The 72,089-nt window shown below is 35.5% G+C and overlaps 4 protein-coding genes across 6 annotated transcripts in view; 1 reads left to right on the top strand and 3 right to left on the bottom strand.

Moving 5' to 3' along the window:
• Positions 1-40,097: 40,097 nt before the first annotated feature.
• Positions 40,098-43,603, bottom strand: LOC110445570 (toll-like receptor Tollo). Of its 2 annotated transcripts, none has more exons than XM_021490234.1 (2): positions 43,250-43,603; positions 40,098-42,312 (listed from the first exon to the last, which is right to left on the bottom strand). In XM_021490234.1, exon 2 carries the CDS (start codon positions 42,290-42,292, stop codon positions 40,232-40,234), a length of 2,061 nt encoding a protein of 686 aa, XP_021345909.1. In that variant the 5' UTR covers positions 42,293-42,312; positions 43,250-43,603; the 3' UTR covers positions 40,098-40,231. The 2 variants fall into 2 exon arrangements, with proteins under 2 accessions (XP_021345909.1, XP_021345911.1); XM_021490236.1 differs by lacking the exon at positions 43,250-43,603 and adding an exon at positions 42,849-43,233.
• A 6,290-nt stretch (positions 43,604-49,893) lies between these two features.
• On the bottom strand, positions 49,894-55,686 carry LOC110445571 (tRNA modification GTPase GTPBP3, mitochondrial-like). The gene is made up of 8 exons (XM_021490237.1): positions 55,138-55,686; positions 54,285-54,420; positions 53,587-53,740; positions 52,294-52,366; positions 51,613-51,756; positions 51,145-51,310; positions 50,465-50,824; positions 49,894-50,149 (listed from the first exon to the last, which is right to left on the bottom strand). Exons 1-8 carry the CDS (start codon positions 55,466-55,468, stop codon positions 49,921-49,923), a joined length of 1,593 nt encoding a protein of 530 aa, XP_021345912.1. The 5' UTR covers positions 55,469-55,686; the 3' UTR covers positions 49,894-49,920.
• Positions 55,687-55,888: 202 nt separating this feature from the next.
• LOC110445572 (hsp70-Hsp90 organizing protein-like) lies at positions 55,889-68,151 on the top strand. The gene is made up of 8 exons (XM_021490238.1): positions 55,889-55,958; positions 57,452-57,661; positions 58,248-58,316; positions 58,640-58,724; positions 59,164-59,264; positions 62,981-63,051; positions 64,494-64,552; positions 66,879-68,151. Exons 1-8 carry the CDS (start codon positions 55,944-55,946, stop codon positions 67,022-67,024), a joined length of 756 nt encoding a protein of 251 aa, XP_021345913.1. The 5' UTR covers positions 55,889-55,943; the 3' UTR covers positions 67,025-68,151.
• A 2,148-nt stretch (positions 68,152-70,299) lies between these two features.
• LOC110445569 (protein CASC4-like) overlaps positions 70,300-72,089 on the bottom strand; it is a 32,812-nt gene continuing 31,022 nt past the window's right edge. For both annotated transcript variants that reach the window (XM_021490232.1, XM_021490233.1), the window contains exon 8: positions 70,300-72,089. This exon is cut by the window's right edge and continues 2,642 nt beyond it. The gene's annotated coding sequence lies outside the window, so the exon portion shown is untranslated.

The raw sequence follows: 72,089 nt of genomic DNA, 5'->3' as shown, positions 1-72,089 counted from the left end.
ATGACAAATCATTGATATATACAAATCTGCTATTTTATATGTATCACCTCCTGTAATAGATGTAAGCTAGTGTGGTACATAAAATCGACTGTATACTACATTACCGTTAGGAACAAACCATTGAGGTACATCAACACGACTGTTTTATAACAAGACAGTGAGGTTACAAACTGGCTGTTTAATATCTATCCCCTTTTGTGATAAGACATTGAGGTACATCAAATCGACTGTTGTATACATTACCTGATGTGACCAGGCATTAAGATACATCACTTTCATGCTGTTTTATTTATCGCCTATTTGTGACAAAGCATTGCGGTACATTAAGTTCATGCCGTTTTAAGCATCATCTATTTATGATAATGAATTTAAGTCTATAAGGTTCATTCGGTTTGATGCATGTTCACTCGGTTATATATACATGTACCATCACAGCAGAGGCTAGGTAAATATCCCCATCACCGATGATAATTTTAAGAAATAAGGAAGTGGAAGATAATCAATCATAAAATACGTTTATTTGGTTTTGAAACACACACCAACACCTATATTCAATTACGTTCAAAATACCAGTTATATTACTTGATGATTGGGCAGACATGTAAAATGATCCGTGTCACTACGAAGAATGACTTGCTTACGACATTAAGACCAGACAACATTTAAAAAGCAATGACCAGCCACACGGTAGACTGCTCCTGTAGTAAACTCCAGGCTGACTTATCCTTTTACGTGTTATACGTTGAAGGCTTGTGGAGAGGTATAATAAAACTCGGCGAGTAAGACTGCTCATCAGGAGCTGGCAGTTGCAGACATTTTTAGAAGAGTTTGATGGGATACCATTTCAATTCGGAAAATATATTTTATTATCTTTCTAAGTCATGCAATGATCGACACATCTTGAAATAAAATGGAACATGCAGCACAAACGAAAAAAGTAAAGTCGGCAGTCAAAATATATTAAAGTTTTGAATATACTGCCAATGTAATACAATGATAGGATTTTCTTTTCCATATATAAAACATGATTCCATGACAGGTGATCTTGTGGTTTGCGTTGCGACAATAACAAAAGTGCTGCATTAGTCGTTTCTTTCTTCTCGATGCCTTTATTATAATAATAGTGTACGAATAAATAACAACTTTAGTATCAAATGATACTAAACGATGTTTGTTATGAACTAATATTTCAAATATTTTGTTATCATCATTCAATGTATTCACACCAGAAGCGATAACAGAAATATCTAAACCTGCTGTGTAGCCCCTTTTATCAGTAGCCACCGTCGTTGTAATAAAATAATAGTATCAGGAGACACCATCGTCATAATGTAGACGTAGCTGTTGAGTAGCTATTTTATTAGTAAAAACCGCCGTCATAATACAATCGCAGATGTCGAGTAACCCATTTTGCAGTAGACACCGCCGAAAAATATAATTGTGGGCATTAAGTAAATCATTATTTAGATCGTGTTCAGATGAACAGTCCTATTTATTGTAAATGCGTTTGTTGTGGTTTTCGGTGTTGCGTTATTTCGTCTTTGCGTATTCCAGAGTTAACTGCTCTTGTGAGTAGGTATTAATTAATACGTCATTTGTTTGTGAGAGTAACGTCATAGTTTTTTCGGAAAACGACGTAATTTTCTCACACAAACCAATGACATAACAATCAATACCTGCTCACAAGAGAAGATAACTCTGCAATACGTAAAGACGGAATATGATAGTTTACGCTTGTTTACATGTGCTAGTTAACTCCCTTGTTTGTTTTATTACTTTGTCAGTTGTCACCGTCGCGTAATGCAATCCTAGTTATCATATTTCTTGGGTCATACTGCAACTATTGTATACTGGGTCTTACATGTACATGCTACAGTCCGTAATGAAAGGTGCTTCAAGCATATATATATGTAACACCATTTTTAAAAGTTGCAAAATTACTCTAAGGCAATTTTCAGTAGATATATGATAATCGTTTCGGAAGGGACATATATAAAAAATATAAGGCATATATTTCTACACTACTGAAATACAATCTGTATCATGCAATTCGCTGATCTTCATGTACATATAGGATGACATGGTATTAACAGAAATGTACACATAAAAGATTGGAAGATCTAGAAGTATAGAGGTGAAGTGTGATATCGTTTTTGTCTTTAACAAAGGTTTGTCGACCTTTTGATTGCAGATGGTTAGCTGCAGCTGATGAACTTTTCATACAAATTGTATTCATCCTCACAAATTACAAGGGGCCTGTCCCTGACCTATGTGATCGTGACGGCTTGTGAAAGGTGAAAAGCTCCCGTAACTACTGAGGTGTTGTTCCAAATGTGCCTTGTATGTGTATTTTGCAGCCTTTATTGTAAGGTGACCAATACAATGAATATTCGACTGATATGATGTGCTCTATTCTTAAAAGTACTGATCGTCAGTTGAATTTCATTGTTTTGGACCCTTTGTGGACTACCTAGGAACTGTTCGTCTTGATGCTATATGACAACATCGAAGTTTCTAAAATCACGTGAAATTTTTATTATTCTTTCCTTTCATTTTTGTTTTGCAAGGTTATCTTTTCGACACGGAATTTATACGATCCCGATTAATGATATCTTTGAAATATTGATTTTCGCCGCCTCAGTTTTCATTATCAGCTTCAAAGATTTAGATTTCATGTAAAATGGGATTGTTTGTTACGAGTAGTATAACGTTTTTATCGTTTACCTCTGTCAAATTAAAGCGAAAGGGAAGATTGTTTTACGTAACAAGTAAATACAATGTAATACAAGGCTAAAATTAGCATACATACGAAATTTCAAAATCCGTGTTCAGCATCTGTTATATTTGCCAATCCCAGTTAGTGAGGTTTGTTTTATAGATTGTTGTTATAGCTGTTTGATGCGCTAAGATATTAATTTTAAACACGTTTTCCCTGGAAATCAGTAGATATCGACTCGGAGTCGTCATATTTCCATCTCCATATTATTTCGGAATAAAAAGATTAAAACCATTATAACTTTGTAAATTTTACCAGTTTGCTTAGCCATTAAGCGGCGGGATAAATCTGATCTGTTACTGATCTCGTAATTGCTATTTCGTTTCCACGAAATTTAAACAAGCGTATTGGGAGGAGAATATATCAACTTTCAATTTTAAATTCCTAATGCTGACTGCAGATGGATATTGAAATCCATACCAGAAGTTGTCGAGTAATGTGTTTTGTAAATACACTGGATTATGACTAAGGATGTGTGGTGTTTTAATAACAAAGCGGGTCTGCTATCGAACCAGTGTTTGAAGTGTTTGTATCAACAGTACACGCCATAGATTCTCACAGCCGCAGCTACCCTACTCCGCCTTTTATTATACTTTCAAAGTAAAATCCATCACCATATGTGGTGAAATTTGTGTACAAATCTGAAGAATAACGGGACATTTTTGATATGTAATAATTTGCACAAATGCGAATATCTTTTTAACGTATATAGTACAGCGTGGTACCAAGCTATACATTGGTTTCTGGGTAATAGTCTGGTTATAAACATTGTATATAAAAAAATCAGACAAATATACAAATATAATACATTTGTAATTACATTCTGGTTCCCATACCACTTCCTGCGTTCGTTATGAGCCCAACCCTTATCTGAACTGATCACGCTGTATAACAATACCACAGAAACGCTCACAGAGCACGATACCATCTCATATAATAGACACTAGACACACAGCGGGTAACCAGGCCAGTAGTCACTCGTACGTCGTAAAACACATTTTATGTCATTAATAATGAGTCTAACCGTAATTAGGTAGAGACAATTGAATCATCGCGGTGTGTGTTTGTGGCTGTATCAATTATCGTCGACTATTGCTGGATGGCTATATGGGACGTGGCCTGGACCTACACCTTATTTTGATTATCACTCCCTAGGTCCATATCTGTCGCGTTCGTTATTGGTCGTAACGACTAAGTCCGTTAGCTATCAATCTGTGACACAATGGGAAAGTATGTAGAATAATGATTTATTACATTTTTGCGAAAGAAATATCGGATTCTATCAACTTGATAAAACTGATGTCTTTCACACTTTCACAAATATCAAAACTATATTTTCACAATGTGAAAATAGCACTTTTTGGTATTTACCAATCATATAGGTATCTTCTATTCGCTGCATTCAAAGGCAACGGTTTTTTGTTCAGATTCAAATAAAGCGACGGCAGAATAAGTGGTTGGTATTGTAAATGTTTGGTACACACACTCAAGTATTTACATAAATATACAATTAATAGCATTTGTATAAGCAAGCATACATGTACCAGAAAATAGCAGAAAACGTCGGAATTGCGTTGACTATCCCATTCAAAATTGCGCGCAGCCTTGTTGTCAAGCGTGACGTCATAAGAATATGGCGCTAATTATTACGATTCTGATTCCCGCCCTGTTTTAATGCATTACACTTTTCATGTTTCATGCTTAAAAACTGTAATAAATAGAAAATGTAATGTTTTCTTCAGCAATAACAAATAAATTTCACGAGTATGGCTAATATTTTGAAATTTTTCACGAGTGCTGCGCACTCGTTGTATAAACATGTAATGATGATAATACATGTTATGATAATATGCATCACTCAAAATAGAAAATAAAGACGCACTTATATTAGACGGTTTGGTCTATTCGTACTCATTAGCGGTTTTAAAGTAAATAGAAATGTCGAAAGTGTTCCGAAACATATATAGAAAAATACAGGAAATGGGTAAATAAGTCTTTAAAACATCACAAATTTATCCTTTTCAAGTGCAACTTATACATTATTCTGAAACTATAGTATTTGATCCGCTAGAATCATTATCATTAGAAGGACAACTTACTATATCTGAAGTGGCAAAAACACTCTGAAGGATAATAAAAGTATTTTGGAAACAACTTGGGCATTTCATTGTTAGGTCAATCAATTTTGGTTATTCAGTTTCAGAACTGTTAGTTACTCAAAAACAAGGAATTATAACATGCATCCCAAACCCCGTAATAAACTAAAAAATTGGCGTCCCATCACACTTCTCAATACTATTTATAAGATGGCATCCGGCACGATAGCAGAAAGACTCAAAACTGTAATAACTAAATTAATTAGCAACAGTCAAATCGGTTTTATTCCAGGTAGATATATTGGAGAAAATACACGTCTAATTTATGATTTAATGCATTATACTGAAGAAAATGACATACCTGGTCTTCTATTGTTAATTGATTTTGAAAAAGCTTTTGACTCTGTGTCTTGGAATTTTATTACAAAAACTTTAAATTTCTTCAATTTTGGACCATCACTTATTAACTGGATCAACCTTTTTCAAAAAGATATACGCTCTGCAATTAACATAGGAGGGAACTTATCCATTTGTTTCATTATCGAGCGTGGATGCCGTCAGGGGGACCCTGTTTCTTCATATATTTTTTTATCTTATGTGCTGAAATTTTATCGATTCTATTAAGAAATAATTCAGATATCAGCGGTATTGTTGTAAATAACAAAGAAATTCTTTTATCTCAGTTTGCTGATGATACTTCTGTTATCCTTGACAGTTCAGAAAAATCTTTAAATGTAACGCTACAACAACTTAACTATTATGCCAGAATTTCAGGTCTTAAAATGAATCTCACCAAGACCCAGGTAATCTGGATAGGCAGTGAAAAATATAGTTATAATAAATATACAACAGAACACAGTCTTTTGTGGGAAAGTACACGTTTTAATTTGCTAGGCATTGAATATGGTGTTGATTTACATAGAGTAGTTAAATTAAACTTTGATAAGAAACTTGTTAAACTTAAATCTCTCATAAGTTCATGGTATAGAAGAAATCTCACTCCAATAGGTAGGATAACCATTATTAAAACATTGCTAATTTCACAATTTAATCATCTTGTTATACTTTGCCAAACCCACATGACTCTTATATAAAAAATATATATATATATTATACAAATTTTTGTGGTGCGAAGGACTGATGAAATGAAACGTGATGTTATAATTAAGTCATACGAATATGGTGGTTTGAAAATGATTCATTTAAAATCTTTCATAACAGCACTAAAGGCAACGTGGGTATGGAGGATCTATAAATAAGATGCTAGTTGAACTTTCGTTACTGAAAACTACATTGATAAGTTCTCTTTAGCTAATTGTGGAATTCATAAATTGAAAATTATGTGTGAAGAATGTAAAAATACAGTTTGGAAAGACGTTCTAGAAGCATGGTATCAAACAAAAGTGTCGTCCATTATATTTAGTGAAAAAATATGTGAAAATCCTTTGTGGTATAATCACAATATCCAAATAAACAAATTAACAATGAGCCTCTTCTCGGTAAAGAGTGGTATAGAAAAGGAGTGTTTTTTACAATTTTGTAGAATTTCAACATAGATATGATATTAGGTCCAATTTTTTTAGCTTTTCACCGTATAATTAGTGCTATAAAACAGTTTATAAATAGTAAACAAGAAATCTTTGCTTTAGAAAAGAGTATTTGTTTACCTAATATACCTTTAAATCTTAATATTATTATTAAGGAAGGCTAAAGGGGAACAGGATATTTAAGCTGTTTTATGCCAAAATGATACAAAACCCACGTCACAAAGGAAATGGTCTACGGTTTTTAACAGGACAAATTATGGAAAAAGATGTATGCATGTCCTTTTAAAACTACTGATAGTACTAAATTAAGACGGCTTTAATACCGAATTAAACATAGAATCTTAACTACAAACACACTCCTACATAAAATGGGTATAAAACAAAATTCAACTTGTACTTTTTGTAAAAAAAATCCAGCAGAAACAATTGAACATCTATTTTGGGATTATGGTAAAGTATGTGAAATTTTGAAAGAACTAAAACAATTGCTTGCAGCCAGTAATATTGATTTGAATTTTGACAAAAAGGAATTTATATTTGGACAATTCAGTTTTAAGGATGCTGATTTGATAGTGGATAATCTTATCCTATTATTGATTAAACAATAAATTTTTAAAATGAAATGTCTAAAAATGGAACGTAATATAACGAGTTTAAAGAATCACATACTTTTTGAACTTAAATCTCATAAGATCTTGATAAATAAGGAAAAAAATACAAAAATAACATAGACTTACACAATAAAGTGGAAAAATAGCTTCTCTTATAATATAACGTGAACAATTATCATTATAATATAAAGAAAGGTTTGCAATCCCCCCCCCGTGTGTGTATGTGTATGTGTGTACAGTATATAATTGGTCTCTTGTTAAGAGGTGTCCGTTGTGAAGGGAATTGTAATCAATGTAATGTATGCTTGTTTGTAAATGTGTTTATAAAAAAACAAACTGAATAAAAAAATAACTAAAAAAATACAGTATTTGATGATATATACCGAGTCAGAATAAATGCAAACCTCTTTATTACGACCAACCTCTGGGACCACTATTCCACCAGTAAAGTAAACCATCTTTTTATGTCAAATGATCAATAAAAATATATCAAGATCTTATTATTTATACGCTTTGTTTAGATATATTTGTAATCATGTTTTAACATCAAAATACAAATGTGTTTCTTGAAAAGGAAACTGAAAAAGAACAGCAGAAACAAATGAGACGTAACAAATATATTATCTTTATGGCTTTTTTACGATCAGCAATTCTTTTATCATTCATAAAATATATGTTCGTTTTATTGAACGTAGGCGTTACGAAATTAAGCCATAACTGGCTAACAGCCGAGGAAAGATGAAGAGTGAACGTTAGTTCGGCGATATGTAGCGGGCGTCAGTAAACAAAGTATAGTTATTGATTGGAAATTAGTCCCCGGAGACAATTATCCTGTCATTTACAGATGCATATCAGTAGACTTGACTATATAGTTACTGCAGCACTAACCAGACACTCTATGATAATTGTTTTCGATAAGACATCATGGAGGTTATGACCAGAAGAAGACCGCCGGTAATTGACTAATTATAAGCTGGCATATCATCGGACGCTATCAGAGATGGGAAAATCCATAAAAGCAAAACCTTGGTAAATGTTTTCTATAAATAGAGACGCGTGGCCAGTAGTATAGGTATTAAGAACATCCATTTATAATCTACGGACAAATCCAATTTATAACTGCACATTTTGGAGGATAAATATTCAAAGATTCTTTACATATGGGTGTATTATTCATTCACTCGTTGATAAACGTTTAATATAATTTTGATAAGAAAAAAAATAGTCTTACAACGATGATTGGTGCTTGTCGTTCTGAATTGATGAGGATACTGATAAAGTTCAATAGGTTAGCTGGCAGCTTTATGGTTTACCCTATTGGTAATAGGCAGTATAGCGGCCATGCCTGTATCTACACTGCTGGTTTTGTGATAGTACGAAGTAAGAAGACGTGGACATCAAGTTACGTCAATACAAACCGTTGCATTAGTTTACGTTTTCTGAAAGTATACCATGTGATAGAATATTGGGTATAACGTGTCAATAAAATGTCAATCTCTGCTGTGTTATTCAGTAAGGCGTATAAATATCCCATGCATTGCCCAATTAGATGGCTGTATTACACATACTGTTGAAAAGGTAAATATATGAACTTCTCACTTCGTTTATTCTATCCGTCACTGAAAGACAGTTTGTGAGTAGAAGTTTCCGGGTTTATCCAGTTACATAATATTTCATGTAGGGAGTGGCATTCTTGTTTTTCATAGACAACATATCTCTAGTTTGTTATTACATCATCGACACTGACTTAATGTAATTTATGATAATCACTTATAGGTTATCGATTTTTAATTGAGTATTATATCGCCAGCTCAGTATAACATTAAACGATAGTTTGTCATTTGTGATTAACAATTTAAACAAGTTGTGCCGAATATAATATTACATTGTGATTTGAAATAATTGACGTGTTCGCAAGTAGGGTTAAAATGCTAAATAAATAAATGCATAAGTGCATTAAAAAATAAATTGTATAGCTGTTAACAAATGAAAACTAGAAAAAAAAAATCTTTTTTCGTTTCAATACAACCAGAAATGGAACATAATGCACAAATGAATTAACGAACAAGATTGTGAAGTGTTCTACTACTTTTGTTAATATATATCATTTAGCATAGACTGATGACAGAAGTATTGCGTTCCGTTATTAATTGTCTGTTTTACAAACACGGATGTTCCCTCTGCATTCTGGGGACTTGTTGTTCACTGATTTACGATCACGTCACCTGATAATAGTCAACGCTCCGACGTCAGACATGCTACACAACTCATTTACGTGACGTGAAGGGGATCTCCTTAAAAAATGACACCCTTCTGTACAGCACTGTCATATCAAGAACGAGGATGCTGATGTGTTTCTCTAACCTATGAAGGCATCAATTATTGTATACAATTGTGTGTCAACATGTAAGAGTAACATGTTTTCTCTAAACTAGCCATTAATATCTTATTGTATACATATGCCAACGTTTTGTAACGTACCATTACCAATTTTTGAACTTTGTCTCTATTTGCTTTGTCCATTACTCCATTCATAACATCATTGATAAATCAATTAAACTATTTGTTAATATAACTGCAAATGTTTTCAATGGCCATGACTTTAGCAGCAGCAATATAAATGACTGATATTTAAAGTTAATGTAATTAAAATAATTATAAAATACAAGTGGTGTATAACTCAAATAGCCACATTCATTAATGACTGGAACACCTCAGTTTTTCCCCACTAATCAAAGTAACGAAATGAAACTATAAATAGTACCGAATTTGTTGCACCATTTTACGCTATGGTAACTTGATGTTATTATTCCATTCCCGGCGTCGTTTTGTCTGCCATTGTTGTCTGGTTAACTTTTCACGGGGAAAATATCCTGAAAACATATACGCGATAATGATGAGTTATACTTTGCAGAATACAACAAGCATATAAAAAAGCATTGAATGCATGCAATAAAAGTAATAAAAGCTCAAGTGAAATATATTCATTGGTACAATAAACTAGTGCAATATGAGGCGTCTGATGCACACATAGTGTGTGGTATGGCCTATGTAATGACACGTGAAGATATATTATTTGTGGTATTGACTCAGTGTTACGGCTTTTAAAAAATAGGATTTCAACATTCTCTTATGACTTTTTTTCAACTGTAACGGAACATTGGTCTCTGTAAACTGGACGAATGGCTTATGCTCCATCTTGTTTAGTAATGAAAACAGTACCAATTTCTACTTGTATATATCACAATTAATGACTTGCATTTCAGTGCCAATGTTGTTATGTTTACCTGAAAAGTGATACTGACCTCGACTATGTCACGGTCAATTTCGCTAATTCAGGTTCATGTAACTATTTCCTCATTTCAATAAGGTCCAGAATAGATTATTATATAACCATATATGACATATCGGATATTGGATTGTAATGCATGAGCTATTTTCTGGTCTTAAATTTAAATTCTTAAATTTATCATTAAACACAAGAAAATCATACTGTAATAAACAAATACTATTACAGAAAAATTGTGTGCTTAAAAGGTAAAAAAAATGAATACCAGTATGCATAAAAGAATAAATCAAAAAATAAGAAAAACTAAATGACGTATTCAACAGATATGTAACACTATCTGCAAATATATTATCATTCCCTAACACCCTAAATAGATCCGTTATGTCTGAAACTTAAACTATTTTAAATCCCAGCATTCAACAAGTGGCGAATTGAGGTCACAAGGTTTATAATAATTACACTAAAGATTTGGACGTGCACTACATTATAGCATGTACATAACAATTGATGCTTATTGTATAAATACTGCACCTGCATGTTGATAATGCTATTATTATTTAAGCATTTGGATGGTAGTTATCAGAAAACTATAAGCATGTATGGTTTTTGTCCGCTACACGATGAAACATTTACCAAGTTATTATACTGTAAATGTAGAACACGTATACATGATGATATTTTTAGAAAAATACTTATTTACTTCACGTTTAACGAAAAAGCTATTCTCGATAAAAAATACATTCAGACCAGTTCCAGCTGGGATTGGCATTCTCCTGTAGGGAGGATAGATTTAGAAATTATATCGGAACTTTCGTTTATATTTGATGTAAGGATAATTTGAATCTAGAACATAGTTGAGAAGCAGGGTAAGGGTGGTATAACATGTATATCTTGGTTATGAAAATACTTACATGGATTTTGTTACCAACGTTACGTGTAATACAATAATCAGTAGGAAATCTTCTTAGTCGTCATCTTGATATTTCATCTCCAAATACATGTATCATGACTCATTTTCTATTTGATACTTGTATATACATTAATAAAAAGGTAATAATGGATAAAGATTTAATGACAGATTAAAAGGTTGTACTGAATAAACAGGTTGTGATGGATGTACAGGTAATCAATTAATATATAAAGTAATTGATCACTGCACAGGTAGTTATTGGAAATACATGGTATAATGGAAAAACAGGTAATAATGAATATACCAATATTCAACTTTTGATTGATATACAGGTAATTAATGGATATTGAGAATTTAATTACACTATTAATTGGAAATAAGGCTAATACAGGTAATAGTAAATGCAAAGGAAATGATTACCTGTAAGATATTTATTGTTGTAAAAGTACTCATTAGAAATACCATTAATAATGGTTATAAAGGTCAGAATGAATTAACAGGTAATAATAGATTTACAGGTAATAATGAATACACATGTAACAGATATTGATGGATATACGAATAATTCACGAACTTACGTGAAATCAATGACCAAATAAGAATTCATTGTAAATCAGGTGGGAGCTAATTAATGAATATTCCGGTAAACAACACTTCTTGTCTCGTTTTATTGTTTTAGTGTAAATGCACATAAATATGAATAATAAAATGACAATTGACAGCAAATGAATCACTTGTAATAAAATAACGAAACACCTTTTTCAACACGCTGTAGTTATCAAAGCAGTTGATGTAAGCATATTTATTATAAAAGGTGACATAAAGGGGTCTGTCAATTCTTGAATTAATACATTTCTCACAAACCTTTCTTTTTACTTTCAACACAAAAGAGCATAACGCATGATTTTTTTCTCTCGATGCAATCATTCAGAATAATAAAGCAACTGCATTAAGATATGCTTCCTTCTTATCAAATTATGTACGATCCTATTCACTCCAATCGTATATGGAGCCAAACGTAGCAATAAATAGAAACAACTTGTGCGTGCTTGTACCTCAAACTCCTATAGTCTGCATTTCATTTACTTTATATTATACGTTATTACCGCTCAATGTAGATGTGTATACTTACATATATATATAGTTGGGTACTTAATCCCTCGCAACACGATCTACGAACTATGAAACAAGTAATGAATCGTTAGCCATGCCACAGTGGAGCTCCCGGTATCGCACGTGACATAAACCAGTATAAAGTCGTCTAATAAACCATTATAAGAGTGCAATCCGAATTTAAAGTTAAGTGAGGTACAGCAATTTAAAGTTTTTGAATATTCTATCTGGCGTTATAAATACAGCAGAAATGAACTTCATCCTTTTTACAAGCAGCATCACTGTCACACTCTGGCGAGTTTGATCCCATCACTGTCTTTCTGAGTTCGTCCTCGTTCTCTTTCGCTCTGTGCATGACAAAAAGGGAGTCTCTGTACGCGCCACCTTGTCTTGTGGATGATAAAAGTACACGTACACTTCCTTGATCCTGTGATTTACACATGTACATACCGAAAGAATCGTGCGGGAGCGTGACGGAAAACAGTAAAAGTTATCTCCTGCTTATTCTGTTTAGGTCATGTAAACAGTCTAGCTATCGATTGGTCGTTTTTGTTTTACATAAAACCGATATAATCGTGTACCTTCGGTTTATCATAGAGCACCTGAAATTTTGAGATTACTCTCAGTTATATGCACAGTGGATGGCGGTACGTAATTCGAACCCCAGCCACTCTGTATTACAGCGCCGAAATATGGCTGGGATTTGTACATAGGTGTAGTTGTGCTATGACTGAATGTGAGGTTTCCCCATCCCCAATACCCCCCCCCCCCCCCCCAAAAAAAAAAAAAAAAAAAAACAACCCAAACGAACAATGTGATTAATCCACAACAGCTTTGTAGTCGAGTTGGAGTTGTGATAGCAAACACGATTGGTTGAATATAGAAGGTCAAGGAACGAATGTGCACCAAACCGGCACTCAGAGAAGGGCATATGAGTTATTTGCTGTTTGGCCAGGCCTGATACTACCCATGCCACTATGTCTTGTACAAAACGGCTTTGTGGCTGAGTCACATAACATACTCTGGTATTCCAGGTCTTTGGTAGCGTGAAATTCTACGCCCGTCAGTCGGGGTTGTTCACACCAGCACAGAGCCAAGTTGGATTTATTTCTGTGAGCACAGCAGTTCTGCGGCCGACTTGGATTCCCCCTCCCGTCATTTTTCGTTGTACACAGCAGCTCTGCCACCGAGTTCGATTCTCCTTCCGTCAGTGTTTGTTTGTTTTCAATAGCTCTGCGAGCGAGTGTTATTCTGCCTTGTCAGTGTGTGGTGTACGCGGTAGCGAGCTGCTGCCGAGTGGGATTGTTTCTCTTCAGTCTGCGATGCTAACAGCAGCCGAAAGGGATTCTATCTAGTCAGTCTTGACTAATGATATTTCGCAGCGCTGCGAGCAAGTATTAACCTATCCATGGAACATTGTTATAAGTTCAAGTGCAGACCGATGTGTACAATGCAGGTAGTTATGGAAGTTTTTATTATTCAAGATATTATCAATAGATCTTAATGTTTAATTTAATATTCGGCAAAATTTTTATCTCCTTTCATTAAAAGCCTTTGGATAATAGCTTAAGCTTGGGAAGAATATATAAAAAGACCGGCTAGACATTGCGCACAATTAGTCTCCATTAGAATAACAATGTTTATCAAAACAAATCCCTTTCCTATTGGCAACTAGGTATGTGTACCTGCTTGTTCATGGATGATTAATCAATATTCAAGCATAGCAACAAAATATAAGTAAACTTGTTGAAAAGTAAAACATTGCGAAATGAATGTCTGGTATGCAAAACACTACTTTTTTTTAAAGCCGAATTTGTTCGATTAATCAATCGGATATGCCTAGATTTTTCCGGTACTATCCAACAAAACAAGATATATACGTAAGGTATTTATGTATGTTACACCCCGAAACCATTGTTTCCTGTTTTCAGTTGCGCGTATATTAATTCAATAAAGAAGTAAATGTTTATTCAATTATTTCACAACAGGGTTGGAACAAATATAATCAACTTAATCTCACCAACTGGTCCGGACCTCGGCGGTAAAGGTGTATTTATTTGGAAAGGAACCACAGTTCCCGGAGAATCCACCCCGGGCAGGTGACCCCATACATTGTCACTTCCGTTCAGGGAATCGAACAAATGCCGTCCTAGTGACAGGCAAGTGCGCTTACTACTGTGAAACCCGAATAGAATGATCAATGGACTTAAAATATGTAATTAAATGTAAATATAAGACAAAGCACAAACTACGCCTATATACATTTGAGACATGACTTCTAGATGAGTGTTTTAATATTTCAAAAATATACATGTAACAGTAACAAGTAGTTAGCAAAACGGGAGGCATACATGACGACTACGAAAGATGCATAGCATTTGCCCTCACCAATATGCAAAGCTAGTTGTTGACTTGTTAACTTGTTAATTTTTCAGTTACTGTCGTAAAGTAGGATTATGCTTCTTACATTAATAATAGTGCTCAATCGTGATATTCCAATAACGTCAGCATCCATAAGAATTTTGAAACTTTGCTGCAAAATGATGAATATTCCGTCTCAAAAATTTTGACCTTTTCACAAATACCTTTCGAAACATGTTTTGAAAATACTGGGGTAACCTGTAGTGCATGAAGAATAAACCAAATGCTTACCCTAATTGAGAACGAGATTTATCGCTGTTATTCCGTCATTCCTGTTTTTCCGTTGAAGCTCCTGGAATTGCGTTTTAAGGTGTTTTTTCTTCTAGTTGTGGTCCGTAACATTTCTGTTCCTATGTTTTAGGTCGTCTTTCATAATTTTTGGCCGTACTAGTTCTTGTTTATGTGTTTTACGTCACCTCTCTTAGTTTTGCTGTCGTCTCAGTACCATTTTTTATGTGTTACGTCGCTTTTCCTGGTTTTGCTGTTTCCTCAGTACCCGATATAGTGTTTTACGTCGCCTCTCTTGGTTTTGCTGTCTCCTCAGTACCTGTTATTGTGTTTTACGTCGCCTTTCCTGGTTTTGCTGTCTTTTCAGTACCTGTTATTGTGTTTTACGTCGCCTTTCCTGGTTTTGGTTTCTTCTCAGTACCTGTTATTGTGTTTTACGTCGCCTTTCCTGGTTTTGGTGTATCTTCGGTACCTGTTATTGTGTTTTACGTCACCCTCCTGGTTTTGCTGTCTTTTTAGTACCTGTTATTGTGGTTTACGTCGCCTTTCCTGGTTTTGGTGTCCCCTCGATAACTGTTATAGTGTTTTACGTCGCCTTCCCTGGTTTTGCTGTCTTCTCAGTAACTGTTATAGTGTTTTACGTCGCCTTTCCTGGTTTTGCTGTCTTCTCAGTAACTGTTATTGTGTTTTACGTCGCCTTTCCTGGTTTTGGTGTCTTCTCAGTACCTGTTATTGTGTTTTACGTCGCCTTCCCTGGTTTTGCTGTCTTCTCAGTAACTGTTATAGTGTTTTACGTCGCCTTCCCTGGTTTTGCTGTCTTCTCAGTAACTGTTATTGTGTTTTACGTCGCCTTTCCTGGTTTTGGTTTCTTCTCAGTACCTGTTATTGTGTTTTACGTCGCCTTCCCTGGTTTTGCTGTCTTCTCAGTAACTGTTATAGTGTTTTACGTCGCCTTCCCTGGTTTTGCTGTCTTCTCAGTAACTGTTATTGTGTTTTACGTCGCCTTTCCTGGTTTTGGTTTCTTCTCAGTACCTGTTATTGTGTTTTACGTCGCCTTCCCTGGTTTTGCTGTCTTCTCAGTAACTGTTATAGTGTTTTACGTCGCCTTCCCTGGTTTTGCTGTCTTCTCAGTAACTGTTATTGTGTTTTACGTCGCCTTTCCTGGTTTTGGTTTCTTCTCAGTACCTGTTATTGTGTTTTACGTCGCCTTCCCTGGTTTTGCTGTCTTCTCAGTAACTGTTATAGTGTTTTACGTCGCCTTCCCTGGTTTTGCTGTCTTCTCAGTAACTGTTATTGTGTTTTACGTCGCCTTTCCTGGTTTTGGTTTCTTCTCAGTACCTGTTATTGTGTTTTACGTCGCCTTCCCTGGTTTTGCTGTCTTCTCAGTAACTGTTATAGTGTTTTACGTCGCCTTCCCTGGTTTTGCTGTCTTCTCAGTAACTGTTATTGTGTTTTACGTCGCCTTTCCTGGTTTTGGTTTCTTCTCAGTACCTGTTATTGTGTTTTACGTCGCCTTCCCTGGTTTTGCTGTCTTCTCAGTAACTGTTATAGTGTTTTACGTCGCCTTCCCTGGTTTTGCTGTCTTCTCAGTAACTGTTATTGTGTTTTACGTCGCCTTTCCTGGTTTTGGTTTCTTCTCAGTACCTGTTATTGTGTTTTACGTCGCCTTCCCTGGTTTTGCTGTCTTCTCAGTAACTGTTATAGTGTTTTACGTCGCCTTCCCTGGTTTTGCTGTCTTCTCAGTAACTGTTATTGTGTTTTACGTCGCCTTTCCTGGTTTTGGTTTCTTCTCAGTACCTGTTATTGTGTTTTACGTCGCCTTCCCTGGTTTTGCTGTCTTCTCAGTAACTGTTATAGTGTTTTACGTCGCCTTCCCTGGTTTTGCTGTCTTCTCAGTAACTGTTATTGTGTTTTACGTCGCCTTTCCTGGTTTTGGTTTCTTCTCAGTACCTGTTATTGTGTTTTACGTCGCCTTCCCTGGTTTTGCTGTCTTCTCAGTAACTGTTATAGTGTTTTACGTCGCCTTCCCTGGTTTTGCTGTCTTCTCAGTAACTGTTATTGTGTTTTACGTCGCCTTTCCTGGTTTTGGTTTCTTCTCAGTACCTGTTATTGTGTTTTACGTCGCCTTCCCTGGTTTTGCTGTCTTCTCAGTAACTGTTATAGTGTTTTACGTCGCCTTCCCTGGTTTTGCTGTCTTCTCAGTAACTGTTATTGTGTTTTACGTCGCCTTTCCTGGTTTTGGTTTCTTCTCAGTACCTGTTATTGTGTTTTACGTCGCCTTCCCTGGTTTTGCTGTCTTCTCAGTAACTGTTATAGTGTTTTACGTCGCCTTCCCTGGTTTTGCTGTCTTCTCAGTACCTGTTATTGTGTTTTACGTCGCCTTTCCTGGTTTTGGTGTCTCAACGATAACTGTTATAGTGTTTTTCGTCGCCTTTCCTGGTTTTTCTGTCTTCTCAGTAACTGATATAGTGTTTTACGTCGCCTTTCCTTGTTTTGAATTCGTCTCATTACCTGTTATTGTGTTTTACGTCGCCTTTCCTGGTTTTGCTGTCTCCTCAGCTCCTGTTATTGTGTTTTACGTCGCCTTTCCTGGTTTTTGTGTCTCCTCAGTATCTGTTATTGTGTTTTGCGTCGCCTTTCCTGGTTTTGGTGTCTCTTCAGTATCTGTTATTGTGTTTTGCGTCGCCTTTCCTGATTTTGGTGTCTCTTCAGTACCTGTTATTATGTTTTACGTCGCCTTTCCTGGTTTTGCTGTCTCCTCAGTACCTGTTATTGTGTTTTACGTCGCCTTTCCTGGTTTTGGTGTCTCAACGATAACTGTTATAGTGTTTTACGTCGCCTTTCCTGGTTTTTCTGTCTTCTCAGTAACTGATATAGTGTTTTACGTCGCCTTTCCTTGTTTTGAATTCGTCTCATTACCTGTTATTGTGTTTTACGTCGCCTTTCCTGGTTTTGCTGTCTCCTCAGCTCCTGTTATTGTGTTTTACGTCGCCTTTCCTGGTTTTGCTGTCTCCTCAGTACCTGATTTTATGTTTTACGTCGCCTCTCTTGGTTTTGCTGTCTCCTCAGTAACTGTTATTGTGTTTTACGTCGTCTTTCCTGGTTTTGGTGTCTCCTCAGTACCTGTTATTGTGCTTAATGCTGTATTTCCTGGTTTTTATTTCTCCTCAGATCCTGTTTTTATTTTTAAGTCGTCTTCCTTGGTTTATTAGTATTACCAGTGCCTGCTGTATTGTTTAATGTCGAATTTCACATACCAGTCAGTGTGGGAAATTTCAGCTAAATCAAAACAAAATCGACATGCTCTCATTAATTTATGTTGCATTAAATGTTACCGTTCACACTTAACGTTATTTAGAATCGTATGTTGAAGTACATCTTTTTTCTACATTACTCCCATTAGTTAAATTAGCATCAACTTAATTCTGAATCATACATATTCATTCTATACATTTCTATTAGTTGTAAAATGTAGCTGTTGAAGTAGAGGCGACAATATCTAGCTACAGAATTCCCAGTCAAGAATCATGATTTAACTTTATACCAGCATTTGACGTTAATTCCCTTCTTATCATTTTTATGTTATCTCATTAAAAGTCTTTGCACATTTCTCTGGTAAGATGCAGGATTTAGGAATGATGTTTTGCGGCGAAATGTACTCTAATGTCTCTGACAGTAAATTAACGGGAAAACACGGAAGACGTTTCGCGGCAGTTTGGCTTGAGCTGTGCGCTTCTAGTTAGATAATGTAGACAATCAATTACGATTATCAATACTTTCTCAAACCCAAGCATCGTGTATAGTGCCAGACATCACGCAGTATCATGCTGGGCCCTCCAAGGGGCGGATAGTAGACATTTACCTTTTCTTCAAATTAAAAATCTGAATCGAAAAGCGCAAAACAGTATTTCGTATGAAGTATTTTGTTATTAACGATTCAACATTTGACCTTTGCACAACGCTTTCAAATGTGTGTTTAACAGCAAAATCACCCTTTACACTCCTTTGAGTTTCTTCATATTTAAGCTAGCAAACCATAATTTCTTAATGGGTCATTTGCAGACATATTTCAAATAATTTTGGTATCTCTTTCTTTATTACTATCCTTCTTGGTTTTAGCGATCAGAATTATTTACGTGAATCTTAACAAATAGATCAACGAATAACGTCTTGCTTATTTTAGAACATTCCGTATTTCTCTAATGATGTTTTACAATTTTTCAAATAGTTTTGAAAAAGTGCGATGATCAATGTAATGTGTTCCTGCTAACTAAAATACTGACCCTATAAGGACGGCAAAATTTCGGTAGCAACATAGGTATTCCTACTCCAGTACAAGTACGTTCATATTCAGAATCACCAGGGAATAAAGGAGATTAGAATTAAAACCAACACCGGATCAAAAACATCATCCTGATAAACATGTGTCTTTGATTTTGTTCCCCTCATTATACCAGCTTGATACCATCATCGCTCTGTGCTTTTTTACATAGGAGTTCTCTGTGTGATACAATGAAGATAATTAAGTGTATGATGACGCTAGGTTAAAACTGTTTTATTTTAGTGGGGTTCTGTACTTTGGTTTTCATGATGGATAGTATTTATACGGTAATACGATTGCACTAATACAGAGTAAAGTAGGATGGACGGCGGGTGAGTTCATAAAGAGTGTATTTTTCAATAACCGTTTTATTTATTTTTATTTATCAGCTTTCTGTGGATAACTGCGGATGTTTATTCTAAACGTTCTAACATGTTTTGGAACTAATGAGTAGTTTGCCTATAAACATTTCCTTTGAAACAGGACATTATTAACAAATTATTTCTCTGAACACCCGAACTTTTATTGGTCATATAGTAATTAGGTAAACCTAGTGAACGGCGTTTCGGGTCATCAGACTATTAACTATTAACTCTTGTAAGGAACTTTTCGGCGATAATTTGACTATGCCACCATGAAACCATAGCAATCATATGTATTTCGATTCAAATGACCATCCATTATTACTCTTAGGCGGAATGGAAATGAATTTTATAAAACTATTTCCGGCCATGCCACAGGTCAAAGCTGTCAAATACAAAAACAAGCTTCTTCAAGCTCCCTCTCCGAGACGTCCGGTTCCCTTTTAAATATGAAATGTATCTATCAGTGTCACTCGGCACAAGCACATGTTACACAACCACAATGAAGTCGACCCGCAATGTCATATCTACTCGTAGTTCCCATTCAAAATGTGTCATTAAATGACAGGACGACGACAATAATCACAATGATAAATAATGATGTCATGTTTCGAGTATTCTTTTGGGATTGTTGCAATACGAATATGACATAAAGTAAGTGCGAACTGAATAAAAAGGATTTATGGTTGTTATGTCTACGAACTATATTTGAAAACTTCAGTCATAGGGGGATGTTCCATCTGTAGACCATTCCAGTGAATCGTGATTGGATATATTTATTTCTGTTGATGTCGTTATTATTTTTTGCAGTAAAAGGCAGTAAGACGTGAACATATCAATTAAAGTGTTACAGGAAAAATATAATATGATCCGGCTATGGACAGCATCTGAAAGCAGTTTAATGATTTAAAGTACAGGACGATGTATCAAACTTTATGCATTAAAATATTGTCAAAAACAAGTTAACCCGATACTTGTATTCTTCCTACAGTTGGCTTTTACTGTCAATATTTGTAAACAATTCTATACCATATATATCCAATGACGTCACGAACCACATAACAACGATGTCCACGACACCTTGCATGGAATAGGACATATATTATTCTAACAGGTGGGTTAACAATCTTCAGAGATATTGATTATTTTGGCTTGTTTGTTTGTTTTGCGTGTCTTGCTTTTGTTCTATTTTTGTCTGTTTTGTTATGTATATGATGTGTTTTGTTTTTAAAAATAACGTTACATATTCCAAAATATGTTTGTAATAGCCATTAAATAAACATTGTAGCGTAACAAAGAAACACGAAATGCAAATAGAAGACCATTTATTTTATTTGGTCGTGCTTTGGCCTCGGATCTTAATTTACGACAAAAATAAAGCCATATTATCCTCTATACCAACGCCGCTTCATCTAACGAGGGATGATGCTTCATTGGTAGCGACATGATCCTTATACTGTATAAACATTAAATATGTCTATGACCGATAACGTTGGTTATTATTGTGGAGAACACAATGTCGTCAAACAATATGGATAATTTGAAACTGGTATATTTATATAGACTTGTATCGAAAGTCATTTAAGAAATATGCTAGTACAATAATTGTTTCATACAGAAAACACAAAAAACACGGTCTTCTTTCATACGGCATTTGGCATTTTAATATTGATTTGTTTGTATAAATCTTCCAAATAGCATTGCGAACAAGATAGCGAATGACGTCACCCAACATATTGTACAACACTGGCCCATTACATTTAAACGCAATAAATGTTACCAAGAAGAATCTTGGTAAAATGTATGTAAGACATTCCTGTTGATTTCGTAGCTGGAGACCTATGTAAAACATCGAATGGCAAGTCTGGGATTGGACGCTGTAGACAACTTAAGTTTTATTTATTAATTTCCGTTTCAACAAAGCACTTCGGGAACTCTGAATACGGCTAAAAACTTGTATTATGAAGTGTGTAATAAGTGAATAATATATTGATTTGGTTTCACGCCACGTGTAGTTGTAGTATTTTAATCATCGTTTTCTAGGTTTATGAGAATCTGACGTTCGGTAAGCTGAATATGTTACTTTCTCTTTCTGTATTTATAGTACTCCAGGGATATGTACTTGGTAAGGAGTGTGCGTCTCAATAGAACATTGAACTTTCACAAACTTTCTTACCGCAAACATTACACGGATACAGTGAACGGGAAATGATTCTTTGTTTTGTAAGTGTATATTATTACATTTAATGTGAGTTTCTATCTTGCCATTCTGTTTTTATTCTTTAAATGACAATACAGAATGTGTCTAGTTTTGCCAACTGTAATATTCCTGGCGATATCTCAACAACGTTAACTGTCTGCGTCATAACGAAGAGCATGTGTATTCTATGGAACTGATATGAAACAGGATCAAATGCAACTGCACCATTAATTGCTAAAAGTACATCATCCACCTGAATCGTAATACATTATAATAGCTTGTCATTTGTTTGACTTGGTCATACGTATCAACTTACTGAACTTCAAACTTAAGAAATATTACCGAAACGTTACCACACAAGGACTGATTCGGAATTCAAATACACCGCATGAAGACAGCGACAAGACATGAGGAAACACCAAAACAACATGGATATACCTCATGAAACATCACAAACAAGTACAAAATTGATGAAACCAGATTTCACGTGATATCCGATATGATATATTCTTGTCACACACGTGATTGCTGATATGTTGTCTCATCGTCAAACAGGTGAAAAACGACATGTTGTCTCGTTGCCATACACGTGATAACCGACATGTTTTCTCGTTGCCATACACGTGATATCCAATATGATATATTCTCGTCACACACGTGATTGCTGATATGTTGTCTCATCGTCAAACAGATGAAAAAACGACAAGTCGGCTCGTTGCCATGCACGTGATAACCGACATGTTGTCTCGTCGCCAACCACGTGATAACCGACATTTTATCTCGTCGCCACACACGTTATAAACGACATGTTGTATCGTCGCCACACACATGATAATCGACATGTTGTCTCGTCGCCAACCACATGATAACCGACATGTTATCTCGTCGCCACACACGTGATAAACGACATGTTATCTCGTCGCCACACACATGATAATCGACATGTTGTCTTGTCGCCACATACGTGATAAACGACATATATGTGTTGTATCGCCACCACACACGTGATAACCGACGAGTTGTCTCGTCGCCAACCACGTGATAACCGACATGTATGGCAAGCCAAGTTGTCATTTGTTCATGGAGCAATGTTGATCCAGTACTTAACAAAATTATATAAGATATCTTATAATCATATAAGCTATCTTATAAACATATAATATATCTTATAAACATATAAGATATCTTATAAACAAAATTAAACGAGATATCTGATATAATTCGGTTATAAGATATCTTATAAAGTATAGAAGATATCTCATAAAATGTATAAGATATCTTATATGTTTATAAGGTATATTATATGTTTATAAGATATATTATATGTTTATAAGGTATATTATATGTTTATAAGGTATATTATATGTTTATAAGATAGCTTCTATGATTATAAGATATCTTATACATTTTATGAGATATCTTATAAAGTATAGAAGATATCTCATAAAATGTATAAGATATCTTATATCTCTTATAAGATAGATTATAAAAGATATAAGATATCTTATAAACACGTAAGATATCTGATATCTTATTTAAAGTTAATGAAATATCTTATAAAGAATATACATTGAGATATCTTATATAATCTTGTTAAGTACTGGATCAAAATTGCTCCATGAGTACATGACAACTTGGCTTGCCATACATGTCCGTTATCACGTGGTTGGCGACGAGACATTTTATCAGCTATCACGTGTGTGGCAACTAAACAGCATGTTGGTTATCACGTGGGTGACCACGTCATTTATTCATGGAGCAATGGTGATCCAGTACTTAACAAGATTATATAAGATATCATATAAAGTATATAAGATATCTCATAAAGTATATCAGATATCGTATATAATTATATAAGATACATGTATCTTATATAATTTGGTTAAGTACTGGATCAACATTGCTCCATGAATAAATGACGTGGTCAACCACGTGATAACCAACATGCTGTTTCGTTGCCACACACGTGATAGCTGATAAAATGTCTCGTCGCCAACTACGTGATAACCGACATGTTATCTCGTCGACACAATCGTGATAGCCGACATGTTGTATCGTCAACACACACATGATAACTGACATGTTGTCTCGTCGCCAACCACGTGATAGCCAACATGTTGTCTCGTCGCCACACACGTGCTAGCTGCATGATAAGATGTCTCGTCGCTAACCACGTGATAACCAACATGTTGTCTCGTCGCCACACACGTGATAGCTGATAAGATGTCTCGTCGCCACACGCTTGATCGTAGACATGTTGTCTATTAGTTATGACAGTCATAGTTGTGTTGACAGATGATATTGAGAGACAATGATTACAAATAGTATTCGATGCAACTTAATGAACGTTATTTGTTGAAACTGCAGTATCTGCGACTCGCCAATCAGCAGAATCTTAAAACAAAGTACAGATGAACTGCGCCGAGCTTTATGGATGATTGCTTAAACAGTGGTGTATAGTTACCGCCATCTTATACTATCTGGTGGTAGATGCGGAATTAATATAGTAGGAAATCCAATTGTCTCAGTCATTGTATCGTGATTGTGAACGACGTTTTAAAATGTTCCTTTCAACATGTCTTACTTCATATCTGGTAGAGGGCTCTGACGTAATTCAACTGATGTCCGGAATTACAGAGTGATGGACGTTAATGGATCCCGTGCTCTACACTGTAGGGTTCCTTGTCAGTTGTCTGTATTAACATCAGGTTATCACGTTATCTGTCCCAATTCTAAAGTAACATTCGTGTTAACATTCATATTGTGCTTACATAACGATGAAGGTCCTACTCTTCCGGCCATACATCACAGTCATTCAAAAAATAGCATCAATGCGTTACAGGTCGGGATGCATTTCCTGGTAATGTACCGTCTCGAAGGATTAGGCTTAAATCCCACATGATTAGTTGTTAATGTTAAAATGCTTTTACTTGTACCAGCTCAAGATGTGTTACCTTTTAAATTATGCAACTAATTTGAGCTATTCATAATCTAAACACATTTGTAAAAATAATCTCAAGAGAACGTTCATGCATTCTGGGCTTTAGTTTTTACTCAATCCGAAAAACATCAGAAATATTTTGTTAAGTATTTCATATAACTCACGCATTGTCAGATCGAACGTTTCAACACAAATGATGCATTCGTAATCGTTCGTTGTTTGATTGGGCTACCAGACGAAATGCAAAAGGTTTATAAGATTAGACATACCGTGTTCGTTTGTTCACATTGCTTCAGCTATGTATTAGGATGAAGTTATTTAAGTGTATTTAAAGAGATAAATCTAAAATAGTAACTGTCTCTGCATTGATACATTTTTATTTATTTACTGCAATTTAAACTGCACCGAGCCTAGATGTTTCTACTGGGCCCAATGTATGCTATTTCCGTAGAACATACATTGGGCTATTGGGACGTCGCTATGCTTATGACGTCATAACTGTTACGTTGGAGATTGCACATGGTGCGCTAGCGCGCACCATTCAATATGTAGGTAAGCCAATTAATGTTACACACCAATGCATGTAAAAAAAATATGACAACCAATCCTTAAGTGCAAATATGTTCAGGAGCGCTGTGCTGATGCTACCGAAAGAAGATTTTTTCAGGTATATAACAGACAGCTGTAAGGTTATCAGCGTACATGTATCTTATGTTTATATGGTATAAGCGATCAAAGAATCTGATGCACTTATTCCAGGAGTGAATTCAAGATATTGATAAATATTTATGTTAATAGCATTTGTGAACGTCCATATGACAGCAGATTGGTATCAATTAAGCATTGAGCGCGCATTATGATTTGTTTGCTTGAAAAGCTGTGTCATTCAAATAGATCATAAATACCATACAAAAACAGTTCAATGTTTTATTTACGTTTTTTCTGCCTCTTATGTTCTTTTTTAACTTATAATTTATATTTAAAATTAAAAATGCCCGCCTTATCGACAGTCCACACAATTTCGTTCATTAGTTTGAACAGCGTATTGTCGCGTGCTGATCGGCAAACAAAGGAGTACTTTGAAATTTTAACAAACACTTAAATTTTATTCCACAATTCAGTATCAATAGAATTGTGTATGATATATCTATAGGGTGATTTAAGTTTATCAATAGAACTCTGAGCTGAAAGTTAGATTTGAAATTGTTTCGATTTTCCCCGGAACAAATTTCGCGCTTGGACAAATACAGTGAACACCGTAATTACGACCTTGCCCTCCACGAGGGAGTTATTTTTGGAAGTTAATTCGAACTTTTCTCTTTGCTCATTTTGTGAAGAATCCAGGCGTGAATTTATTGGTTGATTATATGGGAACCTGACAACAGTCGGTAGATTCTATAACAGACTCGTTATTTGACATGTCGTCAGAAACTGAGGAACCGTCCGTGGATGCGAGACACGTGGAACTGATAGCGTTTGAAGTGAGAGATCTTGCGACGGAGCACAGGTTCGTTACAAATGTCTGAAATGTTTGTGTGCTGTGACTCATATCAGTAGGTCTGTAACATATGTGTCAGTAGGTCTATAGAATATGTGTATTTCAGACATTTGTAACGAACCACTGTTGTCCAGTGCAGTGTAACAGACGATATTTCTGATAAATTGCATGAGCGTTAAAATTGTTTCCATTGCCGGCATTGGTGATTTCAACCGATGTGCATTTTGTACGATATTGCAGACCTTGGTCTTGTTTTCGTTGTAATAAAAGTGTTTTTTATTTTATTTTTTATTTTGCACATAAATTTATAATGACATTGTCAAATCTCACAATGCCCAGCGATATTTCAGCAGCCGTCATGTTTATTTATATTGGATATTGTAGTTCCGGCCAGTGATGTATTAATACGCTTAAAATTGTGTCTCGTGATGCATGGTAATTAAAGTCCCATCAACGACACAGCTTTCAAAGAGGCTATATAGAGGCAATGCCATGCAAATGTAAATATTATATAAATAAGTGTCTGATCAAGCCGGTACATTGTAGATAAAACAGGAAATTTAAATCTTACAAATCAAAAGGCAAGAGGAGACATCCAATGCCATATGGAAAAGATTAACGTGTTAATTATTTTGATGATCTAATCGTAACGTTGGATACCGCTATCGACCCTTGAGATAGCTGTTTATGAATATAAGAAATTATACTTATATGATTACTAGCATTTTTAGTTTTTTTGGTATTTAAATAGTAATTTTAATTTCACCTAAAACTCTAGCGCACTTGTTGGAATATGTCACGTTCCAGGTGGCAATCATATCGACAACTAACAGCAGTCTAATGATTACTTATATAAAGGCGTGAACATCTATAATTTACTTATTCATCATCACTAATTACGTTACATGTATAGAATACTATCATTTAACTATCAGGGGTTTTTCTTAAAATATGATGATGTATTAAAATTGTCCAATCAAAGCAGTAAGTTTACAGAAGGTTCAAATGGAAGAAAAAAAAGTACACAACAGAAGTAATGAGACAGACATTTTCTTTAAATGTTGCGATAAATGAGCAGAACAATATGTAGGCCCCTGATGTTAGGCGTCCAACGAGCAAAAAGGAAAACATCCAAGACCCAACATTAGTCGCCTAACACTGTACTTCAATGGGATGTGACCTTTCAAAATGTGTTAATGATGATAATATCGTCGGTCGAGTGCAATTGAACATACAAAACAAAAGTTGTCATATTTGTATAATCATTTGTTTTATTATAAAATGAAGTACCATTATAATGTTTCAGCCCCAATGCACGGCCATCAATGTGAATGCTACCTTAAATTAGTGTTATGTAATTCATGTGTGTATATAAATAGCGGTGATTGGAATACCCAGTTATTCTATTCTGCAATCTCCGAACCTAATTAAACCAGCACATACATCATTTAAGTTGTCTCATAATAATGAAGATTATGGTTTTCTTATCAATCAAATGATTATGAAAGCAGCATGATAATTGTTTAAAATATTTTCCTTCAAGGTCACCAATGCGGTTTTTATTCCCTGTCAGGTACTTTGGTAGCGGTAAGAAATTCTTATTTGAAAGTCTCGTAAAGCAAACAAAAACCTCTTTATATAATCAAGTATTTTGTCTTGAGAATTCTACAGAGCACAGAAAATCAACAAAAAATGTTGAAAGTCAGCTACCATAATGATGTAGAATGGGGGGTGGGGGGGGGTTATAACGCTATAAAGGGTGCATCTGTTATCCAATCAATCATCTTTAAATTATTCAATTAACGGGACTATTCTAGCGATGATTCATATATTGTCTGAGGCTAAATTTCAATTACTCTAATCTCAAGTTTAAAAAAATAAAATCGAACTATGTCCAGTATTGTATGTGATGTGTTGACAAGGGGGGCAATCTTGTTGATTACCGTAATATACACTATTTCCACCACTCCTATCGAATGGCTTATTTTGGAACGATTTCCCAATGAAAAATAATCTCACGTGGCGTGACATGACATGAAATAAATTCACCGTCGTGCCATAAGGCAAACAAAGCGTTTTATTTTGATAATTTAATAACGTCTATAACTAGTACTTTTGGCCATGTATTAATGTGATGTACAATTCGTAATCGTGAAAGGTTGGGATTCCAAGAGGCATAAACGGCTGTTGTGAATTGAGAATCAACTCAATAGATTTACGGCAATATACCTGTCCGTATACTGTAAAACATACTCAAAGGCAAGATGTTTGTGTACATCCTGCAAAGTTGGTGGATGTTAAAATTCTCTGCGATATACCGTAGCGCATATACAATGTATAAGAGGCATATTTTTGCTTTACTTCAATCTCTTATTGAAGATATGGTAATTTAGTAAACGATGTAGTTTCCATTTCGTTTGAGATTGATGATAAAGCCAATTGGGAACAGTTACATTTAAGTATCTTATTCTATACTGCATACTAACGATCGGGACTCATACAGTAAGTGGCATTTCATTTTATTCCTCCTGAGAGATATGCCTCGCATGTTTTATATTACTTGAATGTTGACTTACATACATGTTCTGCTCACTCCCTTCAATAAAGTGATGACTTGCGTCTGTGTCAGTCTTTTGTTAGACAGAGTTAAATCTGATGATATAGGCTGTAAAACTTGCAGTGTTAAAGACCAGAGAGAAAGTGTTACATTGTGTTGGTTATACAATAGAAACACATTTTAATTTGGTTTGTAATATGCACATGTATGTATTATGATCTTAGTTAAATTTCAATAGATCACGAACTCTCAAACATTCCGAACCAAATTAGCACATCAATTTCAAAGAATGAGGTTTGACCTAGTATATATCATGTTCACCCTATTGTTCTTACTTATAATGTAAAAAATAACAGACGTTCTATGATGTATTATAAGCCTACAAGTTGCTGGACATTATAGAATATATCTTACTTTTAGTGTACCCTTTAATGCATGCGTGTGATATTTGTTTTTTAAGATATTGTTCGAGTTCACATACTAACACACACTCGCGGTCAGTGTATGATAAACAACTGAATGGGGACTGTTCCTACAAAGCTTCAAACAGTGCATCAGTCAAAACTAAAACAAATCGTCAGTTCGTTAGAAGGCAATGATGTGACATCGCTATTGTTCTGACAACATGAACAATGTGTTCCTGAGCATTTCACAATTATTGTCATCGACCTGACATGATGAACATTTGTATACGTGCATATCATTGTAATATCAATATATGTATATTTCATTCTAAATACAGATCTAAATCCACACGAAAAATTCTACCATTTAGTAAAACCATGCCATGACGATTGACGTAAAAGAGAGTCTCGATACAACTGGAGAAGGAACAGCATTATATTATGTATTGATATAACTAAATATAGGGTTATTGCAACTTTTATTATAAGTCGGAGAGATTTACTCGAATGATATTACGCATTCTATTTATCAAACGAATATAGTCGACAAACAAATGTATGGAATAACGACATATTTATTTGCCATATAAACCCAATGTTGTCAGAGATATAATCAATGGTTTCTCACCAGCATTTGTCACGATCTATTTTAATATTGTTTAAATTGAATTTGATCAATTTGTGTTACCAGGATTTGCGTTATGTGTAGAAAGTGTGGTCCAGCTCGGCCGTTACAATGCCTGTGTTGTCTGCAATCAAGCCAGTAAATATGATATACTGGCGGCAAGTGGCAAACTAATCGTATTAGGACTGTTTAAAACTTTTCAAGTGTACTTTAGAGAAAAGTAAATGAAATCGACAAAAAAAACTGACGATGTGCGGGCTTTCGGTGTATGTAGTCGTGGTTTGGAGTGTACTTAGTGATTTAAAGCTACTGTGACGTCAGGACATTTACCATCGTTTTTCTTTACTCCAAAGAAGAAGGAGTGGTGCAGGGGTGCAATTAGATATCATGGAGGAAGAAGACTTATGAGTATACAACGTGTGAAAAGTGGGGCAAGGCAGACAACTCGTGTAGGATTAAGTTGCATTGCAAATATTAAGCAGAACTATTAGCGAGCATGTTGATGACATGATTGGTTCGATATCAATTGGCACTTTATAAATGTTAAAAGATAAATAGTATTTAATCATTTATCAAAATTGTTTGACAATCAAGCAAAATAGATACATAGACAAAAATGAAGACGCCATTCTTCAAACATATGATAAATCATTATGAAAAATCAAAATAATGTTGTTGTTTTTTGGCTTTCAAATGTGTAATTTAGCACTAATCGCCGGAGATACAATGCACTTAACCAGGGTTCACTCGTTTACTCGTTTTTGTAGCGGGTTGAACGATTTGTCAACGTCAACCATGATTGAGACCTCTTCAGTGTGTCTTACACTACATGCAGTCCTTGATCCGATACAGAAATCTTGACGGAAGCCACATGTGGTTCATACAGGTAATGCTTACTCTTCCTGCCCAACTAGCACTGCCTCCAGTTCCTGTGTGGTGATACCAACTGTATGGTGTCTTTTAGGCTGGCGTTGTTCTCCTTTGGAAGCGACCCTGAGTTCCAGTGTGTCCTTGTGGAGACACTTGGGTACGGTGCTTTCTGCCCTACCTGTCAATGCCTGTAACCATTAATAACGACAGATATGCATTCAGAAAAAAATCCCATTAAACACAGATAGTATCTTTATCTTATGTAGCGTACCTTTGTATGATATTTTTCAACGGCCTAAATATTATCTGTATACATATGGTATTAAAAGAAATATATTTTTGGCGCTGCTGTAATGAGCAACCCGTACGTTTCTGGTTTGAGATAAGGTTACACGAGTTGTGCATGTATACATGTATACCATCGATATTGTTAGGTTCAGGTCGGCAATATCACTGTTTAAACACATTATTTGTTATCATTAACTAATGGATTCATTCAAACATCACATGGCTTAAGCCTTTCACTGTTATCATGTCATGCTTAATTTTTAAAAAGACCAAAGATATGTCCTATAAATTAAAGTGCTTTACACGAAAAATATTTTTGTATAGATTGCACATCACATACAACTGAGGATGACTTCAGCAGAAAGAAAACGAAGTTTGTCTCACCTTCTTTCTGTCTTAGTTTAGCAACGCTCCCGAATAGAACGCTTATAATTATACAAATCCTGGCGTAAGCACACGAAACTTTATTAATCACAACATGGACTCGTTATAAAATTTGTGTTGATACTTCAGTTTTTAGGACAATATATACCAGCAAAGCAAACATTTTGTATTAATATAAGCAGTCCAGTACCTTTAAATGCTGCAAAAATGTTCATGAAACAGCTGGAACTAACAGGACGCGTTAACATAGATTGTAGATTAGTTTAGGGAAACGGCTATGGTGACGGTATAGTGGTGATTATAATGAGTTTGATAGAACATAAACACAACTTTGGTACAGCAAGAACACAATCAAATCTGGAAGAGAAAAGGAAAAAGCTGCGCAATACGCTTTCCTGACACGCTACAGGTAAGGAAGGTAGGGTACTGAACAATATACGCTTTCTTGACACACTACAGGTAAGGAAGGTAGGGGACTGGACAATATACGCTTTCTTGACAACACTACAGGTGAGGAAGGTAGGTCTTTGGACAAAATACCGTTTCTTGGCACACTACAGGTGAGGAAGGTAGGGGCTGAATGATATACGCTCACTTGACAACACTACAGGTAAGAAAAGTAGGGGCTTAACAATATACGCTTTTTTGACAACCTACTGGTAAGAAAGGTGGGGGCTGAACAATATATGGTTTTTTTGACAACACTACTGGTAAGAAAGGAAGGGGCTGAACAAAATACGCTTTCTTCACAACACTTCAGGTAAGATAGGTAGGGCTGAAAAATATACGCTTTCTGGACAAAATTACAGGTGAGGAATATAGAGCCTGGACACTATACGTTTTCCTGACAGTACCACAGGTAAGATAGGTAGGGGCTGAATAATATACGCTCACCTGGCAACACTACAGGTAAGAAAGGTAGGGTCTGAACAATATACGCTTTCTTGACAACACTACAGGTAATAAAGGTAGGGGCTGAATAATATTCGTTCACTTGACAACACTACAGATAGAAAAGATAGGTCCTGAGCATTATACGCTTTCTTGACAATACTACAGGTAAGAAAATTAGGGTCTGAACAATATACGCTTTCTTGACAAATTAATGGTAAGAAAAAATGACTGTAAAGCTTATTGTCTTCAAAATACAATTCACAAAAAAACAAACATTTCAATGTTTTGTATCTTCATCACTTGTCAGGGAACATTTCTAAACAGGTGTGATAGCATTGCCATAGCAAAGACTAAACAAAATACATGATGCAACGAAAATATGAGGAAACCTGAAATGATCAGTTCAGATTACCAAAACAGCGTTTTAAAGCTGACATTTTTAGTTAAAATTAATTCAGATGTTGAAGAATTTTCCATTTTAAGAATGCTCTCGAGATGGGATTTTTTGTGATGTTCATTTGTTTGGATCATCATATCAAAGAAAGCGTCGCATTTTAGTTTGATTGCTTACATAGGCCAGTGTCTGACATAATGCATCCACATGTATATATCATCAGCATCAGTTTAACTCAAACTAAGTAGTATATTATTTTCCTGTCAGTTTTGAGTTTCCTCCACCGGTTGCATTTATGGAAAGTAAGAAACTGATTTGAAACTGGAAAACGACCATAGCTATTAAATAGTTACTCCTTTTCTTAACCAGCGGAGCCCATATCTGAACAAACGATAATGGTAATTATGAGGATTGGAATGCTCTTTATGTAATGATTTAAGTCATCACCTTGTTAAACATACAATCCATAAAAAATTAAGTGCGATCCACATTAATGTAAGTCATGTTATCAGCCAAACACGACACATTACCTCTCGGGGTATAATGGGGAGAAACAAATCGATCATGCTACAAACAGATCATATCGTTACTACAGACAACTAGATTACCTGAAAGATCTGCAAGATCAATCAAATGTCGTTTATCAGTCCGACGAATTTATTGTAATTGATGATCCGAATGTTCAATACAAAATCTATTTCAGCTGTTTCTTGTAAATTATTGGATTAGATGAATTTCAATTCCCCCTCTCCAAGTTGAAACGCTAGATATAAAATGTGAAGTTTCAACTTTTTTGAAGGTGATGATATTATTGTTTGAGAAAATCTTATTTGTAATTTTCATCCGTTTCTAGTTGTGGTTAGGTAATGCCAAAGGTAGCATCACAAAATTCTTTATGATTACCCGACTTAATGTATATATACATATGAAACAGATAGGATAGTTTTCAGGAAAAAAACATATCTTGTAGGGCAAAAATTTAATCTATTCGCTAGCAGTATCCAATTGATAGACAGCGGCGTCAATTATAATTTTGGTCAAACTCTGACTCATTAAACAGGCAATCGTATTTAGTTTAATACAATCTTACTGTATTACATTTGTTTATCATTGATGAGGTAAAACAATAAGTCGTTTCCTTCATGATAAGCTACTAGAAACATTCAAAACTATTTCTTCGGGATGAGCTGTGTCCTGGCGGCACAGGTATAATGCATGTAGCAACGGAATAATACGTTTGTACATATAGTACATTATCATGATATTTTTCCCGTTGTGTTACATTACTGTATCTGAAATAAACGTACTTTCTTCTGTCATTTTACAATCATAAATCTACGCAAAAGCAGTTCAAAAGACGTTGATATAATCATACATGAGATAAGTGTTTCATCCCTTTGTAGGTAGTGCCATTTAGTGAATTTCATTGTCATTATGTTGAAAATCGTCGTATTTTAAATAACGCATCTTCCGCAATTTATAATTTGTTTTTTTTTAATTAAAGGATATCAATGTAGGATAAATGCAAGAAGAGCGTTACATCGAATATTGGAGCATTCCAGCCATTAGAAAAAAGACAGGGTTTGTGACATTGTATGGAGTTGTTGCATCGTAATTTGACCTCGTGTTAAGTGCTGCCCAGCGTCTGTACTGTATGCTACTTTTCTATCCGTGTGAGTTACTGAGCTGAAGCTTGATATTCTGAAGGTCAAATATCTGATTATTGATAATACATTATGACCAGTGCTCAAAGTGACAACTCAAAGTTGTGACGTCTTAAGACATATACCGGGTGTAACGCTCTCGTCTGTAAGACAAGAATGAAATTATAAGCTTGAAATTATCAATGTCTTCTCGCATTATAATTGAGGGTGTTTCACGCACCTTCCCTTTTGTTTCAACAGCAGTTTAGACCAGTTTTAATGTCCATCTTTGTGGCCTCTAGCATCATCGATGAGCCCTAGGACGAACCAGCTGTATGACGCAGTTTCATTGTTTGGCAAACTTTATCTATTGCCAAAATGTTATAGGTGTAATAACAGATGTGTGTGTAACGTTCATCTAGCGACGTTGAATTGTTCAAATTATTTGGTGTTTCAACAGAAAACATATTAAAATGATATTCCTTAAAAGTTCCTGCACAAGTGAAGAGTGAACTTATTTCAAATTTCCTATCACAACTTAAAAGTGCAAGAATAGCCATATTTTCCCTCCTCTTTTACGCCTCTTGAAAGAAACGTTTCGTTGATAATTTGAAGTTTCTGATTCGTAATATCGATGTTTCACCAGACGTCTAATACAGTTATATTTTCGGTCAAGTATTCACTGTACTTCAAATTCAAATCCAAATCCAAATTACCGTCATGACCTAATTGAAGACCTGTCCAGAAAGGACATATGCTTTAAACAACACTTGATGACATTTTTGTTGAAATTTTAGGTCAGATTCTGAAAAAGAATATGAAAAGCCTTGTAATGTTTTACATTTTTATCGTAATTGATAGAGTTTGATGTAACATGAACTTGTTACATAGATATGTGTCGTAACTAAATTTCAGCTTCCTACTTACTCTTATTTCAAACCCATAACATATATTGTTATGTGTTATGCACCCATTGTATATTACATATTACAAGTCATCTGGTCATTTGTTTTGTTTCCTGTACTAGTCATCGAAACGTCACATTTTGGTTGTGATACATGATTTTTCTTTCTCACAAAATAAAATAAAAAATATTTTTTTATTACATGAAACACTTTAATTTTTCTGTGTTTGCATATGTATTATATGACAAAACACAACTCGCTAATCTCGCAGGTATTTAAAAATAAACAGTTACAAACAACTTAAATTCATACCATCAATATATCAATAAATCACAAAACGTTTCTTTATCTATTCCTTGTCAATGTAACGTACACCGGATCAGATTAAATTGAGAAAAAAAAGTTTCGTTAAAACGGTTTAAATTGTGTACATATTTACGTTGCAAGTTGCATTTGGTAGTGTAATGTTATGAGAAAGGTCTTTGCTGACTCAACATTTCAATGACATAATACTTATCAGTTGATTGGCCGGCGCATGGCTAAGTAAATATGTATATATATAACCACCGCGTATAAAAACGCTCACCTTAACCAGGAAGACTTCCGTTACCTGTACACCGGAGCAGTTTGTAGTGGTCGTCAACAAAGGAATAATGATTAGATCATCGTACGCGATCATTAAAAGCCAGAATGTATTCTATGTTGTGTAAATGGACTTTCCAGTGACGTATTTAGCTGTGTACAGCCGATTGATAATACTACCTGCCGCCCAATCATACAAATGCTGTTGCATAATTTATCTATTTTTGACAGACTCCTTTGTCTGGCAAAAAACTCTTCGGAGGTTAACCAATAAGCTTTCGATATATAAATACGTAGAGTACCGTCATAATGTAATCCCTCAAAAAACCCACCAAGAGAAAGTAACGTGTAAAAAAACACAATTCGAAATCAGAATCGATGAAACTAAAGGAAGTGTATGAATTATGGGAAGATTTACACTACCATCTTCTTGTAAGTAAAATAAAATAAAACCGACCACGTATTTCGGGAGAATATGCGTCGTCTGCTTCTTCGACGGCACCCGCCAGATAAATCTTGATCAAATTCATGCAACAGTATGTCAACAAATTGAGGAGGAAATGACAACATATAAAGATGAGGAAATGATGCAAGTCAACAAAGATCGAAGAAGCGACGGCGGCAACAAGAAATCAGCAGGAGGAAGTGGACAATCCTTCCATATCATAATGCATATTGTATACAAAGTAATGTGTAATGGCTACCTGAGTGGAAAACAATAGATATGTGTGCATCAAAAGTGCAGCACTTCTTAACCAAAAGTGGATATATTAAAATCATGGACAAGTTTCGCTTATCACCACGTCACCGACTTAACGAAAAAAAATAGAAATACTTATAAACTAATGTATTATGTGACTATTTCCCCGGTCAGACGTATTACATTTCCATTTTTCTTTATTCCGGATTGCCTGAGTACGACTATTTTATACATGTTGGTCTGTTTTGTTTGTTTGGGTTTAACGGCCCATCGAGAGCTGTGGTCATTAAGGGCCATGGTGATTTATTTTATTTATTTTATTTTATTTTTTATACAAACATGTGAGTAGCGAAGATAAAATCAACAAAAAAGGTTCATTTTAAAAGCATTCGCATTGTATGTGTAGATAATTAAAATAAAAAATGGGGTTAAAATAATAAAAGAGATTACGAATAGATGTTATGGTCTATGTGATATATATATCATCAGTGAGGGCAAGGTGGGTAAAACAGAATAGAATAGAATAGACCGATGTCTTTCAAATAGTTAAATAATGCATTCGAGTCCACGGAACTGAAAAGAGTTTTCATATCCGGGATTCAAAAGTAGTTATCACGAATGTTTTTAAAATCGGAACATTCTATTAAAAATGTTCCACTGTAAATGGAGGGTCACATGTGTGGCATAAAGGTGGATCTTTTCGTTTTAAAAGATACGAATGAGTAGAATATGTGTGCCCAGTACGGAGCCGAGCGGGGAAACCTCCTCTCTACGATCTTTCCGACTTGGAATAAATGTTTTAAGTTTCGGTTGTACTTTAACAAGTTTGTTGCTGGTCTCGAGAGACCAGCGTTGCTGCCATTCATTTTGAATGACTGTACGAATAATAGGTTTAAAATCTGTAAATGGTAGTTTGATTTGTTTATTGGAGATTTAATGCATTTTTTTGCTTCCCTGTCAACAAATTCGTTGCCTTTAATTCCGACATGGCTCGGAGTCCATAGTAAAGTTATTTTTAGACTTTTTTAAGATACGAGATATTCGAAGAACAAGGTTTTGTACGAGTGTTTTTAGGATCTCGTAACTGAAAATTCTGAAGGACAGATAGAGAGTCAGAACAAATGATTGCCTTTTTAATGCGGTGTTCATCGATATGGTCGAGTGCCAAACCAATGGCGCATGCTTCGGCAGAAAAGATGGAGGCGCCGTCTGGAAGTCGAACTTAAGTGCAAGAATAGCAGTACAGCAGGCTTCTGCCACTTTCTCATCTTCTTTGGAACCATCGGTGTAAAGTATGTATGAGAAGGGTAATTCGAAATGCATTCCCGAACGGAGGATTTGTGTGCTTCGGGCATAACACTTGATTTCCCTCGTTCATGTGAATGGTCCACGGAGGAACACAGATATGCTGAATTCAGCTATGTCAGTCAACTTTATGTTGAGTTCTTGCACGAAATTTGAAATTAGGAAACCGAATGTTGGCAGAAGTTTTGAGTTTTGCGTAAATATGTTTTGGTATTTTGGGTTGAATACTTGGTCGAAAGCAGGATTGTTAGAGTTTGATTTTAGTTGAGCTGCAAACTGTAATGCAAGTTTTGTTTCCTTCTGTCATAATGGGATGGTTCATTTGCTTCCACGTACAGGCTTTTTATAGGTGTTGTTAGAAAAGCTCCAAGGGCTAAACGTCTTAGATCTGTAACAGATCAAAAAGTCATCCACAAATAACGACTCTTCTGTTGATTAACCAAGACATTTGACTATATCATTGGTTGTAAGACCAAACAGGGTTACAGATAGGATTCCATCTTGTGGGACTACCATTTCCTGTTTAGACGTTTCAGAAAAATGTGAACCAACACCGACTTTGAAGTATCTATCTGACAGGTAATTAGATATAAAATTGGGAGGTTTCCACGTACGCCAAGGTAGTGAAGATCTTTCATGATGCCATACTGCCATGTAGTATCATAGGCCTTCTCAAGACCAAAGAACACGGCACCACATGTTGGTGTAATGTATCACAAAGTGGGTTTACGGGCTAAGGTTCAGCATCTTTGTTTCAGTTAGAAAAGTATTTAAAAACAAATTGTCGCCACAACATGCATATTGATTGATTGATTGATTGATTGATAAACTAGCATGACCTGCGTTGTGTTAGGGATGCGAGGTGTGGGATTATATTCTGTGACGACGATTAAAAAATTCCTTCACTTTCTTTTATGATGAATTGATTTAGTTAAATGCACTTTGCTATGTGTTATGCACTAATGGTTTTGGCTACGTTTTGATTGAAAAGGAAGTTGGTGATATCAAATATTGTTGAACAAGAGTTAGATATATTTGTATACAAGATAAGCACAGTGCATTAGTTGAATATCTCAGAGCCAAATGATGTGTCGTTTTTGTCAAATGTTAACTTTCGTACGGGTACCATCACATAGACTTAATGCAAAAGCGGGAAGATTGCATAGATCTATTCCCATACTCCAGAAATGTGGTTCTGTATTACACGTGCTCAAAGTGAAGATGAATACAATTTTGGTATGGAATGACAGTTATAATTTGAAATTAGGTAATTTTTGTTACATGGGAAATACCATCGTCGGATACCCACGGTTGATTTCGCTTCGAAGCGACGATGTGGAAATACTTTATCCGACCAAATATGGACCAAAATGTAGAACTCGTTTTATCGATAACAAAACTATAATTTAAAATTTAGCCATGCAAATGCTGTATTATCAAATTGAAGTTATATTGATATGTATATGTGTTATTTTGCTTTGTTTACAATGATGCTATACCTCTTTAAATGCTGTTGTCACCCTGTGACAATACTATGTACAGATTGTATTAAGGTAGCCTGTTGTGACTTGTTATCAATCTTTATTGGACCACTTCAATGTCCCAAATATTGTAAATGTGTGGAACACAAAGACAATTATGTCTATTGCCATGGAAGATTATAGCCCGAGTCATAACCCATGATAATTATTTTTTTCTCGTCCGATCTGTCTTGCACCTTTACGTGACATTTCGCGGAATTGTTACAGTGCAAAGTATTCATCTGCGCGTTAACTGCTTTAAATTGACAATCTGCATAATAAACGTTATATGTATAGTTTTGAAGTTTAGATATCTGATGTTGTAGATAAAATATAATCTACACTGTGAAATACTTTGTCATCTATGTAAGAACGGACTACATTTTTACGCGGAAGCATTCAAATGTAGCTTAAGTAGTGAAGAGGTCATTATCATTTGAGGCCCAAAACGGAATACTGAAAGTTTTTAGCAAAATATTTTGTTTTTCGAACTTAAAGGTGCGAGAAAAAAATCAATTACCTGTAACTGAGCAAGATCTGGCTTTCGCCTCGGTTGGGATTTTGTTACAGAATCTTAACCCTCGACTGAGATAACCCGATCTAGCTCAGTTACAGGTAATAGATTTTATTAATCCTTTTTAAATAATCTGGTACTGAGTATCGAGGGCGCGACAATGAAATAATAAAAAAAAACTTTGACAATGTCGTGACGTATATAAAAGATTCATTTAAAGGTACAGATTCATACTAAATGTTAAACGCACAGCTTGATGCATTGTCTTCCAAAGGAAAGCATTACCATTTATATGATAAGCGAACGAAGGAAATATATCTTTTACGGTAATTGTTAAACAGCACAATAATAGTTCCTGTCTTTTTTCAATACTATAGGAAGTTCGTATTTTAGTTTATCCCAAAACAAGCGCTTTTCTGATTTCATTCCTCCTGGAGAAAACATCTTTCTGTTTTTAACTCTCGACCTCCATGGTTCTTCGTTAAGTAGTTCAGCGACGCTGTCGTGATATTTTATGTAAATGATTCTGCCCTCGTTAAAATCGAGTATTTCTGCTCTCTGACACTCAAACGCGCACCATTCGTGTTTGTCGTACCTGTCCGATAGAACGATGATTATCCTCTTACTCCGTTCCAAATGTGTTATCGTTTCCTCGGCCCTATCATTCCCGACAGGAAGATCGCGTATGGGAATGAACATCTTGTAAGTAGGCTCTAGTTTAGCAGCCAGCTTCATCAATACCCATTGTCTTATGTGGATATTTTCGTCGTCGAAGGACACGTAGATATCGCTTTCTGTTCCAACCTCTTTGTCAACAATGTATCTATCTCTGGGATGAAAACCAAAGAACCGATATAGCAGGACCTTTGTTTCGTACGGACATTGTTTAGCCCACACCACTATAACAACCACCACCACTAGTAGGACGCCGAAGCCTACCGCCAGTCCTATAACTAGATCGTACGAACAATCTAGGAGACTGTTGGTAACTTGCATGATAGCGAATTGTTCTTCTTCCTCGAAAGTGCATTTCATGTCACGTCCCCGTGTGTCAACTGGTGACCGCTTTATCCATTCCGCCATCCAGGTCATATCACAACTACAGACAAACGGGTTATTGCCCAAATCTGTCTTCTCGAAAACTATCTTCTGCATTGTGTTGGGTATCGATTTCAGATAATTGTTCTTTAAATCTATAAATTTTAAATTACGCGTTTCGCTGATTGCCAATAATTCTATCTCCTGTAGACTGTTCCCTTGCATGTCAAGAATCTGAATTGCATGCATATAACTCCTTTTTGTTACCTGTGCGATACTATTGTAACTGAAGTTCAATACGTATGTGTAGTTAGGTGACAGCGGGGGTAGTTGTAAGGGCAGTGACCTAAATCCTCTTCTGCTACAGTCGACAATTAAAATCTGATTTTCTGGCTGTTTTTGACAAAGACAGCTTTCGGGACAATCTGTTGTTATATTGCACACCAGTTCTTTCAGTCTCGGTATATACATCATGTCCTCGTTATAGAGTTGGTATGGTGTCTTACACTTCATCTGTAACAACTCACCCCTAACGTGCATATAAAACGAACTCTGGAACTTGCTCACGATGTTGTGCACGTGACAGTCACAATTCCATGGGTTGTTCCGGAAGTCGATTTTATACGATTGGATGTCGACGGCAACATCGCCGCTAGGGTGGTACTGAAGTAAGAAGTCATCCCGCCAGTCCGTCATTTTGTTGTCCCTCAGATTAACCATAGCGAGAGACGATTCTGTCAAGTCAAATTTCCATCCAATGGTATTACTGAAGTTCGAAATGCTATTGTTTTGAAGGTCAAATATTACGATTTTCTGTAACACGTAAGCCCATGGCTCGAATGTATGAAGTTTGTTGCTTTGCAAATAAACTTCGGTCAGGGAGATTAATTTGTTATGCCCAAAGACTGAACTGTCTATGTCCTGTATTGAGTTGTAAGAAAGGTCCAACACGTCAAGGTAATACAAATCATCGAATATACCGTGAGGAAGAGTCACCATATTGTTATAACTCAGATCCAGTGTTTTCAACCGTCGGAAACAAGAAAATGTCCCATCGTCAATACTGTCAATGTTATTGTTCGTCAAATAAAGTCCTTTCAGATTATAAAACACACATAGACCAGAATTCTTCTTGAAGGACATTTCTGTAAGTGAGCGGATGGTGTTGTCGGCTGCTGACAGATTATATGCACCAGGCCGGCAAATATCCAACAACGTCTCGTTTAGGAAGCTGAGTGTTTGGTTCAGGGTATGAGTCGGTTGGTCCTCGTTGTTACACTTCAGCCAGCAGAAGGACAAGTGAGTATAAGCCAGAAGTAACCACAGACAACGGTATACACTCCCACCAACGGGCATGATGATTTTCGAACACGTTTCTGTAGAAAACAAACAACAGATGGAATGTAAGTAATTACATTTTATGTAACATGTTGATTGTATTATATATATAAAAAAAAATCAGCACATTGTTACATTTATGCAATTTTAGGATTACAAAACTCTCATGATATTTTAATCGTTATCTAAATGTAACTAAAATCCTTTTGTTAAGGTTTAGATTTTTGTTTTTGTTTACAATTTTAAAACGATTATAGACATATTTTACACATGTCCTTTCATGTTTTCATTTAGATATTCAAATATTGTATTAAGGTTTCCATAATTTATCCGTTTATCTGAAAATAATAAATGTTTAAAATTAAAAAGTTTGGTCCACACCAAATTCCACTTACAAAGACATGATGAACCTCACCCCTACCGATGCAAACGTTTCACTAGGAAAACGTTATACATATGTTTCCTTTATATACATATCTATATAATATCAACTTCATTTGTTCAACACCAAAGGATTCAGTTTGTTTATAAAACAACATTCCTCGGAAAATGTTGTCATATGTAACCTGATTACCTTGTTTGTCTTAAATGATATCAGTCATTGATATTCAAGATCAATCCTTTACAAGAACTGCAATAGAAATATACGTTCGTTGTAGCTTCAAAAAAATCAAACTGTATGACCACCTCTGAACTGATATCATAAGGGTCATTAATTTAATTTAAGTACTTGATTACATCGCGCGTACCAAATAGAAAAAATACGTTGAGTATTAAAGCCAAAATTAGTTTAAACGCTATGGTAAGTTTCTGATAGAATATATACACATATGTTTAGGTACATGTAGGTTAACAGCAAACGATTAAATTTGCGTACCAAAGCAGCTCGTTAAAAGTGCTAAAAGTTCAAGATATAAAACACTTTTCTAATGAAGAAATCTTTGTATAAGCATACACGTACACGGATGTACTTACCACTGTGGCGATATTATCACATGGGATTGTTCGCCGCCGGTCAAAAGCGCGTGCCAAAGGTGTGCTTTATAAATACGTGTTACAATGGAACAGCGTTTATCACAGAGAGGATACCCCGATACCCCAGGGTACATACTAAAATGAGTAGTCGAAAACAAGTCCTTGTCATTTTACCTACTGGTTTGTCACAGTTGTTTGAATGGGTTTTAAATGGTTAATCAACATTGAACCAGGAAGTTACACGGAGAGGGAAATACCTGTTTGTCGGACTGCTGTTTATATCGAGTCGTGACAAACATATCTACAACAAGTATGTACGTCAGACTCAGCTATTTAAATATGTATAAGTATTAGACTCATTGCTCTATTGTTTGTTATTTACATAACCCTAACAATTTAATGTACCTGTATTGTCCTGTCGTGGCTGAAATGTGTATTATGTTAACGAAGAGCTGTGCAGATAACACAATAGGCTATCTGCACAATAGGCTTGTGTGTTCATTGTATCGCGACATATTACAACGAAGCGTGCGTGTCTGACACCGTATGCACGCTCACAGAATATTCTCTAAAATTCTACAAAAATACTGGATGAAGCTTATAGTCCCATATTCGGACAAAAATCCTGCAGTATAATGAATATATCTAATAACGTGTATCATAATGGGCCTAACAACAATAAGACTATTTCGCTTGTATCCCCGTACCAAGGTCATGGTCCTGTCAACCAACTGATTTGTCAGCTCCGGTACCCCATTGTACGCCCACCAGTCACCGCATGTGATTTATATACCCGTGTTATCTACTTACCGGTAAATGAAAGTCTAAACAAAAAAAGTTTAAACTGTCTAAACAACACAACCAATAAAAATGTCTATGAGACGTTTCGATGACTAGTACGATATGTACACTGTCACCTTCATCAGACAAATGACCAATGAAGCGTATGCACACAAAGGTGTAAAATGTGTACGAGTTGTCTATAAAATCGATGTCGATTTCGGCTACGTTGGAAACGTATGTACAATAGTTGTTATATATGTACCGAAACGACAACTGATGTCCGATGCTCACAATATACAGACTCATATGAGTTATATGTGTAGCTCCCTAAGACACGACCCATGAGATATGTTTTAAAAATTTAAATGGTCCCCGGGGCCTGTGCTATGAACTATTTAGTGCCGCCTACCGAAGGTGTCGACAGAGTTCACTTTTTTCCAAAATACTATCAACACATTGTTTTACGCTATCAAATAATAGTATATAGTTCAAAGTTGGATCTGCTGCAAATTATGAACGCAAATATGTAACAAAACATTGCATTATAAAAAAAGTTCTTCAATCTTATACTTTAAAATTGTTGGTATTTTCATACACGTTTTTGCTATATCAATTTTCTTCATTTTTTTTACGGAAATGTCACACCAATTTCCGGTTTTTGTACACCAAAATTCTTTTACTTTTATTTGGTGCATTATGTCGAGATACAACGGTAAAAAATTCTATTTCCAAATAAAATCCAATAATTGTATGACCTAGAGTCATGTGTGATCATTTAACAATACGTCGCACTAATTTATTATCATAACTGATAAAAGTGTCGTCAGTAAAGTCTGCTGCTCATGATGAGCTCAACTATAAAGCTAGATGTTGCAAAATAAAAAAAGTCATGCAGTCTCACACACATAAAAGTTTAGTATGTTATGTACATTTTTAGTTGTGTCGCATCTTTACGGAAGTGATAGACACATTTCCGGTGTTTGTACATCAACATACTTCGGATATTATTTGGCAAATTATGTTGACCGACGATAGTAGAAATTTCGAAAAATGGTAGAATTGCAGTTAGGACATGTACAATGGCCAAAATAAATAGGTTGTGGTAATTGACATCCTTGGATAAACCCCCCTATTATATCATATTGAATTTAGTAAAATCATCACTAACTATAGGTCAATGCAAGTATTTCATAATTAACCTTAAATCATTCCAATATAGTATCACTGTGGATGCTATGGTTAATAGTAGAGTATGAATAGGGCATACAGCAAAAGTTAGGCAATTTGTCAGAACATTTGGTTTACCAGTATAATATGTTGAAGCTTTGTTAACCCATAACATTGTTTCTTTTTAGGAGAATTATAGTTTCCAATTCATGGATAATTGTATTTACTGGTGTTTTTTTTTAATTTGACAACACATAGTCATTATTGGTTATTCAAAATATTTTTCTGAATTTCTTCATTCTCAGCTCAATCTTATATCATGTTTCTTTTTTGAATGTATTCACAATATGCAGTCTCTGATTCCGTAAAAATTTGATATAGCTAAAAAGTGTATAAAAATATCAACATTTTCAGAGTTTAAGATAGCACAACTTTTTTTATTATGCAATGTTTTGTTAAATGTTTGAGTTCATATTTTGCAGTAGATCCTACTTTAAACAATATGATATTATTTGAAAGCGTAAAACATTGTGTTGATAGTTTTTTTGACAAAAAAGTGAACCCTGTCGTACACCTATGGAAGGAGGCACAAAATAGTTCATAGCACACGCCCTGGGGACCTTTTTAATTTAAATACAAATATTTCTTGAGTCGTGTCTTAGTGAGCTACAAATATAACCCAGTTATGGTTAAATTACATAGTGGGCAAACTTCTTTTGTTCCTGTTACAGGTCCTTTACAAATATGGACTGCGTCCTAAAACTGTAACCGATAAAGTTACGCAATACATACTAATTGTCCATATCGCAGCTATATTTCCCTAAGATCAGGGATAAACACATGGATCGAAAAATCTATTCTTTATGCACAAGATGAACATAAATTACATGCCTCAAACAACCAATACAATCACTAAAAACATATTTTTATCGACGACAGACCGATATAAAAAGCCGATAAAACGTCAGAATAATTCAGACTAGGATAAACGCAGCTTGTTTTTTTTCTGAATATAGTTTCTAGATTATCTCTATTAAGCACGCGTTTTCAAACGAACCGTGTCTTTCTCGGTCTTCTTCATTCATTTCACGTCCAACAACAAGCACAGATATAACTGGGGAGTTGAATAGTTCTTTGTGGAGAAAATCGAACAATCAAAACTTCTTCAGCATTCGAGATTGTCTATAGGCCTTCTTTAATCTGTTTGCTACAAGCTTAAGTATCACACGTTTATACACCCATCTAACTTTCTTACTTTGTGCTTACTTTTATCAGGCTAATTCTTTGTTTTGCAAACCTATTTGCGTTGATGGTGACATAAGAACGAGTTCTTTTGCAAATTCAAAATGCCTTAGGCCTTTTATGTGAAATAACAAGGATTGATTTCAGTCGCTGTTTTTTTTTGTTTTTTTTTTTTTGCTTGTTCAATATATAAGTAGAAGAAACCTAAATGCAGGCATGGCGCAGCTCTGCTTCGCTCCCGTCCTGACCTCTAACCATTCCTATTCTTCATCATTACATAAACCAAGGAAACACATTCTCATTACCGAGTTTTTACCGTCCGTATGTTTTACTAGTATGTCGAACGTCACAAACTGTCTCTCTGCATAGTTAAAACTATAAGCATCCCAAATTATATGGTATATGGTGAGTTGGGTAGGTATCCCCTAGCAATTGAAATCAGTGTTAGAATGGTTATGTTCTGGCATAAGCTTAGAACGGGTGGATCGAAATTATCTAGTGTAATGTATAAGTTAATGTATAATATGCACCAGAATTCTATATTAAGTTTTAAATGGTTAACGTATATACAAGATATTTTAAACAATACTGGATTTAATCATTTATGGACTTACAAGTAATTATAATAGACAATGCTTGAAAACTAGCATGCTGTTGAAACCTCCTCACGAGGTTAAGTTTATTCAATTTTCAAATACCAGTTTAATATTGAACCATGTCTTTTAAAGCTTAATCGTAATGAACGAAAAGTAATATGTAAATTAAGAACATCAAATATAATATTTCCTATAGAAACAGGAAGATGGAATAGAGTCCCACACGAAGAAAGGTTATGTCCTCTATATGTAATAACTGTGTTTGGGACGAATAACACTATTTGTAGCTATTAGACAAATTTATATACCAAATTATTACTGTCAACCCAACTTATATCAAAATGAAAGAAATGTTCTCAATATGTAACACGGTACTTTTAACAAAAGTAAGTAGATTTATGCAAAGAGTAATGAAGCTACTTTACATCTAAAATAAGTTAGCTACAAGAATTATTGAAATGGGTTGTTATTGTATGAATTGTATTATGTGTCATATTATGTGTGTACTTTGTCCATCAATGTATACTATGTAGTATTTGACCTCTTGTTACGTACGTATACGTGTGGCGTTAGGGTAAAAAATAGAACTTGAACTTGAAAATTCCATTCTGCTGACCGTTCGACTCATGCCCCTAGCATTACATTTCTCTGTTTGTTTTCTATTCCATATACATTTCTTCGTTAACTGATTAAGGGTTTTATTTGGGTATTTATGAGTTATATGGACCAATTTATTACTTAAGAATGGCATTTCAGCTTGGGAGGATTCAATCTAACAAACAAGAGGGCCTGTATCACTCACCTGAATATGTTTAAAATAGTTGGTAGGAAGTAAAGATATAGCACTCCATGGTAAGTGCTGTAAGTACATATGAAATTTCAGAAAGATCCATCCAGTACTTGAGATATAGGGAGAACAAACTTCAAACAGAGCCCCACCCCTATGCCCCTAGCGGGGTCATACCCACCAATTATACAAGGACCCAAGGATGCTCCAGACTAAATAAGATAAAATCCCTTAATCCCAATGGTCGAAGAAGGATGCTAAAGGTTTAACCTCTATTTCTCCTATTGGGCCCTGCCCTTCTGCCCCCTGGGAGATCACACCAACTGCTTATACAAAATTGAGTCCCCTTGGCTCAAGGATGCTCCAGACTAAATTAGGATAATATCCCTTAACCCCTATGGTAGAAGAGGATTATAAAGGTTTTACCTCATTTCCCCTATTGGGCCCCACCCCTCAGGTCCCAGGGGGGCCACATCCACTGTTTATACAAAACTGGTTCCCCTTTACCCAAGGATGGTTTACACCAAATATGGACCAAATCCTTTCATTCCTACAGAAATAGAAGGATTTTAAAGGATAATTTGTTATGTTTCCGCTATTGGGCCCTGTCCTCAGGCCCCTGGGGGGCATGACCCACAGTATATACAACGTTTGTTCTCCTTCACCCAAGGATGCTTCAGACCAAATATGGAACAAATCCTTTCATTGCTACAGAAGAAGAATTTTAAAGAAATTGTTATATTTCCCCTATTGGGCCCCGCCCCTCAGCCTACAGGGGGGCCAGACCCACCATTTATACAAAATGTGTTCCCCTTTCCCCAAGGATGCTTCTGACGAAATATGGATCAAATCCTTTCTTTCCTACAGAAGAAGAAGGTTTTTAAAGAATATGCCATATTTCCCCTATTGGGCCCTGCCCCTCAGTCCCCAGGGGGACCAGACCCACTCTTTATACAAAATTGGTTCCCCTTCCCCCAAGGATACTTCTGACCAAATTTGGTCAAAATCTGCACAGTTTTTCATGACTAGTAGTGTTTCAAAGGAAAAGTTGACAGACGACTGACGCTTTGGTATGGCACAATGCAAGCTCACCATGGTCCTTCGGACACTATTCAGTCAATAATATGATATTTCTTTTCAACAGACTTCAGTGTCTACCGTTATATAGGTGATATACATACTTTTCTAGTTGAAAAGAAAACCTTATCCGTCTGGAACCTTATGAGGGTTTATGCTTTTTTCCCTTTTTTGTTGTCCTAGTTCTTTCTGTATCCTGAATTGCTGGTTTATTTTAGCTACAACTTTATCATAACCTCGCTTTTCCTGCGGCAATTGGAAACAATCTAATTATTAATAATGTCAGTAAGTGGAGAGACACAGCACTACTTCCATTATTCATATAAAACTGGTATTTCTGGGAACCCCAGATTTGATTCTGTGAAGTATCATCTGAACCAATGTCAAATTCACAAATAATTGGACTTGTGAATAAATTGAGAGATGATCATATGATGACATTGATGAAATCATGAACTCTGAACATGTGTAAATTGTACATTATCATGAAGCTACAATATATCCAGTGTATAGTACCCATTTCAGTTGGGACCTTTGATCATCAGTGTACCGTAAGTCATCTCTACATATAAACATGTGTTTCCCGGTCACGTATACATGAAAACAATCCACCTTTACTATAAAGATTTTCCCTTCATGGAAGAAGTTATTTCCCCTAAGCTAAACTTATCAAGGATCCCAGTACACCAACAGGTACTAGACTCGTCTGTCACTTCACTCACAATATGAATATATTATGGTTGTATTGACAGATGAGTCTGTTACCTGTGAACCAATTGAACTACTTAGCCAAGGGATCCTGGAAGTGCCCGTATCCCAGTGTGCTACTATTATTTCCAATTAGAAAGTAAGGAAAGGTTACTGTATTTAAGATAAAACCAAAGAGAAATTATTGGGTGATTTGCCTGCAGTGGACAGGGGTCCTTAACTTCTTACCAGGCTATCATGTATTTAAGATAAAATCACGACAAAATTCAACACTGAATATGATAATGAAGATAATAAGCTGCCATCCTTTATTACTTCCCTATGCAGAAGTCTCTAAATATCACATCTAAGATGTCCTCAGACGTTATTTTTCCTGTGATCTTGCCAATTTCCCTGGCAGCATTTTGCAGACTAAAGGCAGCAATGACTACATCCTCAGGTTGTTTCTGGTACTGGTGGAGGTGGCTCACACAAGCCTGGAGGTGCTGTCGATGGCGAGTCTGGGTCAGACTGGGGGAACCAGCTAGGGGATTGCCACATCTATAATGATTTAGATTAAGTGTGATAACAATTTATGAAACTTAATTTCATGTTCAGAGTTGACATGCATGAAATTCATAAAAATTGTCTCTGGTTGCAAGTTGTGTCTTATTACAGATTCAGTTAACATAGAAATAAATGTAATACAGTTGTTTTCAACACAGCTGGTCTCTGATCAGTAGAGGTGTTCATTCTTTTGAGGAGCTTTGACTGTAGATACATCTAATACATCAAGTTACAACAAATAGTAAGACAAATATGAGATGTATACAATATTTTGTATATGCTACATAACAGTACTAATATAACACTTACATTTTTGCCACTTTTTCCTTCAGTAGTGTCACAAAATCATCCAATCCCTCTCCACTCTCACAGGAAATTATACAGGAGGTTATATCACATAGGTCTGTTACTGTCTGCAGCTTGATGACTTCTTCTTTTGAAAGTTTATCCATTTTGTTGAATACCAAAACATAATTTTCAAATATATTTTTCAATTCTGTAGAATCATTTTCTTTTGTAGAACAATTTCCCGTTTGACCTTCAACATCAGATGTTAGTGCAATTCCAAGGTCAGTGATACGTTGGAGGATAAAAGAGGACAGTTCCTTTTTAGCATTTTGATTAAGATCACAATCCATCATTAACACTTTTATGTCAGCTTGTTGTGCCCTGAAAATTTCCCAAAAATAAGCACTGATTTCAGATCAACCATAATAATTATAACAATATACAGCATTCGATATAGCGCCCTATCTAGCTACCATAATGATAAAGAGGTAACCACTCAATTTTGTTCAATACTAAAGAATAGACAAGAACCAGTTTCTGACTGCTTTGGTTCATTAAATCAGTTAGTACAATGAATTATGTACTTGAAATAAAAGAAAACAAATACAAATATTTGATGATTTTGTTATTACAATTTATTTCTGAGTCTTGAAAAAGTATTAAGACTGAGATGACCAATCAGTTAAATTGAAAACACTGACCTGTGAAGGGCCCTCCTGACCCCTTCCTTCTCTATAGAGTCCTGGGTTTCCCTCAGACCTGCTGTGTCACTGAGAAGTACAGGATATCCCCCGATATTGACCCCAGTCTCCACCACATCTCGTGTGGTGCCTGCTAGAGGAGACACAATGGCAGCTGGTCGCTGGCCTATACAGAGGTAATAGTATCAGGAAATGAAGACGTACTGTATATAGGTGATAGGTTAGTATTTCACAAACAGTAGTATACATTCAAATACTTCATTTCCAAATTGACTGATACTGTTGTTCAGGTAGAGACAAGTGATGAACAGCACAATGGAAAAAATGTCAGCAATGACATAATTTGATGTCGACTCATTTACCTGCAGGTAACATACATGGAAGTTCTTCCATGATAAAATGACAACCCTATCTAAGTGGACAATAGACACAATAAGTTTGACACAATGTACAAATACAGGTACTTACAAACAGAGTTCAGAAGGCTACTCTTCCCCACATTAGGTTCACCCACTATGGCCACTTGCACTCCTGACCGTAAAATCTCGCCTTGACGGTTGTCTCTCAGGTGACTCTCTAATTCACTCAGAAGTTGTTCAATCCCAATATTTACTAGAAAAGAAAATAAGCAATCACATTAGATCTGATTATTTTACAGTCTATATGTACCTGGTTATCATTCAGATTGACTACTACCTCAACATAAATATCTTATTTCAGTTTAAGACTCCATTTCCTGAAATGCCAAATGTATTTATTTTTTATTTTTTATGAAGGATAAAAGATGCCATGACAGCGGCTATATTTGCTAAAAAAAACTAAAAAAAACACAAATATATATACATTTGCAGCACTTGCACTTTTGTGGGTATTCATGTCTTTCTATTGATTCTGCTCTCAGTATTTCACCAGTGGTTATAAAACTCAGTACAGATGATTCATCATGAAACACGCCTTTGTGTAAGTTTTAATACAGAAGCATTTCAACAGACTTCAAATGAAACATGATTTTGTCTATACAGATTGATCTCCCTTTCAAAATTATCACTGTTAAAACATACAGAATATAATTCTAATCTTTAAAGACTTCTGAGTAATGGCTATACTGTACAATGTAATGCTAAGCAGTAATAAGGAGCAGTAGCATACCTTGATTTAGGACATCGTCCTCTATGTTGTCTTCCTCAGCGAAGTCTATGTAGGCCTCTACACTGGCAGTGTACTGTTCAGTTAGTTAATTACAAATTATATATTATGTCGTAAATAAATATCATTGCAACATTTTGTTTTCAATATAATATCAAATCACAAAGTTATCAATGTTATAAAATCAAGAATCTAAAACTATACATTATTCAATATATGCCTTTTCAAACTTGTTTGGGTGTGTACTAATTGTACATTGTATTGTTTTTCCTGCATGTAAGATCCACCGACAAAAAATCTGTATTGCATCCCTGTATTGAAAACTTCAAGAGAATAACTATTAATTTTCTATTTTTATAAAAATAAGTATCATGCTTTATTATTATGACTTAAAAATAGCTAAAGAAAATATCAATAAAATAATCACACTATTTAGAAGCAATCTCATTGTGTTTTGATAAACTTAAAAACAATCCTATACATTGTAAGCTGCATCATGATCATGTAATTTCTATGAATAGATACATTACATGTCCACTAAAAAATCGTTACTCAGGGTTACACAATAAGGGTTGCCCAATAGTCTGAGACTCGGGAAATCTCCAACTGGACTAATAGTTCTACAAGACGTTAGCCGGATTGACTAGTCAAATTTTGAAATTGCTTATTTTGCTGAATCTTATTGGGTGCAATTTGCACAGGGATTAGTAATATTGAAAGCTACTACTCCAGCTGACTAGTGGTTTTGAACGTTAATTTCTAGTCCTTTTACCCAGAATTTAATTTATTTTAGAATCAGCAAATGCAATCAATACACATGTATGTAAAGTGATGCATTGTAACCACCTAAGCTCCTCAAGAACAAAAATTGCATGTAATGAACATTTTTCAAATAAAATGTAAGCCTTGTGGTGGCTTAAATAATGTCTAAGAAGAAATAATAAACACAGGGCTACCTAAATCATTTTTCGCACTAGAGTATATAGTATATATGTACATATTGTACATGATTATACATCATGATTAAGTTTTACAAATTTGGTTAAGAAAATAACAATGAAATGAAACAAACCAAAATGTATGAAAGTTCCATTATTTGCACATTGTAGCTACATCCATCAATAATGACTCCAAAAATAAGGAAAATAATTAAGGACAGTGCACAGTTATATAAATACAATAACTGGATACAATAAAAACAGCTACGGAATGTGATGTCATACAAGGTTGGATGTACTATGAATCTCTGAGTTCACTGATAGTATTCATTTACTAAATTTGTTGTGATAAACTCACACTAATAATTTGTTTTCTCCACGTTGTATACATCCTACTAAGCTCTCCATCCATTTGTCTGAGAGCTTGCTTTCTCTGTGCTTCTGTCTCAGCATGAATCAAATCTCCTAGCCCCTCCACTTCAGTAAGGTCCAACTTACCATTGGTGAAAGCTCTGTAAAGAAAGTGATAAAACATTGATAAATTTAGTCTATTGCAAATCACACAGTTGTCAAATTCTGTTATGATTTATCTGCGAGTTCCTTCAAAATTCATTGCATTTAGATTCCATTTGACCTGTTCTTATTTCCTTTTCTTTATGTACATATTGTAGCAAAATCTCATAATTTTCTCGAAAAATGGTATGAAAATTTATATGGAAAGGTATTTAGCATAATCCATATTGGTGAAAAAATACTAAAACCTGGATACATGTAGATTAATCCTCATTGCTGACAACTGATATGGCATGTATACTGAACCTTGAGGGAGCTAAAAAATCTGTAAAAGTTTTGTTATTTTAGACTCTCTAAATTTAAATTAGACTTATAATTCCACTCCTCTATGATGCTCTACGATACCGATATTGGAGCGTATTGTAGAGCATTGTAGAGGAGCATAACTACAAGTCTAATTTAAATTAGATTGGTTATTGTATATCTTTTCTAAGATTAACAAGACATACTTATTACATATAGTTAATTGGAGTGTCTACAAACCGTTTAGTGAATTCTCCAGCCTCTGCATGACGGAAACCATCCAAACCTCCAAGGACATTGGCCATCTCTGTGATAACAGCCTGACCTCCATGGACATGGTACTCTGTACAATCCTCACCAGTAAAACTATCTGGACCTGTTGTCACCAAGAATAACATAAAGGTATAAACGTTATTACTCCAGATTTTTTTTTAATGTACTCATACATGCCAGAATCCTTGGAGACCAATCTGTGAGTTTTACAATCATTTTAAGGGAATTGAGGTTAAAATAAGGGACGTTTTATTCAAGGCGTTTTTCACAGCAAAAAGTCTATCTTACTCATCTAAATTAATGAAATAAAGCACAAAATCTTTTAGTAAGGAACTGTTTTGACTTTGGCAGGTTATTTTACATATTGAATATGATTATTTATATTTAATAGCACAAAGTTTACAAAACAAAATATCACATAGTTGAGATATACTGAAAAAGTATAAAGTAAAGTACTGCTGAAAAATATCAATACAGGCTCGAATTTACCAATCCATATGGAGTGATCAATTTAACATTTGAAAATGATCTATAATATTTTACGAAAAATGTGAGATACTGATGGAATCTGAATGCCTATTTGTAAAATAAAGCACATCATTGGTTCCTGGTAGTTTTCAGCAAAAGGTTTACATTTGAATATATCATAAAACTATTTGAATTTACAGCTCTCATTACTCACAAGACAAGTTTAGTATTGCTTTCAAGATTATAGCAAGGAGACCCTTCCCAATGGAAATGCCTATGAATTTTCATGTAAAACAGTTTACTATAATAATCACTTTCCTAATTATAACACATAAAGCGCCTGAATTCTTACCTGGGAACCAAATCACAAGTCCTTTGTCAATTGGTTCAAGAGTAACTGGGTTGAAAAGTTTCCTTAAATGTGTAAATCTGGGTTTGGGTAGTTTTTCTGTCCTGCAAAGCGCTTTAAGAGAACTTTCAGATCTTGGTCCAGACACTCTGATGACTGCCACTCCACATTTTTCATGTCCAGACGAAAGTGCAAATATTGTATCCGAACATTGGGAGCAGAATATCCGATAACGGCAACAAGAAATTTTAGATCTTTTTAAAAGTAAAACATGTTGAGAGTTTGGAAAGGATTGTATAACCAACTTGTACAGACCGTGAAAACTAACTTTCATTGTGCTGGTTCAGGATATAACATTACAGGAAAACTTGAACTTTAAAGTTTTTTAGTAGGCCTGAAAAAAAATGTTAAAGTATGGCAAAACTGTGACACTCTCAATCTGATTAGTATAATCACTTTAAAAACACAAATTTGCACCAATATCCTCATTGATTGTCTAATGTTTCGAACGCCGCTTGTTTACAGTTGTTACCACGTGTGACTTTGCCCGAAAACGAAAGTAAAACCGGAAGTACATGTAGTGTTAATCCACTTTCGAAAAATAGCCTCTAATTTATTAATTTCGATATAGCATGATTCTAATTTAATGTCTTACACTTTGATTAAGTAACAACAATACTTTGGATAATATTTTTTCCGGATGCATTATGGCATCAAATAGAATAACTTTACAGAATTTACTTGGGTTTCGCAGCTAAATTACTTACCGGAAGTCAGAAGTTACAGAAGCAGACGAAACGATAGAAACGATGTCAGATGAAAAGGTAAAGTTTTCATATTCTTTGCAATGTTTTCGAATGACAAAGCTTGTTTTCAATCAGTTACCAAACATTGGCGATACATGTAGTCTGCATATCATTAAATACGATTCTATACATTAGCCATTCAGAAGATCATTGTCAACTTCGGCTAAATTGAACGTACCTGACAGCCTGCTATGTTGATTTTTAGCAGACTGTCAAGATTAATCGCACAGAGTCAAACGTTTAAAATAGGACAAAACAGTTGTGATCAATGTTTCATAATGGATTTCTTTCTATCTGGCGAAATGTGTAAGTCTTGTGTCAGGGCCCTAGAATGAGATACTCAGCCTTGTTGGTGTTACCATAGTCCGAAATATTCAGACGTTTTATCGACTTTTTTCATATCGGTCTGTCGTCGATTAACGTCAGAACTCCGGCCCTCTATAATATGCGGGAAATATGCGACCCGCGCCCGGAGCGCACTTCAAACTGATATTTTAGAAACAAATCGTCACTTTCACACACATGTCGCACATGGATCGAAAGATCTATTCTTTATGCACTAGGTGGTATCAATAACATGTTTCAAAGATCATTACGAAAAGTATTTTCCAACGTTTTCTATACCAACCCATGTTTTTAATGGAAATTAGGCCATGAGCAATGTCACATGACTTGACGAGATCTCGCGTTACCGAAGGTATTTTCCCAACGTTATGACGTAGGCCGGCGAGATTTTAGTCACGTGGCATTAGAAGGCGGGGCTATCAAAAACCTAGAGTAAAACAGAGTAAGTTTGAAAAAATATGTTTTTAGTGATTGTATTGGTTGTTTGAGGCATGTTATGTATGTTCATCTTGTGCATAAAGAATAGATCTTTCGATCCATGTGCGACATGTGTGTGAAAGTGACGATTTGTTTCTAAAATATCAGGTTGAAGTGCGCTCCGGGCGCGGGTCGCATATTTCCCGCATATTATAGAGGGCCGGAGTTCTGACGTTAATCGACGACAGACCGATATGAAAAAAGTTGATAAAACGTCAGAATAATTTGGACTAGTGTTACCACAGAATTAGATTAGAGGGATGCTATCTAAGTAGGTGGTGTTACCACCCCAACACCACTCACCCTTCTTTTTATTCTGGTCAAATACAAATCTTCTGATACCCTCACATATTTTTTTTTATTTATTTTTTTTGTGGTTGAATGCATGTACAGCTAATCAGTCAATATTTTACCCGTCTATCTATGCTCGGACTGAGGTGTACGTATGCTCGGACCGCCAGTCGTAGCATTTATGTAGTAGAATGAGGAAAAGTGATAAAGTGACGTCGCTGAGGCTCGAACCCGCGATCCTTGGCTATCCAGCCCGGTGCTCTACCGCTGAGCTAAAGGGAAATTCCCTACAGCTGATGCTTGTAAGGCAACCTAATCAATGCACATAATCGATCATCAGGACAACACTATATTATACAAACATTAAAACATTGTATTCTTTCTGATTTTATTTACAGCCAGAAGATTTGAAGGCAAAGGGGAATGAGTGTGTAAAGAACGGACATTTCTCTGAAGCACTTCTACACTACAGCCATGCTATCAAACAAGATACCAAAAACCATCTTCTTTATAGCAATAGGTCTCTGGCCTTCCTCAAGTTACAACAGTACTATTATGCGATGGAAGATGCCAAGGAATGTATTAAGTTAAAACCAACATGGCCAAAGGTGAACTTATTATTTTAAACAACTGTGAAATTGATGTGTATGCAATATAGTGCATACATTTACTAAGAAGTGTAGTATTTTAGGGGATTGTATTGGATTGATATGAATTGAAATAAAATAATGTTATTATGCAATGTCAATCTGTTTGGCAGACTGTTTCCTCTCCATAATATCAAGACTTGTATTCTCATCTTTACCAAGCTTTATGAGGCTTAAGCACTGGTGTACTTGTGAGGAGAGAGTGCATGAAATATACACATTGGTAACTTAATTTGTCAAAGATCAAGGTATTTAAAACTTAATTGGCTGTTAGCTCTTGCTCCACATCTGGACTATTTCTAATAATCTTAATTTTCAGCTCTGACACTAAAATTCATAATGTAGAACAGGGTCCTGGGATCCGATGTACAATTTAATTTTGAAAGTACAATTGCACTAGCCCAAGCAATTTTACTATTTACTGCAGACCAGTGGTCATGCAGATTTACTTTGGCTTTAACTAATTACATATAAAGTGCAAATTTTAATCGTAAAATAAACTTTGGATGGAGCTAATTATTAAAAGTTTATATTTATTGAATTTCAGGGATTTTACAGAAAAGGAGAGGTTGAATATAATGTTGGAAATTACACTCTTGCGCAAATGGCATACAAGGTGAATATGTGTTGGTAGTATATGAGTTTTAACATTATTTACTTGTTTTGTTCATGGAATGATGTCAGTATAACTGCATTTTTTTATGTAACATTTGTATTACCAAAAAAAAAGAGTAATATTTTACCATATTTTGTAATTTCTAATTAATCAACCAGATAAAACCTGTGTATTCTGATATCCTAGCTGTCTAATTTGAACAATATGTTGTCTCACAGGGTGTCAAATCACTCCGGTTACACTGTATCAAAAGTGTTTTTATAAATTAAAGCATGTATACAGTACATACTAACTTGTTTATTGTATTAAGTGGTTTTTTTTAGCAAGCCATGATGCTAGATCCAACCGATGAAGGAATAAAAGAAGCAATTTCAAGGACTACAAAAGAAGTTAACAGAGTCAGAAAGGGTACCAAACAATTCAATTGGATGTAAAAAATAACAAGAATTTCTCAAAAACATTGTAAACTCATGCGCCTTTTATCATTTCCACTTATTGTGTTGCAATTGCATTTTTGTCAGCTGTGTATTTCATTATGAATTTGTTGCCATAATATTTTTGACATCTATTTCTACGTAATAATTATTGAAATCGCTGGTGGATATTATATTATTAAGAACTTATCTTAAAACTCTGCGGTCAGATTCTAAATTTTGGAATTTTGAATACTAGCATATACTAACCTGGTAATTAAAAACCTTAAGTCTATTCTGAAAGCAAACTGTCATATACATGCATGGCAGTCATGTATAAAATGACACAAGGTAGTGTGAAGAAAACTGACTCTCAAAGAAGTATCTCTTAGGTGTTTCTACTAAATGATGCAAGTTTTATCTACCTGTTTCAGCTGAAAGACAGGAGCCTTGGAAATATGCTGCTGGAGGATTGGTGGTGGGCATCGCTGTCGTATTAGGGGACCAATTCATGACCGAGAAGCCAGCAATTCAAGTAAGGACAGCATATCCAGCAGCAACTTGTGTCATGTTGTAAAATAAATTCTACTATCAGAATAATTGATTTGTAATCTGATCCAGAACATTTTAAAATCAATCATAAGACAGTACATATGATATCTACACACTGAATTTCTAAGAAACAAGAGACCCAGAGGGCCTGTAAAGCTCACCTAGAAATGTTAGCAAAATTGAAGTTACAATAGCACGATGTCACTGTGTAAGTGTACATGTATTACATGGTAATTAGTGAGGGGTTATATTTATATGCAATTGGACAAAATCTTGTCATTCCTAAAATAAAAGGAGGATTTCAAAGAATTTGCTATGTTTACCCTATTGGACCCCACCCCTCTGTCCCCAGGGGAGTCCGACCCATTGTTAATACAAATAAGGTACCCCAGGGGTGCTTTAGACCATATATGGACGTAATCCTGTCATTCCTACAGAAGAAGAAGGATTTAAAAGCTATTTTTCCTCTTTGGCCCTGCCTCTCGAGATCTGCCAAAAGGTGGGTCAGACCCACCGTTAATACAAAATTGAGTCCCCTTCTACCAAGGGTGCTTCATCCCAAATTTAACAAAATCCTGTCATTCCTACAGAAGAAGAAGGATTTTGAAGAATTTGCTATGTTTCCCTTATTGGGCCCCACCGTTCAGGCCCCAGGGGGTCCAAACCCACCATTTATACAAAATTGATTTCCCTTTCAAATATGATGCTTCTGTTCAAAGGTGGGGTCAACATTTGGCTCCCTCTTTGATTTCTTTTATTCTTTTGCCGTATGAAGATATGTAAAAATGATCGATAACTGCCTATATGATTATTCATAGTTACAACTGATAACCGTAGTAGACCTCCTTGCATAACTCCAGGTTGATCGTGTGACGGGGGTATCCAAACAAAATGACAGATAAATGTCACAGGAGAATGCTATTTTGAAAGTGAATTATGTTAGTGTACAGTGCATTAAAAATTACTGTTATTTTGATACTAAATATGTCATATTGCATACATAAAGTAGGCGTAGTGATACTTTTAATTAGAAAAACATGCAAAATTTTCACATAATTCAAAATATAACCAACATTGTCAACTTGCCTATATATAGTTACAATGGTAGTCTATATTTTAAACTTCTTTAAAAACTTTCCATATATATATATATTCTGTCTACAGAATCATTTTTATGAAATATCAAAACCAGTAAAGTACTTTTTTGGCATGACAAACATAATCAAAGGGCAATTTCACATAATCAGGTTTTTTATGGTAAATACCGATACATTTTCTGTTTTTGTATTATACCAAAACACTTTATTATATAACGTTTTACCTCTACTTCCCCTATTCGGCCCACCCATCTGCCCCAAGGGGGTCCACACCCACCATGTATACAAAATTTAGTCCCCTTGGCCCAAGGAAGCTCCTGACTAAATTACGATAAAATCCTTTCATCGCTACGGTAGAAGAAGGGTTTTGAAGGTTTAACCTCAATTTCCCCAATTATTCCCGCCCCTCTGCCCCAAGGGGGGCTACACCCACCATTTATACAAAATTGGGTCCCCTTTGCCCAAGGATGCTCCAGAATAAATTTGGATGAAATCCCTTAATCCCTTTATGGTAGGAGAAGGATTTTGAAGGTTTTACCTCTATTTCCCCTATTTGGCCCCACCCCTCTGCCCTGAGGAGGGCCACATACACCCCACCATGTTAACAAAATTGAGTCCCCTTGGCCCAAAGATGTTCGCGACCAAATTGGGATAAAATCCCTTAATCCTTATGGTAACAGAAGGATTTTAAAGGTTTTACTTCTATTTCCCCTGTTGGGCCCCGTCCATCTGCCCTGAGGAGGGCCATGTACACCCATCATGTAATCAATATCTAGTCCCGTTGGCCCGAGGAAGCTCCTGGAAGCTCCTGGCTAAATAAGGATAAAATCATTTAATCCCTACAGTAGAAGAAGGATTTTAAAGGTTTAACCTCTATTTCCCCTATTGGGCCCGCCCCTCTGCCCTGAGGAGGGCCACGTACACCCCACCATGTTAACAAAACTGAGTCCCCTTGGCCCGAGGATGCTCGCCACCAAATTGGGATAAAATCCCTTAATCCCTATGGTAACAGAAGGATTTTAAAGGTTTTACTTCTATTTCCCCTGTTGGGCCCCGCCCCTCTGCCCTGAGGAGGGCCATGTACACCCATCATGTAATCAATATCTAGTCCCGTTGGCCCGAGGAAGCTCCTGGCTAAATTAGGATAAAATCCTTTAATCCCTACAGTAGAAGAAGGATTTTAAAGGTTTAACCTCTATTTCCCTTATTGGGCCCCGCCCCTCTGCCCTTAGGAGGGCCACACCCACCCTTTATACAAAATTGAGTCCCCTTAGCCCAAGGATCCTCCAGACTAAATAAGGATAAAATCCCTTAATCCCTATGGTAACAGAAGGATTTTAAAGGTTTTACTTCTATTTCCCCTGTTGGGCCCCGCCCCTCTGCCCTGAGGAGGGCCATGTACACCCATCATGTAATCAATATCTAGCCCCGTTGGCCCGAGGAAGCTCCTGGCTAAATTAGGATAAAATCCTTTAATCCCTACAGTAGAAGAAGGATTTTAAAGGTTTTACCTCTATTTTCCCTATTCATGCAGCCCACCCCTCTGTCCCCAGGGGGTCCACACCCACCCTTTATACAAAATTGAGTCCCCTTAGCCCAAGGATCCTCCAGACTAAATAAGGATAAAATCCCTTAATCCCTACAGATCAGAAAAAGAAGGATTTTGAAGAATTTGCTATTTGGCCCGCGCTCCTTAGCTCCCTGGGCGGCCACAATCACTGTTTATACATAATTGAGTTCCTTTTTTCAATTAAAGATGCTCCAGACTATATTAGAATAAAATCCCTTAATCCCTATGGTAGAAGAAGGATTTTAAAGGTTTTACCTCTATTTTCCCTATTCAAGCAGCCCACCCCTCTGTCCCCAGGGGGTCCACACCCACCCTTTATACAAAATTGAGTCCCCTTGGCCCAAGGATGCTCCAGACTAAATTAGGATAAAATTCTTTAATCCCTACGGTAGAAGGATTTTAAAGGTTTTACCTCGATTTTCCCTATTCCGCCCTGCTTCTCTGCCCAGAGGGGGGCCACACCCACCATTTATAAAAAAATGAGTCCCCTTGGCCCAGGGATGCTTCAAACTAAATGAGGATAAAATCCCCTTATCCCTACAGATCAGAAGAAGAAGGATTTTGAAGAATTTGCTGTTTCCCCTATTTGGCCCGCGCTCCTCAGCCCCCAGGGCGGCCACAATCACTGTTTATACATAATTGAGTTCCTGTTTCCTCTATTTTCCCTATTCATGCAGCCCGCCCCTCTGTCCTCAGGGGGTCCACACCCACCATTTATACAAAATTGAGTCCCCTTGGCCCAAAGATGCTCCAGACTAAATTAGGATAAAATATACTTGGCGTTCAGGACTAGTAGACGAACGGACGCTGCAGTATGGCATAAGCTTACCATGCATGGTCCTTTGGACCAGGTGAGCTAAAAAAAATGCTGCTCCTGAAAATTTATGTGAAAAAATAAATAAATTTCATCTGTGTTGGTATACAACTACTGTAACTACTGTAATTTTCTGAAGTTAATGATAATGGTGGTGTTGGTGTTTCTTACAGTCAGTACATAATTGTTCAGATAATGATTGTCTGGTATCTTTACAGCACATAGTTCTCCAGATAGTGATGGTGCTGGTGTTTTTGCTGCTGTCACTGCTTTTATGGAAAGGATTTAGGTAAATAGTTCAGTACTTTGTACATATACTAGGTACATAGTTCATTACCTAATTGTATCAAGTAAATAGTTCATTAACTTGTATTAACGGGTAGGTAAATAGTTCCTAGCTTGTATTAGGTATATATGTAGTCTATTGCATTTTCTTAGGTAAATAGTTCACCACATTGTATTTGGTAAATAGTTAAATACTCTGTATTAGGAAAATATATAGTCCACTGCATTTTATTAGGTAAATAGTTCACTACATTGTATTAGGTAAATAGTTCAATACTCTGTATTAGGAAACTAGTTCACTACATTGTATATTGTATTAGGTAAACAATTCACTATATTGTATTGGGTAAAAAGTTCACTGCATTGTATTACTAGGTAAATAGTTCACTGCATTGAATTACTAGGTAAAAAGTTCACTGCATTGTATTACTAGGTAAATAGTTCACTACATTGAATTACTAGGTAAATAGTTCACTGCATTGTATTAGGTGAAAAGTGTACCTTGTATTGAAGTTACATTGAATGAAAGTGAACAGTCTTGATGGTTCAATACGATAATGTACACCTAGTAATTATGCATTTATAAGCATTTTATCTATGATAAGCACACGCAGTGTGTGCCAAACTTTTGAAATTATTACAGGACATTCGGGTAGGTAAATAACATTTTAACCAGACCAAAATAATTACACAGATCCAAAAATATATATATAAAAAGAAAAAAGCTTATTTTGAAATAACCATTTTATTTAATTTGTTGTCATTAGGTAAATAATTCTTCCATCCAGTCTCTTGTAAACGAAAAACAGATTTATCCCAGCAGACTGTCTCAGACATTAATCCTTCCTTTTCAACAAATATTTTAAGTATTTTTTTCTCAGGACCTATAACACATGTCCTTGTATGACCATAGCTGTTAATAGGATGTAAACCACAAACAAACCAAAGTATAACTACTATATTAAAAGGGGGATTTATATTTAACCAGTCCATTGCAAATACACTTGACCGAGCTCTAAAATTTGTTGTCTTCGGCGTCGGGAATGTGTATTTTTTGGTATTTACATCCCTTGAACAACTAATTATTAATAACAGAACCAATATAAAGGACACTTTGTCAAATTCAGCCGTAAAGATTTACCAGACATACGGGCAGGTATCTGAACAATTTTACCGGTCCAAGATCATTTTATTTTGGACATGATCGACTGACCGATGGAGTTTGGCACACACTGGATATGCATTTTGTAGGGTTAGTAAAACGAAGGAATGATACCTGTAGAATGCTATTTGTGTTATCCTTTTTACTATAAAAAAATCAGCAATATTATAGATTTAAATAAAACATAGATTTGCCTTCAGTGGTGATGATTTTATGCGATGCTTTGGCAAAATTTGTTCAAAAAGTAGGAATTTATATATTTTTGCGACACTTTTGTTTTTCAGGTTGATGCGTGATTGGCAGAATGATAATTTGTTAGAACCACCTATTGATATCCTTAAAGGTTTGTTGTTTGTGTTTTGTTTGTATGCGACATACTGTGAATGGAGTGGTGTCATTCTTTTACTCTTTGCAATGCCTATTCTCTTAATAAACTGTTTAAAGGGGCTATTTAGTCAAACAACAATGGCAAGATCGATTATGTGATGAAAACCTGCCGAGCTAGTGGTTTTAATTGTAAACAACCGTGTTCCTTTGCTCTCTCCATTATTTTTACGCACTTGAGTAGAGCTGGCCTTGACCTAGCCCCGGTCAAAACACATAGTCGATGCAGACAATCTCCGGGTGATTGACAGGTAGTTCGGGGGCATTATAAGCAGATCAAAATGTGCATGCATGGCCGCTCGGCCATTCTGTGTTGGACGCTACACGAGTGCGGACCATTACTTGTTAGTTGTAAGTATACTAGAGAGCAAGCTTTCAATGATGGGGTATGTCTAAATAAGACTGTTACCCATTACTGTCGCTCAATGGAAAGTATCACACATATTACAAGGGCGAGCTATCCTGTTGCTTCCGGGCCTCTACAATCGATAGATCAAAGCGTCACGATAAGAGCTCATTAGATTGCTATAGGGAGTTATAGGCATACCTGAGTGGTCAGGATAACTCAAGGTTAGCAAGAGGAGTTCTACAGATTGTACAGTAACGGCGAGCTATCATTGTAGTGAGATATATCGGCAGCACTGGGCATAGTGTTACATCGGCCGTAACTGAGCAGTAGCCGGAGTACAGCTAGTGTGGTCGAGACCTGTGTGTGTTAACAGTTGCCGTGGCAGGGTAGTGAGACATCAGCGAGCGATCGTCTGCATGTGTATATATGCACATTCTGACGCGTTTAAGAGATGTTAAAATGTCTTGTGTTCTAATTACCAAATTTGGTCTGAAGTTACCTATATGTCAGTTTCATGTAACAAAAAAAACAGGTGAGCAATACAGGCCCGCTGGGCCTCTTGTTACTGATTTCAGACTAAATATTTGGCTGCTAAGTAGTATATGTATGTGTTAAATTGGAAGATGCATCAGAATATTTTGTTCCTGAGGGGAATTTGACTTTTTTCCATCCAAGAATATACAGGAAATGCTGAAATTTCAGAAAAAATTTTTTTTTCCCCAAAATCATTTTTTTCCCTCATTTTTTTCGCCCGTGCATCAAAAATTTCTTCAAACGACTTCTTCTTAATCACTGATTGGAATTTGATCCCCCAGTAGGCTGAGGGGTGGGGCCAAAAGGGTGAATTTGGCTATATTGGTTTAAGAAATTTCTTTTGTGGAACTAAGAGATGGATGTCAACCAAATTTGACTGTAAGCATTCCCTAGGTAGTGGGGATTCAAAATTGTGCAAATGGTGGGGCTGACCCCTCAGGGGGCTGAGGGGTGGGGCCAAAAGAGGGTTATTTGGCTATATTGCTTTAAGCAACTTTTGTGGAACTAAGAGATGGATATATAATAATAATAATATAATAATATACAACATTTATATAGCACCCTATATAATTTGTAAAATTACTCTAAGGCGCTTTACAACATATGGATAATAGTAATGGTTATAATTGTGAAAACAAACAACAAAGGCTTGCAATCACTTTCATACATTTAACAAGCAATGTGCACATAATTGAACAAATAAAAGGGTGGTATTTACATGACGTCTTTGCAAAGATTCTAAAATGCAGACGTGAAGAGGTGAGTTTTTATGTCCCTCTTGAACTTGGCCAGGGTATTTGACTTCCTAATAGCAGATGGTAAGCTATTCCACAACGTAGCCAAAAGATTCTGACTCTGACCGCAGTGATCTTGACGGCTGATACAGGGTAACAAGCTCCTGTAACCATATTTGACTGAAAGCATCCCTAGGTAGTGGGGATTTAAAGCAATTTGGCTTTATTGCAATAAACATCTTCTTCTGTAGAACTACATGTATGTACTACATATAAATCATATTTGTTCCGAAGCATTCATGGGAGGTGGTGATTCAAAATTGTACAAATATTGCTCAGATAACAAGATGAAAGATATATATGAATGTCCACCTCTTTTTTATAATAATGAAATGACACTGTAATTAAATATTATTCAACCATTACATTGAAATCAGAAGGATACAGTATTATAAATAGCAACAGTTATTGTACATTTATGTAGGGGTACGTCATGTTGGCTTTTTAGTTAACCTCTGGATAACTGTTCTAGTTGCTTTAAGATTTATGCATGTATAAGACATATCTAAGTCTCACTACTGGTTTAATACAACACTCAATTTTAGTGATTTTTAAAAGGCATTTAATAAAACGGTATTAAAATAATTTGTATCTTTGTTTTGTTTCAGAATTCACGGACACTGTAGATCCAAAACAGAATCCAGAAAAGTGTGGAGATGATCAAGCAGAGGAGGGAAGTACAGGCAGAAGAGGAGGAGCGCCTAAGAGGGCACAGGCAGGAAAGAGGAAATATAAGCTAGGCAAGTCCTCGTGATATTGGCTGCCTGGCAGTTTTACTCCAGTTGACTCAGTTTTGTAACTCCTTCTTATGGGACCACAAATTAAAGCCGTCCTCTAGTTGTTGGAGGCATTGCCTTCCTAGAAATGGTGTTGATGGCATACATGTACTTTTCATAAAGCATATTGTTGGCAGGTAGATAGACTTCTAGTCCATGTTATTAAATGTCAGACCTGAGAGCTGTGTGCAGGGTAAAGTCCATTTGTTACTGTCATAAACAAAAACAAACTGTTTTCACATCATCACTTAAAACGGCATTATAAATTCAGGAGGTTAATTTACATGTTATTGTTTATTAGTTCTATTTTATGAAATCCATTAATGGCATGTGTATTATGCATTATATAAATGAAAATTTTGCATACCAAAGCAATAATAGGACTGTGTTCAGGATTTAAATCCAGTACATTTAGCCACTTATGTTTGTTTAGTGTAAGAAGGTATGATGCATCATCAATCAGAAATATTGCATAATATAGTAAAGAGCTCCATTTAAATTCATAATGTTTTGTATCTTATAACGCTTAAAAGGAATGATAACCTTTCAAGGCGTGCATTCATTTTTCAGAAATGTTTTTTTATAGATCAAAATAAATCTTAAGTTACCTTTTTTATACACATTTTTATCTTTTGTATAAGCTTAAAAAGTGTACCGATTGATAAATAATACTGATACATATAAATCAATGGTAGAATGCAACTTGAGATTGGTTTGAGAACATGTAGTTTTATTATTTGTGTGGCAGACTATAGCATTGCATCTTGTCCATCATTCAGCCATCCCAAATGATGGTCTAGGCCAAAATGTTTGAGCAGCTGAAATTCATAAGATGTATCATATTGTGTTGTATACAGCTTTCACGTCAGAGTCCCTCAACATAAGGACATATCGTGTGTTCAAAGGTCATACATTTATATACAATTATATTTGAACTCCTCGTCTTGGCCATTTGGTTCAGTACATTAAATGTTTTTCTCAACAGATGCTAGATCAATAATAATGAAGTAGAAATCAAGAGGTTTTCTTGATCATGTTTTGTAAACAGTAATGCTTATTAAAGTTTGTAATAGAGCATTTTTTAAATAAAATTACAATAAAAACATTTTGCTGTTCACTGTCATTGTTCTGAGCAAGTGAAAATTAAGGGAGGTAATTTGAATGTCTACCATTGCCTGGATTTGTATACACACAGTAGTAAGTTATGCATGAATATATATTTTCCAATCTTCAGCGAGATCATGACGCCTAACATTACGAAATATTCATAAGTTCTATGTAAGATTGATCTTTTTTTATCCTACTTGTTGGATTCATTTTCTTGTAAACAATAAATGGATCTTGTGATAACTTTTGATTAAAATTTCATACAGATATAATTGGTTTGAGTGTCCTTTTGGAGTGAGGTAATTGTTTACTGATTCAATGATAAAATATGAACAGTCATAAAAGAGGACTTAAAGGCAGCCAACTTGCTTTTTTTCAATCAGTCTTTTAATGTAACGTGCACAAATATGCACCAAGGGGAACCTACCTATACAATTTGAGAAATTGCTCAAACAAATTTGAAATGCCAAAATCCATGGTGGCCATCTTGTTTTCCTGTCCAGTCCCAAAATGAAAGATGCACAACTAAAGACTAAAGGGAACTTACCTACGAAATCCGAGAAAGTTCTGTCAGGTACTATGTGAGAAATAGCAATAACAAACTTGAATCGTCAAAATCCAAGATTGCTGCTGTTTTAGACAACAAGGCAGAGTATTGCAAGGCAATCTATAGTCCACCACTAGTAATGACTTCTATATTTAACAAACAGTACACTTTAGTCAGGAAGCATAGGTCACAGTTAGGATATAGTGACCCAATTCTTGCATTCCGCCATCTGAAGATGTCCTTGTACACAAAATCTGGTTACCCCAGGTGAAATAGTGTAGAAGACATGCCCCATACAAACCTTTTCAAAACTAAAGGGAATCGTCAAGTCATACGTCGCAGTGGCCTAATTCTTGCACTCTGCTCTCCACCATCTGAAGATGTCCTTGTACACAAAATCTGGTTACTCAGGTGATAGTATAGAAGATATAACCCAGACAAACATTTTCAAAAGTAAAGTCATACATCACAGTGACCTAATTCTGCACTTCACCATCCCAAGATGTCCTTGTACACCAAATCTGGTCACTCCAGGTGAAATTGTAAAGATATGCCACGGACAAACTTCTTGGACGGCGGCGTGCAAACCTTTAGTCCACCCCACCCTCCTGGGGAACTGGTGAGGGGAGGGACTAACAAACAATTTTAATATTACACCGTCTGATGATGGTTGGCTAGAAATACAAAAACAATGAATACCCTAATTTATTCTTTATTGACCTCCAGGATTTCCATCATATAAACAATCAAAATCTTATATAATTAACTGATACAGTTTATAAATATCATTCTCGCTTCAAAATACCTAAAACAATTGAGGAACAATTACATATATGTTACGTTTGTCCAATAGAAATTGTGAATATTTAAATAAACTAAATATTAAGTGCCCATGTATAAACCTGTGCATTTTCATCAATTTATTATTTGGATTTTTTTTCAAATATTATTGTAAAAACAAGGCTCACTACATAATAAATATATCATTTGCAAAAATAAGAGCTCACCTTCTATAAAAACAAAACAAAATTATAGTTACTGACTTAGAGGACATTCTCTGACATTCAACTTTTTGTCAAATAAACAGGGAAAGTTATCTCAAAGTTAAGTCTTTGTGACAAGTTAGAATAATCTATCAAATAGTATTTTATTTTGTATCTCAAATCCAGTTATATTGTAACTGTGTTCTAAAAGTGATCCTTACTGATAAAATATTAACAGTTTGTACAAATTAAAAAAAATAATCCATGCAAAAAAAGCAAGAACGTGATGAAATATAAAAAAACAGATATTATTAAGATTAACCACAAAGATACACTCGGAAAAATGGTTATTATCATAACTTAAATTTAGGAGTTTTTTATAGACATGTTGTTGTATGTAATATAACTTCTCAACATAAGGAGGCATACAATTTAATCTGCCACCACAAGTGACAGGTGATTTGATGATGTTAACATATAAATACAAGAGATCCAAGAGGGATCTTGAGGCCCACCATTGTACCATCTTCATTAGTTCTTTATCTGTTCGATCTTTTCTCTTCTTTTCTCTGATCTGTTTGATCAGTTTGCCTGTCCGCCATCTTAATCAATCTTTTTATCAACCTCAAAAGTTAACATACATAACTCAGGGTTGTGTATGTTAACTTTTGAGGTTTTGAAATTTGAAATGCATAACTAGGAAGGAACCATTGGAAACCTTCATGTGCATTCAGAAAAATAATGATAACAAACTTTCATTTTCAAATTCAAGATGGCTATCTATTGGCCATCTTGGTTTTCCCTTCTGTCCAAAAATGTAATATGCGTAACTAAGGACCATGGGAAAATTTCATGAAAATTTTGAGAAAGACCCCTCCAGAACTTTCTGAAAAACAGTGCTAACAAACTGAACTCAAATTCAAGATGGCTGCTTGTCGGCCATCTTGGTTTTGTGATCAGTCCCAAAACCACGATTTGCATAATTAAGGATCATGGGGAATCTTCATGTGAAATTTGAGAAAGATTCTTGCAATAAGTTATGGGAAATAGCATTAACAAACTTCAACTCTCAAATTCAAGATGGCTGTGTCGGCCATCTTGGTTTTATGATCAGTCCCAAAAACTGATATGAATAACTTGGAATTATAAGTAACCTTCATGTAGGATTTGAGAAAGATCCCTCCAGTATTTTCTGAGAAGAATTGCTTAAGGACGGATGGAATGACGGACAGACAACGGGTGCAGGGCGATTTGAATAGCCCTCCATCTGATTATGGTGGGCTAAAAATATGATATCTATAATAATAAATGGAGCTAGATGGAATCTAGAGCAATAAATTCAGGGCTATTCCACTTCAAATTTCCAGTTCCCATAGAAAGAACCTAATTACTCTCGCAGTCTAAAGAGGAGTTTATTTCATTCTTATGCATACAGTGGCCTTTTTACCTTTAGACACTTATTAATTACCTTCCACATAATCATTTTTCCATCCATGGGTAGGGGATATTTTAAAACTGAAATAGCCCTTAGTCAATGAAGAGATCACAGCTTTTATATGAGCTGTCCTTGCCACTGTGTTGTCTAGTAAAAGCTTGTTTTCTCGGCTGTACAAAGTACTGAAAATCACAATATTTTTCGTCTGCCAAATCTTTGAGGACAATTTTTTTCGTTTTTCAGTAATACACACAACGACATGGAATTTCATTCATATTTTGTAATTTTTATATACACATAAACGATGGGATCACCTGAATAATGTAATTGTAGAGGAAATGGATTGCTTCCATGTTTTTAATACATGTATAAAACAATTTGTTCAACAGCAGATATATATATAGGCATACAATCTTAACTAGGTTGGATCTACATGTATTTTCTGTTGGATGTGCTACATATATAGCTACTCAGATCTTAACATCTGTATGGAAATACACAAAAGATCAATTGTTTGAAAAAGGTGTAATTTTCAACACACAAATTAGCTTGATTTACAGTATTGTATAACCCTAGACATAAAACGTTTAATTGCCATGGTCATCGAGACCAATTAAACGACTGTGTTACTTATTGTTACATAAACGTTCAACTTCCTTACTTTTCACCTAAAAGTCCAGAATATGATTTTTTCCAGATTTTGTGACCACATTATCATGGTTCAAGTAAACCATATTAAAACTGACACTTAAGGACAACACAGGAAATCTGAGATTTACAAAGGTATGGAATGTTGTTAAATCAATAATAGACTATATGAACTTGAAATGACACTCACATACATTTACTAGTTCCCAATCTTATGTACACACTTTATACTACCTTCCTCAGAACTGTCAATATCTGATAGCCACAGATATACTTATCTCTCGATACCAAAGTCGAGTAAACATCAAGATATCAAACGTAGC

This window comes from Mizuhopecten yessoensis, unplaced genomic scaffold (genome assembly GCF_002113885.1).
Source record: "Mizuhopecten yessoensis strain PY_sf001 unplaced genomic scaffold, ASM211388v2 scaffold2329, whole genome shotgun sequence".
NCBI classification, from domain to species: domain Eukaryota; kingdom Metazoa; phylum Mollusca; class Bivalvia; order Pectinida; family Pectinidae; genus Mizuhopecten; species Mizuhopecten yessoensis.
Note: the sequence above shows the minus strand (reverse complement) of the source record. Positions and strands in the feature narration are given on the sequence as shown.

Excerpts from the sequence above, each read along its gene's own strand:
- LOC110445570 (XM_021490234.1), bottom strand. The coding sequence starts at position 42,292 with ATGCCCGTTGGTGGGAGTGTATACCGTTGTCTGTGGTTACTTCTGGCT.
- LOC110445571 (XM_021490237.1), bottom strand. The coding sequence starts at position 55,468 with ATGAAAGTTAGTTTTCACGGTCTGTACAAGTTGGTTATACAATCCTTT. Across the intron at positions 54,421-55,137 it reads ACTTGTGATTTGGTTCCCAG|GTCCAGATAGTTTTACTGGT; the intron begins GTAAGAATTCAG and ends TGGTGACAACAG. Across the intron at positions 50,150-50,464 it reads AAGGAAAAAGTGGCAAAAAT|ATGTGGCAATCCCCTAGCTG; the intron begins GTAAGTGTTATA and ends AAATCATTATAG.
- LOC110445572 (XM_021490238.1), top strand. Across the intron at positions 57,662-58,247 it reads TAAAACCAACATGGCCAAAG|GGATTTTACAGAAAAGGAGA; the intron begins GTGAACTTATTA and ends ATTGAATTTCAG. Across the intron at positions 64,553-66,878 it reads ACCTATTGATATCCTTAAAG|AATTCACGGACACTGTAGAT; the intron begins GTTTGTTGTTTG and ends GTTTTGTTTCAG.